The sequence below is a fragment of the Staurois parvus genome, unplaced genomic scaffold, assembly GCF_062004578.1.
Source record: "Staurois parvus isolate SC_StPar_1 unplaced genomic scaffold, SC_StPar_1.0 ptg000217l, whole genome shotgun sequence".
Taxonomy (NCBI): domain Eukaryota; kingdom Metazoa; phylum Chordata; class Amphibia; order Anura; family Ranidae; genus Staurois; species Staurois parvus.
Window position 1 is genome coordinate 1,270,535 of NW_028318013.1, and position 52,191 is coordinate 1,322,725.

The 52,191-nt window shown below is 42.8% G+C and overlaps 1 protein-coding gene across 3 annotated transcripts; it reads left to right on the top strand.

Moving 5' to 3' along the window:
• Positions 1 to 275: 275 nt before the first annotated feature.
• On the top strand, positions 276 to 48,516 carry GDE1 (glycerophosphodiester phosphodiesterase 1). Of its 3 annotated transcripts, XM_089679053.1 has the most exons (7): positions 665 to 799; positions 6,123 to 6,209; positions 9,961 to 10,136; positions 15,471 to 15,576; positions 24,308 to 24,400; positions 35,916 to 36,127; positions 47,605 to 48,516. In XM_089679053.1, exons 2-7 carry the CDS (start codon positions 6,201 to 6,203, stop codon positions 47,750 to 47,752), a joined length of 744 nt encoding a protein of 247 aa, XP_089535179.1. In that variant the 5' UTR covers positions 665 to 799; positions 6,123 to 6,200; the 3' UTR covers positions 47,753 to 48,516. The 3 variants fall into 3 exon arrangements, with proteins under 3 accessions (XP_089535178.1, XP_089535179.1, XP_089535180.1); XM_089679052.1 differs by lacking the exon at positions 6,123 to 6,209 and having other exon boundaries at positions 276 to 799; XM_089679054.1 differs by lacking the exons at positions 665 to 799; positions 6,123 to 6,209 and adding an exon at positions 808 to 936.
• The last annotated feature ends 3,675 nt before the right edge of the window (positions 48,517 to 52,191 follow it).

Consider the following 52,191-nt stretch of genomic DNA (forward strand, 5'->3'; position numbering starts at 1 on the left):
GGCAGTGTGACTGAAGCTGCCCTAAAAATTCAGTGGTATATCAATCAAATGGGTTATCAGCTATTCATTGCTTATGCCTGTCTGGAAGAATCAATTGGAAAAGAAATTGATGGTTTATTGAAGTGTGTGTGGCCACCATTGGTTGGATAGGCCGCTGTGACCTGTGCTGGGCTCTCCTCTGTCCTGGAATGATGTGTGTGCTCCCTCCACCTGCCATGACACACACATGTACACAGCTCTCTATACACCAGCTCTGCCTGCAGTGACATCACCGTCCTCTCCCCGCCTCACTCCCATCACAGGACAGGGAAGAGCAGGCAGTACAGGGCGGCCTGTGTCCGGGGGACAGTAGAGGGAGGCCTGTAAAGGGCAGTATAGCACGGACTAGGGCCGGCCTGTGTCCAGGGGGCAGTATAGTACGGACTAGGGCCGGCCTGTGTCCGGGGGCAATAGAGGGAGGCCTGTGGGGGGCAGTATAGCACGGACTAGGGCCGGCCTGTGCTCGGGGGGGGGGGTAGTACAGGGCAGACTAGGGCCCGGTTGAGCCATGCTGTGGGGTGAGGGCCTGTTGCTGTCCTTCTCGGGTCTCTTCGTGCTCTCCTTGCTGCTCACCCGCAGTCCTCTCCTCTCCTGTCTCCTCCTCAGCGGGCTCTACCTCCTCCTGCTCTTCTCCCGCTTCCCCCCAGTGCCCGAGTCCCGGGCTTCCCATGTGCTCCGACCCGGGGGGAAGGTGTCAGTCATCGCCCACAGAGGAGGAGCCCATGACGGCCCTGAGAACACCTTGGCTGCCATTCGTCTGGTCAGTACGTGAATGAACCCTGTGTGTCTGTTCTGTACTATGGGATGATATAATGGGAGCGGAGAACTGACAGAGCCTTGGAGGGGCCCAGGCAATACTGAGGGCCCATTCACATTGTGTAGGACGTATATATGAAGGTGACTTTCCTCATGCCTGTCTGTGTCCATGGCTACAAGATTTCATGCTTTTTTTTTTATACATGCTGACCCAACCCCTCTTTTAGCTGTATACTGCCATTCATTGGGGTTTATTTGCTAAAACCGGAGAGTGCAAAATTAGGCTGCCTTGCACTTTGGACATTTAGCCCCATGGATGGCTCTGCGCCCCATTGCTGGAAGCCAACGCTGTCATTTAGGGCTCATTCACACAGGGAGCTGTACTTTGGTTCCATTCATTTCTACTGGGATATGTGGCCTCACAAACACAGCCACTGTCTTCCTAATATGACGTGGGTGAGTGCAGGTTCCCAAACGCATACAATGTGGGTTCAGGGATCTGCCCTCACCCACATATCTTATTCGAAACACAGCGGCTGTGTTTGTGTGGCCGCAGGTCCTATTACAAATTATTGGAACCCCAACACCTCGGTACACACAACACCTGTGCACCCCCATGCAGTAGTGTATTTTGTTTTTGTGCTGCCCTAGGCAAGACTAAAATCGGGCACAAGAGGAAGGCAGCGTGACGGGGAGGGCAGCATGATAGGGGGCAGCGTGATGGGTGGGGGGGCAGAGAGACAGGTAATGGGGGACAGGTGAGGGGCAGTGGGGACAGATGGGGGGTAATGGGACAATGGAGAGGAGGGGGGAAGTGGAACAGGTGGGGGCAGTGTGACGGAGAGGGGGCAATGGTACGGGGGAGGGAAGTGGGACAGGTGAGGGGCAGTGTGTCAGGGGGACAGTGAGACAGGAGTGGGGAAGCACCGGTCCTCCAAGCTCTTACCTTTCCAGCAGGGGCTCCTCCAAAAGGTGTCAGGATTATTTCAGGAAGGGTGCCTGTCCCATCTCCCCCTGGATCTCCGGCGGCAGATGCAAAAGAGCTCCTCCACCCTGACCTCGTACTTTTCTTCCCCTTCGGCTGGCACCTTCTGGCCACCCTGCACATCGCAGCGCACGGGCCCCGGCCCTCACGCGCTCTGAGCACACACTGGGGATCCGCCCACCACTCTTCTCTCCTCTGCAGCCGGTCCCTTGGCCCGGGTGACCCTCCTTATGTGTTGGCTTGGCTGTACCCTTACCCATGGCAGCTCTGCCGCTGACACACACAGTGTCCGTTTTGCCCGGGGGGCGTGCTGCCCTAGGCAAACGCCTTGTTTGCTTCGTGGCAGATACAGCCCTACCCCCATGCCAGGAAAACACAGACCTGTATAGGGCCCTTAGGCTACTTCACAGTGTTTTGTTGCAAAAATGCATGTGCAGTAAAAAAAAAGAAACCATGCAACTGTGAGTGCGGTTTTTTTTTTTTTTTTTTTTTTTTTTAAATGCATTTGTTTACTGCACCAAAAATGTAGCAAGCAGCTGCATTTGAAAAATGCAACTGACAAGTCTGAAGAGTTCCAAAGAACTGAATAGTCATTTTGTAACACACTAACAGAAGAAAACTGGACCAGTGTGAAAGCAGCCTGAAGTGCCCCCCCCTGTTAACCAGCCCTTACCTTCCTCGCCTCTTAAAGTGGAACTTTAGTCAGAAAATGAAGTCCTGCTAGTTCACTTCAGGCTGGCCCCTATTGAAGGTATAGCTATGTAAGACATTAAAAATAACTGCCTTTTAAAATCCAATAATACTCTGTTTCATCCTGCTCTGCACATGCTCAGTTGCTCTTTTTTTTGCTCTTTACTGATTTTGTAGAGGCCAATCTGCTGACAGCCTAAATATTTACTGCTGCTCAGGGGCTCTGGGCATCAGCAAAATGGCAGTCTCCAGGCAGAAGAAACAGGAACAATACTAGAGGCAATTTACAGCACACACTAATTTTGGTAGTATAATTATCAATGTGTTTTTATGTTCCTTGCTAAAGAACATTTTTTTTATCAAGTTGTTATGGGTAAAATTCTTGTTTAGAGTGGAACTAAAGTTGACAGTACTTACCCTTCAGTGGTCCAGCACCAGCATATTGTCTTTGGCTTCTTCCGTGTGCCAGTTTACAGCCATCTGGGTTGGCCGACATGGGATAACATCATGCATGAGTTCAGTTATCCCTGCACTGCACACAGGCACTGTGCTGGAATGTAAACAGAGCTGCGTATGCACATCTCCATGTATATTTTAGGCCCCGTGTACACTGAGGCTCTTCTAAATTCTTTTTTCCCGACAGGAGAAAGGCAACCTAAAAAACACCCCTGAGCTGCATTTTTGCAAACACAATTCAGAGTGTCAAGCACTTGGGCATTTGCTCATTTGATTGGCCAGAAATTAATTTAATTTATTCGAGCCAATGAAAGGAATAAACACATGTAAGTCCCAATAATTGTGCAAATACGGTATTTTTCGCTCCATAAGACGCACCTGACCATAAGACGCTCCTAGGTTTTAGAGGAGAAAAACAAGAAAAAAAATATTCTGAACCAGTGGACTGCAGACACAGTACAGGAGACGACCAGAGACTGCGGACACAGTACAGGAGACGACCAGAGACTGCGGACACAGTGCAGGGGATGACCAGAGACTGCGGACACAGTGCAGGGGATGACCAGAGACTGCGGACACAGTGCAGGGGATGACCAGAGACTGCGGACACAGTGCAGGGGATGACCAGAGACTGCGGACACAGTGCAGGGGATGACCAGAGACTGCGGACACAGTGCAGGGGATGACCAGAGACTGCGGACACAGTGCAGGGGATGACCAGAGACTGCGGACACAGTGCAGGGGATGACCAGAGACTGCGGACACAGTGCAGGGGATGACCAGAGACTGCGGACACAGTGCAGGGGATGACCAGAGACTGCGGACACAGTGCAGGGGATGACCAGAGACTGCGGACACAGTGCAGGGGATGACCAGAGACTGCGGACACAGTGCAGGGGATGACCAGAGACTGCGGACACAGTGCAGGGGATGACCAGAGACTGCGGACACAGTGCAGGGGATGACCAGAGACTGCGGACACAGTGCAGGGGATGACCAGAGACTGCGGACACAGTGCAGGAGATGACCAAGAGACTGCGGACACAGTGCAGGAGATGACCAAGAGACTGCGGACACAGTACAGGAGATGACCAAGAGACTGCGGACACAGTACAGGAGATGACCAAGAGACTGCGGACACAGTACAGGAGATGACCAAGAGACTGCGGACACAGTACAGGAGATGACCAAGAGACTGCGGACACAGTACAGGAGATGACCAAGAGACTGCGGACACAGTACAGGAGATGACCAAGAGACTGCGGACACAGTACAGGAGATGACCAAGAGACTGCGGACACAGTACAGGAGATGACCAAGAGACTGCGGACACAGTACAGGAGATGACCAGAGACTGCGGACACAGTGCACTTTTTTTTCCCCAAAAAAGGGAGGAAAATGTCAGTGCGTCTTATGGAGTGAATATAAAGCGGCCGGTCCGGTATTTCTGCCGCCACCATGTCAGAATATCGGGCCGGCCGCTCAGCTCTTCTCTCCTGCATGACCTTGCCTGTTCCTCGCTCCAGCACTGTACAGTCTTCCTGCGCTGTCTTCTGCGACAGCCGGGTGCCCACTGCGCATGCGCGAGAAGCGCTGCGCTTTGTGAATGGCCCGGAGCCTTCTGGGACCTGTCATGTGTCCCAGAAGATGCCGGACCATTCACAAAGCGCAGCGCTTCTCACGCATGCGCAGTGGGCACCCGGCTGTCACAGAAGCCAGCGCAGGAAGACTGTACAGCGCTGGAGCGAGGAACAGGTAAGGTCATGCAGGAGAGAAGAGCTGAGCGGCCGGCCCGATATTCTGACATGGTGGCGGCAGAAATACCGGACCGGCCGCTTTATATTCGCTCCATAAGACGCACTGACATTTTCCTCCCTTTTTTGGGGAAAAAAAAGTGTGTCTTATGGAGTGAAAAATATGGTATATAAAAGTTCCAAAAAAATTGGAAGTTCCAAAACAAAACCCCAAAGAAATGCCCATCCGCATCCGGTGTGAATATTAAGTGATACAGTAGTAAATCTTCTTATCCATAGCAATTCTCTGTGCGTAGTGCTCCAATTATTGCTCCCCCTCACCACAGATAATTGACCACCTAGAATGGAATTTCATATATCGCATGAGATGTTGCAGCGCTTTCCTGCAGGAAAGTTGTCCATCTGTGTGGTCTTGACGCCTCTATATGCTGATGACAGACTCCATAGAGGTGTCAAGACCACACAGACTGCCAACGTTCGTGCAGGAGAGCGCTGCAACATCTCATGCGATATTTGACCTACCATTCCAGGTGGTCAATTATCTGTGGTGAGTGGGGCTCTGGAGGGGGAGCACTAATTGGAGCACTATGCACAGAGAATTGCTATGGATAAGAGGATTTACTACTGTATTACTTATTATTCACAACGGATGGGGGTTTCTTTGGGGTTTTTTTTTTTGGAACTTTTATATGTTTGCACAATTATTGGGACTTTAATATATATATATTGTTTTATACAATTTCACTGTATACACAGTTTCATGGCATTGTATATGTGCTATTTTTAGCACTATTGTCTTTTAAGCACCTTGTACTTATTGGTTTATTTCGGATTTAGTCACTGGGGAGGAGGGATATAATTGCCAGCCCATGGGGCATTATAGCACATGCACATTTGTGGGGACCCTTTGTATAGTAGGGAGTTCATTAATTTAATTATTTAAAGTAGGTTTTGGAAGAGACAGTGCAGCAATTTTATATTTGCACTCACACATTTGTTCACCGGTACACATTTGTGATTTTGCTAGCAGCAGCCAGTCTAATTATCAGTCCTCTGCGCAGGTTATACTCACATATTTTATATAACCCAAGAAACTAAGCAATAGAGGATAAAAAAAATCACGGGGGAGGAGGGAAGTTCTTTTTAATTGCTGGTGAATCAGTCATTGTCGATTAAAGAATATGTTACCCCAACATTTCATATTCCTGATATGTGCCTGCTGAACCATGTATTTGTATGAAAACTATCCTGTTCCCTTTGTATTGCTTCCTTTGTGTGAAATCCCTGGTGATCCTGCCAGTCCCTCTGCTTTCCTATTAAAAACTGACCACACTATCCATGAGAGCACAGAATGTTCACTTTTCAATATGTGCTGGGAACTTATCCTGCTCTTCAATGGTCAGACTTGTGCTGACATGCCCCCCTCCCTCATCCCTGCACAGCCATTCACTAGGAAGATCGGTGTGCTGCTATTTCTCCTGAGCTCCTTATGCAGCTGAGAACAGAGATTGTGATCACTTATGAAAAAGGTATTTATAAGTTGTTGTTTTTTTAAATATCTATACACAAATGTTTTGCCTTTCGTTTCTATTTTAAACTAAAGGGTTAACATATGCTTTAAGGTCTCTTGCACATTGGTGTCTGAGTCTGTGCAATATAAAGTCCAGATTCTTTCCTTCAAGTAGGAAATCCAGGTGCTGTGTATAGCCACTCGTAGGCATGAATGGCTGTACTTTGGTATAGAATACAGGCATATGCTGTACACAGCTCCTGGACTTTTTTTGGGCAGGGGAAATTAGGGATGCACTGAAATTTTGGTGGCCGAAACGTTTCATCCAAAAATACCCCTTTTCGGCCGTAGGCCGAAATGAAAAAAAGTACAGGTGCCGAAAAAACCCTGCCCGTTCGCTGTCATCGCTGCCACCACCGGCTGCCGCTCGATAGTTCTCAGCCTTACCTGAGAAACCATTGATCCCACCACTGGGCATAGAGATTAATGAAGGTAAGATGGCCACCACTCATCTCCATGTCCTTGGAGGACCAAAGCAATGTCACTTCCCGTTCCGGCCATTTTTTTTTTTTTTTTTTTTTTTTTTATTAAAGCACTAGATCAACGTTTTTTGTTTTTTTTTTGATCCAATGCTTTACATTGCAGAGGAGAGATGTGGGGTCTTATTGACCCCATATCTCTCCATAAAGAGGACCTGTCATTAATTATTTCTATCACAAGGGATGCATGCATTTCTTGTGATAAGAATAAAAGTAATTAAATTTTTTTTTTAAAGGAACAGTGCAAAAAATAAATTAAATACATTTTTAAAAAAAACTTAATGTGACCTCGTCCCCCCATGCTCGCACGTAGCGGTGAATGGATACATACGTAGTCCATGCCCACATATGTAAATGGTGTTCAAACCACATACGCGAGGTATCGCCACGAACGTCAGAGCAAGAGCAATTATTCTCACACTAGACCTCTAAAACTTTACACTGCTGACCTGTAGAAACTTTTAAAGCATCACCCGTGGAGATCTTTAAGTACTGCAGTTTCACGCCATTCCACAAGCGTGCACAATTTTAAAGCGTGACATGTTGGGTATCTATTTACTTGCCGTAACATCTTCTTTTATATTTTACAAGAAAATTTGGGTATATATTGTTTTTTTTTTTAATCAGTGTATTTTTTTGCAAAAAAAATGTATTCATTTTTAAAAACTGCGCATTTCAGTTTTTGGCCAAGTGCATTTTGAATTTTCAGTTTCGGCACCAGAATTTTAATTTCGGTGCAACACTAGGGGAAATACACTGGAATGTACACTGCATGGGCTGAGACGCCTGTGTGCAAAAATGGAACTTAAATGGCAGTGATAAAGCCCATTTAAAAATGCCTATAATTATTGAGTTATCCCATTTTAAATAGGCTGGCAACACATTAAAAAATGTATCTTCACTATTTTATTTAACCCAGCAGACCACAACCTACAAATGGTTCACGTGTGTTGAATGCACTATAGCGCAAGTGTGTTTTGCTGTATGTGTGTGTCGGTTGCCATTAATTTCAAATGGTTCTATCACTGGATTCACGCTATAGTATTGTTATATAGGATTTATATAGTGCCAACAGTTTGCTCAGCGCTTTACAATATAAAGGGAGACAATACAGCAATGATACAGTTCAATACAAGAGGGTTAGGAGGGCCCTGCTCTTTGGAGCTTACAATCTAAGAGGGAGGGGCTGGTGGTACAAAAGGTAACTGTGGGGAATGAACTGATAGGAGAAATAGAAGATTCGGTTATTAGCGGAGGGCTGGATAGGTTTCCCTGAAGAGAGAGGTTTTCAGAGATCGCCTAAAAGTGGGCAGAGTAGGTGATAGTTGGATAGATTGTGCTAGAGTTCCAGAGGATGGGGAGGCTCTGGAGAAGTCCTAGAGATGAGCTTGGGAGGAGGAGACAAGGGAACTATTGAGCAGGAGGTCATGAGAGGAGCGGAGAGGACGGTTTAGTTGATATTTGGACACAAGATTGGTGATGTAATTTGGGGCAGAGTTATAAATGGCTTTATATGGTATTGTTTTGAATTTTATTCGTTAGGCAATGGGAAGCCAGTGGAGGGATTTTCAGAGAGTTATGGCAGATATGGAACGGTTAGTAAGGTGGATGAGTCTGGCAGCAGTATTCATGATAGACTGAAGAGGGGATAACCAATGAGGAGGGAGTTACAATAGTCAAGGTGAGAGATAACAAGGGACTGAATAAGTTGCTTAGTGGTTTCAGAGGTTATGAATGGGCGTATCTTGGAGATGTTGTGGAGGTGAAGTCTACAAGATTTGGACAGTGATTGGATTTGGGGCTGAAAGGACAGATGGGAGTCTAGAATTACACCTAGCACCCTGGCATGAGGGGAGGTACTGATGGTTGTATTGTTGATCTTGATGGAGAAGTCAGGGGAGGAGGCACGGGCTGGAGGGAATACTAAGAGCTCAGTTTTAGAAAGATTTAGTTTGAAGAAGTGGAGTGACATCCATGCCGATATGTCACTTAGTAGGTTAGTAATGCAAGAGGAGACTGAAGGGGTAAGGTGAGAAGTAGAAAGATAGATTTGTGTGTCATCAGCATAGAGATGGTACTTAAAGCCATGGGAGTTTATCAAGTGACCATGGGAGGCGGTGTAGATGGAGAAGAGAAGGGTCCAAGGACAGAACCTTGAGGGACCCCTACAGAAAGAGGGAGTGGAGAGGAGGAGACAGAGTTATAGGTAACGCTGAAGGAGCACTGTGATAGGTAGGAGGATAACCAGGAGAGAGCAGAGTCTCAGAGGCCATGAGAGTGGAGTTTTTTGAGGAGGAGGGGATGGTCAACAATATCAAAAGCCGTAGAGAGGTCGAGTAGTAAGAGTATGGAGTAGCTAGTAAGCATAGAACACATGCGTTCTAGTGCATCGCAACACAGTGATATAGACCACCCGTGTGTTGTGCTTTGCTCCCTTGTCAAAAATAGGACAACGAACCAAAAATTTGTACATTCCATTCAAAATTCAAAACAGTTCTCCCTGTGCCAGCGTAGGTTTCCTCCCACACTCCAAAGACATGCTGGTAGGTGAATTGGATCCTGTCTAAGTTGTCCCTAGTATGTATGAATGTAAGCTAGTGACCTTAGATTGTACACCCCTTGAGGGTTAGGGACTGATGTGAATGTATAATATGTATGTAAAGCGCTGCGTAAATTGAAGGCGCTATATAAGTACCTGAAATAATGTGCAAATACAGCACATTAACCTGTGATAATGCACTCCCAATAGTCCAAATGGGCCCTCAAAATTGTTCTTCCTTCTTTGCTTTCATTTGCCAATACCCAGTAACATAATGATCAAAGTAGATCTTTAGAGACTTCAGTAAAATTAAAATAGATGTGCTACTTAGGTGCAAGCCATTTACTGACAATTCATGGCAGATACTGACCTGACAATGTGCTGCGGGTAGGCCAGTGGCTTTAATAAAGTGCCAGGAGGCAGATTTATAAACACTGTTATGGCTAGCATTTTAAAAAGAAATAGACACAAAAAAAGAAATAGACACATAAATTGCCACAATGTATGTTTCAAATGTACTTCACACATTACTGCCTTCAGGACTCCCAAGCTAGCAGTTTCTGGTCACATGCCCTGTCAGTTTTGTAACCATAGGTTGCATGCCATTTTTCTTATGTATTTAGTAGAAATAATTTATAAAAACAAATCCTTTTTCAGTCGATATGTTAAACTTGGGCTGTTATTTCTTCCAGGCTGCAAGGAATGGTGCAACTGGGGTAGAGCTGGACCTGGAGTTCACTAAAGATGGAATTCCTATTCTCATGCATGATGACACTGTGGACAGAACAACAGATGGTACCGGCAGGCTAACGGACCTTACATTTGGAGAAGTCAGAAAGCTCGATCCTGCTGCTAAACACAGATTACGGTGAGTGTGCAGACCACTTGGATATCAGAGCGCGTCGAACACAGTTGTACTTAAACTGATTTTGATACAAACACAAACTGATATATTCCAAAAGACTGTAAATACTGTATCTCATGATGTCGGTGGTTAAAGTGGTTGTAATCCTCAGACATGAAATATGAACACAGCATATCCCTCTATAGCGTGTACTTGTCTCAATCCAGAACACTAAGTGTGATTTCTCTCTGCTGCCTTGTTCCTTAGCTATCTGCATAAGTCACTTCTGACAGGTTTGCCTGACACCAAGAAGGAAAAATGTGACTGGGAGGCATCTCCAGCACACAGCCTGAGATGGACAGCCTCCGCTATGTTCCTGTGTGTTGTGTGAAAGGGGGGTGTAACCCTTCCCTTCAGTCGGCTCTCAGCTCTCCTTGCTAAGTTCTGCAGAGTGTAACTTCAGCTCCCTGCCCTCTGCTTTCTAAAAGCTCAGGCAGGCTGTATAAATTCTGCACTTGAATGGCTGTAGGGAAGAGAGGCCTGCAGATAAACAGGTACAACTTATGTAGGTGGATTTGTTTCATCTCTATGTATCACTTGAGGCTAGTCGCTTCACTGGGTATATTGAAAGCTTTACAACCAGTTTAATTCCCTTTAATGAAAGGAATAACAGCAACCAGTTTGCAGATTTTGCACTGCATATACTGAAGGTAAACCTGTAATGAGAGGAAATGTAAATTGTGATTATAGGCTTTCTTCTGAAAATTCTATTACATGACCCACTGGCTTCATAAAATGAGTCACTGATTCAGGGCAAGTATGCCGATAAAGAAAGTCCAAGAAAGCTTAGATGTCCTTAACTGCGTGCTTATTTGTAGACGGTGACTCAGTATAAAACAGGGATGGCATGACGGCAGTGCAACTGACATTTCCAGAAGTACAAGTCAGAAACCACAGAGACTTGATCATTGCAACAAGGGTAGTTATGGGATGCAAATAACTATTCACAGCAAGCCATTATTTGCATGGGAACTTTGTGGGGTGGCACATCAGAAGCCAGAAATAAAACTGGTATTGTTGGTTTATAATTAACTTTTATAGTTTAAGGCAGCCTTTCTCAACCTTTTTAACATGGAAAAGTCTTTGAAATAACTTAATGGGCTTAGGAACCCCCTGCTAACAATTACAATATCTACAGCTTGAGGTACATTAACCACATCCCCGCCTCCTTATAGCAGCTATGCTACAGGGCGGCAGGGGTGCGCAAAACACGTGTGTGTGTGTGTGTGTATATATATATATATATATATATATGTGTGTGTGTGTGTGTACATATATATATATATATATATATATATGAATTTGCATTTCTGGGTAGGAGGCACGCTCGCGCGCCCTACCCGTGCCACCATTTGCGGCCACGGCTGTCAATCACCAGGTCCCGGCTGGTGATTACTCACCAGCGCCCGGACATTACCGAGGATCTCCAACGGGAAGGAGGGCTGCTTTGTTTACTAACAGTCCTCCTCCCTGTCGGATTGGTCACACTGCTCTGAATGGCTGTGCACAGCACAAAAAACGAAATTCCAGTATCTCTATACCGCCATTTGTAAATGCTATAACGTTCACGTAAACCAATTAATTTACACGTATTGGGATTTTTTTTTAGCAAAGACATGTCGCAGAATACATTTTGACCTAAATTTATGACACATTTTGGATTTTTAAATTTTTTTTTTTTTTTGTTTAAAGCAGAGTTCCACTCACTCGCTGTCAAAAAATAAAAGTCAGCAGCTACAAAAACTGTAGCTGCTGACTTTTAAAAAAAAAACAGCCACTTACCTGTCCCTCAGTCACGCGGTATGTCCCCCGCAGCCCGTTTCACTGGCCGTACTGTATTCCAGGAGGCCAGCATCTTCAGTGTGGGCACCCGGCTGTGATAGCTTGCGCTTTATGAATGGTCCTGTAGTCTTCTGGGACCTGTCACGTGTCCCAAAAGACTACAGGGAGGCAGGACACCTTTCGGTCACTTAGGCGATCGGACCGGAAGTGGGAGCGGGTACCTGTCAAATTCAGGTACCCGCTCCCCTTCTGCCCCCCAAGGTGCTAATCCTTAATGGGGAGCAGGGGAGCAGTTCTTAAAGCAGAACTTCCCCTTTTGCATGGAGCTCCGCTTTAATAGCAAAAAGTCAAAAATATTGTTTTTTTTCTAAAAATTTTTTTTTATATAGCACAAAAAATAAAAAATGCGCAAGCGATCAAATAGCACCAAAAGAAAGCTCAATTTGTGGGAAAAAAAGGACGTAAAATTTAATTTGGGTGCAGCGTTGCATGACCACGCAATTGTCAGTTAAGGTAACGCAACGCCGTAACGCAAAAAATGGCCTGGTCAGGAAGGGTTCTAAATCCTCAGGAGGGCAAGTGGTTAAGGCAATGGTCAGTAGGATGCTCCATATATTTGTGGTCATTAGAAAGAATCCGCTTACAGATAGTGAAATGGAAACCTCCCATGTTTCTCTCATGACTGGCTTACTTTAAAGTTTCAGTATTTTCTGAATCACTGACCTGAAAGAACGCACACCAGGAGTTCTGACTTTACTCCCTTCATAGTTAGTTATTATAAGTCAATGATTTAAAAAGCATTGAATCCAGACAGATGGGTCATTAGTGATTTCAGATCGCATTTAGCAATGATTGTATTCGATTTCTCTACAGTTTGCATACACTTGTACACGATACTTGTGTTTACAGGAGCAATGGCATATACCTGAATATAGCCGTGTACAGCCATTAATGTCTATAGGCAGCTGTACGCAGTCTTTGGGCTTTCTGAGCAAGGGAAATAAGTCTGAATTCATGTTGTGTTGGTTCAGATGCCTGTGTACAATTGACCTAAGCTGACCAGTTTGTTTTAACCTATCTGGGACCCCTTGTCTGCATGATCACTGTATTAGAAAAGGTGTGCCACAGTTGAAATAAGCCTTTGTGGTTGATTTACTAAATCTGGTGCGGCTGTGCATGGTAGCCAATTAGCTTCTAACTTCAGCTTGTTCAATTAAAGGATAAGAGGATAAGTTCACCTTTGGAAACATGTTACATGTTCCTCATGTTTTTAGGGTGGAACATGTAGCATGTTCCCAGTCCTGCAGCCGCTGCCCGTTTGCCCCCCACCTGTGAAAGCATTATGTGGAGAAGTTTCCCGTACTAGCTGTCACTTTTTAACCACCTTCGTACTGGGCGTTTTCACCCCCTTCCTGGCCAGGCCAATTTTCAGCTTTCAGCGCTCTCACAATTTAAATTACAATTACTCAGTCATGCAACAATGTACTCAAATGACACTTTTATAATTTTATTTTTCACACAAATTGAGCTTTCTTTGGTGGTATTTAATTACCACTGGGTTTTTTATTTTTTGCACTATACATGGAAAAAATGCTGACAAGTTTCTTGATTTCTGTTATAAAATTTTGCAAATAAGTCATTTTTCTTCATAAATTTTTTATCATAATTTATACTGCTACATTGCTTTGTTAAGAATAACACAAATCAGTCTATATTGTTTGGCCTGTGTGAAAGTTATAGAGTCTACAAGGTATGGTACCAATCATTGAACATTGATCACGCCTGATCACAACTAATATACTGACGGCCTATCTCATTTCTTGAGGCACAAGCTAGGACAGTACAAATACCCCCCAAATGACCCGTTTTTGGAAAGTAGACATTCCAAGGTATGTAGTTAGAGGCATAGTGAGTTTTTTGAAGTTACAATTCTTTGGAAAATAAAGAAAGTTAATAATTTCCCCCCCCCCACAAAAACATCATATTAAGTTATATCTCACATACATAGGCACACTTGCAACTATACCCCAAAACACATTCTACTCCTCCTCCTGAGTATGGAGATACCACATATATGAGACTTTTTTTTTCTTTCCTTCAGGCATAATGCACTTTAAGACCAAGCCTTCTTCTGACACTTTTTGTATACAAGTAAAAATCAATATTTTTACAAAAAAAATTACTTGGAACCCCCAAACACTGTATATTTTTAGCAGAGTATCTATAGAATAAAATGGTGGGTTTGCAATGTTTTATGTCACATGGTATTTCGACCGCAAATTTTGGGGAAAAGTACACTTTAAGGAATTTTAAAGCACACAAACACAATATAATACCCAAATTTTTGGTAAAATATAAAATATTGTGTTGCACCGAGTAAATGGATATGCCACTCACGTCACGCTTTAAAATTGTGCATGCTTATGGAATGGTGCCAAACTACGGTATTTAAAAATCTCCATAGGTGAAGCTTTATAGGCCTTTACAGGTTATAAGCTGAGTTACAGAGGAGGTCTGGTGCTAAAATTATTGCTCTCTCTATTGACATTCACGGCAATACCTCACGTGTAGTGCGATCACCATTTACGTATGAGACCAATGCGTGCGTTTGCCTTTGCATCCGAGCAAGGGGGGACAAGGATGCTTTACATTTTTTAAAATGATGATTTATTTGTTTTGTGCACTGGTACACTGACAGATGTTTATGAGACACTGTGACAGGGGCAAATGGTGCTTTGTGCACTGGGGTGGGATGACTGCAGACCTGTGTAGCTCAACAATAGCATCATCAGCTGTCACAGACTGCAGAATCCCCCACTCCCCACCCACAGCCATCGTATGATTGGGAGGGACAATCAGAGAGCCCATATCCCAATCTGTGATAGCCATCACAGAATTGCGGGGCTGCGCGCAGACACCCGTTCTGAGGGACATACAGGAATGTCCACTCAGAATGGGGAAGCTCCCACCTGGCTGTTTATGTACATTGGCCACGTGGGAGGTGGTTAAAAATAGCACGGCCGTGCGGAGCTCGCCCACACAGCTACATCATTTATTCATTGTGTTCTGTGAATGAATGAACTAAAAGTACCGACAGCCTTAGCGGCTTGTAGTTCTCCATGAACCACCATGGCACTGTGCAGCACCGTGGTAATTTATTGAATCTTCCTGTCAGTATATCTGCTTGCTCGTACTTCCCGTATGGGCAAGCAAATATACCGACAGGTCTACAGGAGACGAGCATGGCACCAGCTATCTGCATTCATTATTTTTGGTTAAAAGGGGAACTTAACCTTTAAGGTTTGACAATACAACCTGGAAGCTGATTGGTTTCTCTGCAGAGCTGCACCAGAGTTTGCACTCTCCAGTTTTAGTACATCAACCCCTTTAAGTTTTATTTAGAGGATCAAGTTTTTCCAGTGCAAATTAAACAAAATTTATAATAAAAAGTAGCTTTGCTTTTATATTAAAACTGGCATTATTGATGTAATGTTTCATATCGTTTCTGTCTATCAGGCACCTGTATAATGATGAAAAAGTTCCTACACTGAAGGAGGCAGTTAAAGAATGTATACATCACAATCTGGTGGTTTACTTTGATGTCAAAGGCCATGCCGCTCAGGTAATGACAGCATGATCTGACAGAGGTAGACAGCAGAGGTGGGTCTCGGTGGGTATATTGAGCACTAATGATCAGGGCAGCCATCAGAAATTTTGGGACCCCTTACACAGCTTCAGGCCTGGGCCCCCCATTCCCCCCAGTGTCTGGCCATTAACATTCCCCACCTAAATCTGTCCACCTCACCGAGTCTTTCTGTTCACCCACTGTTAATTTAACACACTTACAACTTAATATATCCTCCATCCCATGTCCTCCTCTTCTAGTTCCATCTCCTCCTCCTCCAGTCCCATCTTCTCCATCCCACGTCCTTCTCCAGTCCCATCTACTTTATCCCATGTCCTCCTCCATTCCCATCTCCCCCATCTCGTGTCCTCCTTCTCCATCCCATATCCTTCTCCTCCATCCCATCTCCTCTTCCAGTCCCATCTTCCCTATGCCATGTCCTCCTCCTCCAGTCCCATCTCCCCCATCCCATGTCCTCCTCCTCCAGTCCCATCTCCCCCATCCCATGTCCTCCTCCTCCAGTCTCATCTCCCCCATCCCATGTCCTCCTCCTCCAGTCTCATCTCCCCCATCCCATGTCCTCCTCCTCCAGCCCCATGTCCTCCTCCTCCAGTCCCATCGCCTCCATTCCATGTCCTCCTCCTCCAGTCCAATCTCTTCCATCCCATATCTTCCTCCTCCATCCCATGTCCTCCTTCTGCAGTCCCATCTCCTCCATCCCATCTCCTCCATCCCATGCCCTCCTCCTCCATCCCATGCCCTCCTCCTCCATCCCATGCCCTCCTCCTCCAGTCCCTTCTCCTCCATCCCATGCCCTCCTACTCCAGTCCCTTCTCCTCCATCCCATGCCCTCCTCCTCCATCCCATGCCCTCCTCCTCCAGTCCCATCTCCTCCACCCCATGCCCTCCTCCTCCATCTCATGCCCTCCTCCTCCAGTCCCATCTTCTCCATCCCATGCCCTCCTTCTCCAGTCCCATCTTTTTCATCCCATGCCCTCCTTCTCCAGTCCCATCTTTTTCATCCCATGTCCTTCTTCTCCATCCCATGTCCTCCCTCTCCATCCCATGTCCTCCCACTCCATCCCATGTCCTCCCACTCCATCCCATGTCCTCCCACTCCATCCCATGTCCTCCCACTCCATCCCATGTCCTCCCACTCCATCCCATGTCCTCCCACTCCATCCCATGTCCTCCCTCTCCATCCCATGTCCTCCCTCTCCATCCCATGTCCTCCCTCTCCATCCCATGTCCTCCCTCTCCATCCCATGTCCTCCCTCTCCATCCCATGTCCTCTTCCTCCAGTCCCATCTTCTCTATCCCATGCCCTCCTCCAGTCAAAAGAGGGGGCGAGAGAACGAGGGAGGGAGCAAATGAGAGAGAGAAAATGAGGCGGAGAGACTGAAAGAGAGAGAGAATGAGAGAGAGAATGAGGGAGAGAATGAAAGAGAGAACAAGGGAGATAGAGAGAACAAGGGAGAGAATGAAAGAGAGAGAGAACGAAGGAGAGAATGAAGGGGGGGGGGGTGTTCTGGGTTTAAATGCTCACTCACCAATTATGCCTCCCCTCTTCAGGCTGGTCTCCCCAGGGCTGTGACAGCTTGCAGCTATTGTTTCAAAACTGCCACCCGGCTGCCCACAGAACTGCTCTCAGTGCATTACAAGCAGGTGGCTGGAATATGGACGGGGTTAGTTGGACACAAATGAGAGATAGGGTGTTGGATTGGACAAGCAGAGGAGTGAGGGAGGGACTAGGACAGTGGAGACAGGAGGATGACAGGACGGGAGATGGAGTGGTTACAGCGACTTCAGTGTAAGCTGCCTTTACTGCTCTCGCTTTATTACTATCCTAGGCTTTCAGTGGCTTTGGGAGCCAGAGATAGAGTGGTATGCCGCTCTCCACATTGTCCAAATCAGACCCTCTTCTGGCAGCTTTACACACACAGACTCCCCAACCCAGTCACCCCTGCCCTCCGGCCACCTGTGCCCCCCTGGATACCCGGGCAACCTACATGTATGGGAGGGCTGTCGTCTCTCCCCCCTAATGGAATCCCTGCGAGTGATTATGCAGTGCTACATACAGCAAAGATGTGCTCTAATGTATTAGAAGTTACTAAACAAAGAGTGTTTTCTGTAGCAACTAGTCAAACTGCAGCTGTAATTTTGCTATTCCAGTCAGGAAATAAAAAGAAAACCACATTTCTTAAAGCAACACATACAGGCACATATAAGTCCAAAATGTGCATAACCAAAAAAGTTAGAATTTGCTATTCATGTATCTGCATTTTATACTTTTGTCACAAACAAGATTGTTAAAGTCATCCAAAATATATCATTTTTCATCATACGAATGTATGCAGCTACTGTCCTTGCTAGCAAAATGGTACTGTTTTGCTATATACACCATTGTGACCAAAGAATTACATATACAAATATAGTACCACATTAATAGGAATATACCACAAAGTGCAGTTAGGAAGAGCAGAGTAAGGCTTTGTTCACAAGGGTTTTAGGTTGTATGAGAGCAGTGTATATTGTAATCTTTTACAAAGCATTTGCAAAGCTTACAGCAAGCTTCAGAAGCTTTTAAAGGAACAGCTCCACTTTAAGAATACTAAACACAGATCTAAGACCTTCTAAATAAAGGCTGTAGTGCAATTGCAACTGCAAGCTTATTTAGAAATGCATCTCCAGCCTCTGGTCTTTACTGTCGAAGTGAACTGGGTGGCTGTAATACCACCCAGTCACTTTTACAGACCTTGGTAGTGGTAGCCTGTAGCTGAGTTCCCCAACAGATATTTAAAGCAATCAAATGCCCTTTGCTGTGTGTACCTACAAAGGCCATGTGATTGGCAAAAAAGACAATGATCATGAAAATTGTATTGTGATCACTGATTAACCTATACAGTTCACACTTTTAACAATATACATTCCTTTTTAATTCCACACCCTTTTTTATATTTTTCTCTACATTTTTATGCAGACTAATGTGTCCAGCAAAAACGACAGTGTTTGAGGCAAGGAAATAACATTGCCTGGTGCATGTTAGGATTTATTCAAGTCTGTGCATTTTGGATGCCTTGTGGATATGGTGTTTTGAAAAGGCTTGCTTGTTGCATCTTTAATGCAGTTTAAAGCAAACTGAGGATATTACTAATGCATCAAAAATGCATAGTCAACACACTGACTGCAAGCCAGAATGCTTAGGTATGAAGAGAGCCTTAGGCTGGCCATACTATACAATTTTCTGTCCAATTTCTTTTAGATTTACCTTCAACTATGTAGTGCAAGGGCCTTCCTAATTGGATACAATTGAAAGTGTTGTTTAGGTTTGATCTCCTATTATATGGTTTTTGGTAAATCTAAACCAAAATTCTCAAGAAAATTGTATAATGTATGGCCATTCCTTACTAACCTACTACAAAATGCTGACTTAATCAGGACATAAAACTGGTTGCTCTACAGGCAGCTAGCAAAAGAATAGGCAGAAACAAGGATGAACAGGAGTAAATACTGGATAAACCAAGAAATATGCACTACAGCTCTCCCAAGAATGGTATCTGTAAACAGGTACTGAGATTGTTCCCTGAACAATAAGTACCTCCAGTGACAGACTGGAGGAATGAGGTAATGGTCAGGAAACTGGAGTTAGCCTGCTTCACAAAACAAACCAGAGCTGTCACATAATGGCAATTGGACCATGTGGATGGCAAACTCCACCAGCAAGAGAAATAAAATACTATACCTAATATAAATAATTTTTTGCATGAGTTCACATTAGAAACAACAATTTCTAAACTGTATAAAACGTACACAAATATATACAAATTCATCGTATCAACGTTCAGTTCTGCAAATTGAACGTAGATAATCACAAATAATATACAGGTGAATCTCAAAAAATTAGAATATCGTGCAAAAATTCATTTATTTCAGTAATGCAACTTAGAGCCTAGAATATTGCACCTTTTCACAATATTCTAATTTTGTGAGATTGTGGATTTGGGGTTTTCATGAGCTGTAAGCCATAATCATCACAATTATGACAAATCACGGCTTGAACTATCACGGCTTGAACTGTCTTGTCTATCTCATATATTAGTTTCACCTTTTAAGTTGCAGTACTGAAATAAATGAGCTTTTGCACGATATTCTAATTTTTTGAGTTTCACCTGTACATTCAGCCAAGTAACTATATTTGTAAACCGTAGCATGTAATAACCCAAACAAAGCACTGGGGGTCACCACCAACCTGTTATGGCCAGTGCTTAAGATGGAGTATCAATGAAAACTGGAAACAAAATAGCAATTTGTAACTGAAGTGTGAAATGTAACCAAACTATGACATATTGTAAAGGAAACTATCATTAAAAAAAAAAAAAAAAGCTAAAGGGGATGACATTTTTAATCTTTTTTAAGGCCATGGGGAGACGATGTGTTCATATTAAAATCGTGGAAGATTTTGCATGCAAAAAAAGTTTAAAACTGTGATAGAATATTACATTTTGGATCACTGTGACATTTCAGAAAATAGTAGGGCACACTGATGCTTCCCTTTTTTTTTTTTTTTTTTTTCTTTTTCTGAAATTCGCTCTGAGTTTGCAGATTGCATGGTTTAAGCATCTACCCTTATTGTTAGAGAATGGATTCTCTCTGTGACATAAAATCACAAGTACCACAGCTGAACTTCCCATATTTTAAAGCGCTCAAAAGTATTTGAAAATCTTGTGGAAGGATACAGTGGAAAGGAGGTTGTTTTACCTTTTTGGGTGCAATCTTATTGGTGATGCATCTAGGCTTACAGAAAATCGTACACGGTTTATAAAGTAAAATATTATTTAGTAGAAATGGTAAACCAAAATGAAAATTCTGGACTGAAACTGAAAATTTAGGATGCATTTGGCTGAAACCAAAATGCAAGCTTTTTTTTTATATATTGTATTATATTTAACTTTTTAATTAATATCAATTTAAATTAATATGGATTTATTTTCAGCACCTTTTCGGCCAGTAGGCTGGTTACAGACTGAGCAGTTTTTGAAGCACTTTTGCATAAAAAAAAAACGCAAGAAAAGCTCAAGAAAAATGTATCCCTTTAAATACAATGTATGTTTTCACACTGGTCCATTGTGCTTCCTTTTCGGTGTTAAAAAAAATCCTGCTTGGCGCATTTGTGGTGCATATTTGGCGAGCTAAAAAAAAAAATGTACCAAAAACGCACTTCCCCATTGAGGACTGGTTCACACCATTTTTGGAAAAGGTCAGGAACTTTTTTTAAATGAAAAACGTTGCATTTACGGTTTAAAAGACTTCAATGGAGGCGCTGCAGAAAATGCATATAGTGCGTTTTTGACACGTTTGACACATTTTTGATGTGTTTTACATTTTAATCTCCCCAGCAACAAGATGGGTAAAAAAAAATAAGGCAAAATGCGTCAAAAATGCGCATGCAAAAAGCAAAACGTGCTGCGAAACGGACAAAATGCAAACTGCACTGCATTGGTGTGAACCAGGCCTGAAATGCATTGAAAATGCATGAAAAATGCACACGTGTTGCTTTAAGGCTTCATCCCCGGCTCCCTGTTAAGGATTGGTTCCTTTTGGGGAGCAGGGGGAAATTTGACAGGTACCCGCTCCCACCACCGCTGTGATTGCGATCGGAAGTGGAAGTAGTCCCCCGCCACCCCCCCCCCTCCAAAAGTCTTCTGGAACGCATGACCGGTCCCAGAAGACTACTCTTGCATGTGCAGTGGGCCCCTGGCTGTGAAGCTGCAAGCTGTCACAGCTGGTTGACCACACTGAAGATGCCGGTGAACCCCACCGGTGTGAGGACACCCCGGGATCAAGGGACAGGTGAGTGTCTGTGTTTTAAAAGTCAGCAGCTATAGTTATTGTAGCTGATGACTTTTTTTTTGTTTAAATTTCGACTGGAGCTATGCTTTAAAGGTGAATTTCTTCTAGTCTCTCTTTACACGTATCCAATAACTGATCTCAAAGGCTGTAATCATGGCCATCATGAAGCCCAACTCTAGGAAACTTAAACTTTCCCCCTTGCACTGGGGCTGTGCCCACACTGCAAGAGTTAACTGCTTGTTTATGTCTAGAGGACAATAAAAGCACTTTTAACTGGCAAATAACACTCCCCTACATTCTGACAGTGGACTTTCTCTCTGCGTCCTCACATCCAGTGCAGAGTTGTGGAACCTGTGTTTATTCTTGATGGCATCGGGGCATCTGACTGCTTGAGTGCAGAGGACAAGAGCCTGTGGGAGCAGAAGATCAGGTAAGTAGAACTGCTTTACTCTGTTCCCTAGACATGAATGAGTGGTTAACCCTTTCAGTGCAGGTGTAGTCATACTGCAAGGAAGGACTTTTACTTTTTCTCTGAGTTCAGCTTACATTTTTACATTTGGCTTGAAAATCACCATATGTCCAGTCAATATTCACAAGAGATGTTCTCTGTTGAATCATATGTTGTAATCTTCTGTGGCCTTCATAGTAGTCGGTGTTTTGGCAGCCTTGAAGATTAAACATTATATTATATATATAGACATACACTGTATTGCCAAAAGTATTGGGACACCCCTCCAAATCATTGGACTCAGGTGTTCCAATCACCTGCATGACCACAGCTATATAAAATCAAGCACCTAGGCATGCAGACTGTTTCTACAAACATTTGTGAAAGAATGGTCTCAGAAGTTCTGTGAATTCAAGTGTGGTACCGTGTTAGGTTGCCACCTGTGCAATAAGTCCATCCGTGAAATTTTGGTCAACTGTTATTGGTATTATAACAAAGTGGAAGCAACTGGGAACAACAGCAACTCTGCCACGTAGTAGTAGGCCACATAAAATGACAGGGGGGGTCGGCGCATGCTGAAGCGTACAGTGCGCAGAAGTCGCCAACTGTCTGAAGAATCAATTGCTAAAGACCTCCAAACTTCGTGTGGCCTTCATATTAGCACAACAACAGTGCGTAGAGAGCTTCATGGAATGGGTTTCCATGGCCGAGCAGCTGCATTACCAAGTGCCATGCAAAGCGTCGGATGCAGTGATGTAAAGTGTGACACCACTCAGAGCAGAGGAGACATTTTCCCTGTAGTGATGAATCATACTTTTCTCTCTGGCAGTCTGATGGACGTGTCTGGGTTTGCCGGTCCCAGGAGAACAGTACTTGTCTGACTGTATTGTGCCAAATGTGTAAAGTTTTGGTGGAGGGAGGATTATGGTGTGGGATTGTTTGGCAGGGGTTGGGCTTGGCCCCTTAGTTCCAGTGAAGGCAACTCTTAATGCAGCAGCATACCAATACTTTTTGGACAATTTCATGGTCCCAACTTTGTGGGAACAGTTTGGGGATGGCCCCTTCCTTTTCTAACATGACTGCGCACCAAGCAAGATCCATAAAGACATGACTGAGTGAGTTTGGGGTGGAGGAACGTGTCTGGCCTGTACAAAGTCCTGACCTCAACCCAATAGAACACCTTTGGGATGAATTAGAGCTGAGACTGCAAGCCAGGCCTTCTCGTCCGACATCAGTGCCTGACCTCACAAATGGACTTCTGGAAGAATGGTCAAACGTTCTCATAGACGCACTCCTAAACCTTGTGGACAGCCTTCCCAGAAGAGTTGAAGCTGTTATAGCTGCCAAGGGTGGGCCAACTCAATATTGAACCCTATGGACTAAGACTGGGATGCCATTAAAGTTCATGAGTGTGTTAAGGCAGGGTCCCAATACTTTTGGCAATATAGTGTATGTCTCTGCATACAAAAGATTAGGGGGCATATGTATCTACAAGGTAATAAAAACAATTTCAACAAAGTTACCTCTCCCTCAATGGGAAGTCCGATCACAGATTGCTGATTAAATCACAGACTCGCCTTAAATTCTATAGTGGGGTCCTCAAAACCAAGACAGAGCCAAATAACAGGAGATCAGTAGGACCCCCTCAAAAAAGAGGTTTTAAAAGAGAACCAACAGCGGTGTAAATGAAATTAACAACTTTATTGAGATCACAATTAGGTAATAAGGCCAGTAGGCCAGAATCCTCCTTTCACTTTAACATAAGGTAAGATAACGTTATCTCCTTATAATCAGACCCGGGCCACACACATATTCATACAAAGCACTTAACAGCTACCATCCGTCTTAAATGAGCATAATGAATGAGTTAGTGATATGCAGAGCTTCATATAACGGGTTCAGCCGAAAATTGAGTGGGTCCTACTGATGTCCTAACTGTTCCTTGGCATATGTATCTAAACTGAAGCAGAACAGTGCCATTTTGAGCTATTGCATTTGCTTGTTTCTGAATTAAGATCTCTTTCTAGAAGATCATACTGTAAGTCCATTTGGGAATAACTACTAAGTCCAGGCCCCGATGAAGGGTTTTTTCGGGCCTCTAAAAGATGTTTGGTACCGCTTCTCTATTGATTGTGACCCTTTTGTCAAAAATAAAAATTTACGTATTACATTTAAAGCCTCTGTTTTGAAGTTCCAGGTCTGCCCCTAAGCAGCTATGTATACGGTTTGGTAGATTTTTAATACCAAAGGAGTGGAAGTTGTAAACCAACAGAACCAGAAATACAAAAGAAGTACAGATGTGAATGGACCTAAAATGCAACATATTTACCTTTCCCTCTACAGCATATGGTCATGAAATGTTTGCCAGTAGTGTACATTACAGAGTGACAAAGTAGGCAGAAATCAATGCACGTTTTTTTTGTTCCCTAGGCTGCTGAAGCCCTCAGGCAGCTGTATGTGGACTTTCCCAACCTGTATAACAGCAGCATCGTCTGTTCTTTTGAGCCAAGTGTGATCTATAAAGTGAGTATAAACCTGCAATAAACTTGCGTGTTTTATAAAGCAATACACATTCTGTGTTTAGTCTGTTCTGTTTATTAACCGGTTGCCGACCAGCCACAGTACATATACTGCGGCAGGGCGGCACCGCTGTGCAAAATCACGTTTATAAACGTAATTTTGCATGTCAGGTAGGGGGCGCGCGACCGCCCTATCTGCGCCGCCGATCACAGCTGCGGGTGTCAATCACGGGTCCCGGTTGGTCATTACCCGCCGGGTCCCGGCGATTGCCGGCAAACCGTGACACAGAGCACAGCTGCATTGTTTTCAATGCAGCTCTGCTCCCTGTCAGTTCCCAGCTCACTGTCCCGGAGCAGAGATTAGCTTTCCGGAACAGCCTGCAACAGTGAAGTACATACCCCCTGCCCACTAGTAAAACACTCCCCTCACAGTTAACCCTTGCTTGCCTAAAAAAAGTTAACCCCTTCCTCCCCAGTGCCATTAGTACAGTGTCAGTGTTGTTTTTTTTTTTTGCATTGTGATCACTGTATTGGTGTCACTGGGGATGTCAGTGACCCCAAATCAGTTCCCCCCCAGTGTCAGAATGTACGCCGCAGTCCCGCCATAAGTCGCTGATCAGCGTCATAAGTCGCTGATCGCCGCCATTAGTATAAAAAATTTTTTAAATCCAGTATCTATACCGCCATTTTGTAAACGCTATACCTTTCACGTAAACCAATTAATTTACACGTATTGGGATTTTTTTAGCTAAGACGTCGCAGAATACATTTTGGCCGAAATTTATGACGAAATATTTGATTTTTAAATTTTTTCACTGGACATGTTTTATAGCAAAAAGTCCAAAATGTTTTTTTTCTCAAAATTGTCAGCCTTTTTTTTTTTTATAGTGCAAAAAATAAAAAACGCACAGGCGATCAAATACCACCGAAAGAAAGCTCAATTTGTGGGGGAAAAAAAAGATGTAAATTTAATTTGGGTGCAATGTTGCATGACCGCGCAATTGTCAGTTAAAGTAATGAGCGACGTAACACAAACCACTTCTGTAACCGTTTCCTGACCGCCCTATAGCAGAAATACTGCTACAGGGCGGCATGGGTGCACAAAATCACATATATAAGTGATTCTCGCTCTCGCGGTGTTCACGCCCCTCCTAGATAGCGTCAGATTGCCCGTCAGTACACCAGTCATCACATTTAACCCCTTGATTGCCAGGAACACGCTCATGCACAATAAACCTCCATTGCTAGTATAGTGTCTGAACGGATCAATATCTTTGATCAGATCAGCAGTATACCAGCGTTCACATTAGTATAGTGTCCCCAAAAACGCAGCGTTAGTGGGATCAGTCCTGGCACCTGCCAGCACCTGCGTTTAGCCCCTACGCTTACCCCCCCCTTCTCCCCCAGCAAGTGCAGTGTCAGTAGGTGACTGTCACTTGATACATTGCCAACAAAACCGCAGTGTTGGCAGAATCAGGCCTGATCTCTGTTAGCACTTGTCAGTAAATTTTGATGAACTCTCATATGCAGCAGAGTGCCAGTACTAGTGCCACGCTACCTTTTGGTGAACTGGTGAGTACTAGTGGGCTAGTACATCCTGGTCTTTCACATATCTCTTAGATTGTAAGCTCCCAGGATCAGGCCCTCCTAACACTCTTGTATTGAACTGTATTGTTCTGTATTGTCTCCCAGTATATTGTAGCGCTGAGCAAACTGTTGGCGCTATATAAATACTGTATAATAATAATACCAGCACTGCAGTATGACTTGGCGACGTGGTGAGTCCCATAAGTGCAGTACAAGCTGCTGCGGTGGCGAGCACAAGTATTGTCCCGCAATCTCCAAGAATTTGCACACAGGCCTGTAGAGCCCCTAGTATCCTTACGGATGTGCTTGCAAATCCCGATAGACAGACCACAAATTCTGCAGCACCCCTCTTCCCCCATTCACTGCCCAACCCGGAATTCAGATGGAAATAGCAAATTTAACTCCTCCCCTTGATTTTTTGAGCTGTTTTTCACGGAATATCTGTTGATTGTGGATCAAAGCAATTTATATGCACAACAATTTATCGCCGCCAACCCCAATTCAAACCTTTCCAGACCAGTCGCATGGAAACTCATTACGGTTTTCGAATTTACATTTTTTTTTGGGCCTAACCCTCAACATGGGCATTACAAAAAAAAATTAATTGCGATTGTATTGGTCCACAGACCCGATTCATCATATGCCCGTGTTCTCTGCTGCCATAGCCAGGCATAGATAGGAGAGTATAATGTGTTTTATGCATTTCACTCAATACACTCTGTCGCCCTTGAGGTGACCCTGAATTTGATTGGCTCCACAAAATTCAGCCCCTCGTAAATCACCTTAACCAAAAATTTACAGATGTCTATACTCTTCAGCAAAAAATCTGCGTTGATGAGTCCCTGATTAATTTTTCTGGCCACCTTGCATTCAAACAATTTCTCCCCAGCAAGCGTGCCAGATATGGGGTCAAGATGTAGAAGACCTGTGAGAGGGCAACAGTCTATACTTATAAGTTTCGTTTTTTACGAGGGAAAAGATAGTCACGTGGAGACCACCAGATGCCCAGACTACATGGGGAGCAGTGGCAAGATAGTTTGGGACTTGGCGTCATCCTTTTTCCATATGGGGTACCACTTATACGTGAACAATTTTTATTCAAGCGTGCCACTATTTAGACATTTGTACAATCTTGGAACTGGCGCATGTGGCAAAGTGTGACCTAATGTGTGCCCACCATTAGAAGTGGGTGGATGCAGGGTGGTATATTCTAATGGTGGGCATACCCCACACTTTTTCTGACAGATTTCTTCTCTTTTTTTCATTCAGCCCACAGGCTGCATACAAAAAAAAAAAATAACATAGCATATATAACCAATAAGGATCAGCGATGTCCTGGTACATCACTGGACTTTGAATGTGTGGGATTTTTTATTTTTTTTAATTTTTATAATTTAAGTTTTTATTTGATTTTTGTACAAAATAAGGAAATCATCAATTGTATAAATATTACATACATATTCCAATAACCCCATATTTTCCCTCCGTCCACATCCTGCCCCCCATTCTAGTTTTCCTCTCATGCCTATATCTCTATACTAAATTCATCTTTCTCATAGATTTACCATAATAATTCTTTACAGGTTTCTAAAATCCCCCTTTGCTCTTGTCAATTCTATGTATATTTCCGAGGTTTTAAATTTAATCCAACTATTCCATATTTTCCCAAACTTTTCTATTTTATCCTCTTCCAAATGATATAATTCCTCCATTCTAAAAATGTCATCCACTCTTTCTATCCAATCCCCAATTTTTGGTGCTTCAGTCACCTGCCAGTACTTAGGAATTAAACCCTTTGCCGCACTTAATATATGATACAATAATTTCTTTTTATGTAATTTCAATGAGGGTTCGAAATAATAAAATAAACACTTCCATTGGTCTCTCTGCAAGGTTATTTTACATATTTCCTGGGTCAATTGGATTATTTCCTTCCAATAGTTCTGTATTTTTGGGCAACTCCACCATATATGTGCCATTGTACCTCCTTCTCCACAACCTCTACAATACAATGGGGATATCTCTACTTGCTGCTTATGGGCTACCCTTGGTGTTATATACCATCTAGCCATACATTTATAGTTCATTTCTGCTGTACGCATGTTTATCGCCTTATGAGTCATTTTAAAAACCATATTCCTTTGCTGTTGATTAATTTCTACTCCCAATTCCCTCTCCCACTTCCCCATATACCCGGGAGGATCACCTCCTTCCATTTCCATGAGGATCTTATATACTTTTGAGGTAACATGTTTTGGGATCTTGTCTCCATTTAATCATTTTTCAAATGGGTACATTTCTTCCATTGTCCTAAGCGGTTGTGGGAGGCTCGCTACAAAATGGTTTAGCTGGTAATACCTCCAATTATCCAACATGCCAAATAAATCTTTCTTTTTTAAATCTTGAAACGCATGCAATTTCCCGTCTTTTATAATGTCTTTCAAACCTGCATTCTTATCGTTTATCCAGTTCCCACTAATATTATCCTTCCCTGGGGGAAAAACTCAGTTCCCGCTAATGGAATCCTCCGTGAATTAAATTCCCATTTTTTTTGACTGTGTATTCTATCCCGCGTACCCAAAACTATCTTCGTCAGTGAGCTAATATCTACATCAAATGTGCAAAACCTGTGTGGGATCCATATACTCTTCTCTAACTGTGATTTGCATGATGCCCCTTCCATATTCACCCATCCCTTCCCCTGTGAGTTGAATGTCCAATCCACCACTCGTGATAAAACAACAGCTGTGTAATACAACCTCACATTAGGTAATCCAAAGCCTCCATTTCCTTTTGCTCTGCTTAGAACCTCATAGCTAATTCTTGGTTTCTTATTAGCCCAAATAAATGTAATAATCACCTTTTTAATTATCCCAAAAAAAGACCCTGGTAGGGCGATTGGCAGCATGTGGAATTTATACAAAATTTTCGGAAGTATCACCATCTTAACCAGATTTATTCGTCCAATCAATGAGGCTCCTCCTTTTGATCGTCTTCTCAATTCTTCCTTAATTTCATTTATTAACGGGATATAATTTGCTTTGTAGAAATTTTTTAAAAAGGTCAATTTTATTCCAAGTAACCTATTTCAATTCTCTTCCAAGTGAATGGGAATTCCTTTTGTAAACTCGTCTTCTCTAGCATTGAAAGGTTAATATTTAAAATGTCTGATTTTACTGGGTTTATTTTCAAGTTTGACATCTCTCCATACTGTTTTAATGCTTTCAATAAATTGGGCAGCGGTTCTGGGATTAGTGATAAAAAATAACATATACTTTATGCTCTCTTTCTCCTAGTTTTATCCCCTTTATATCAATACATTTCCTTTCCCTCTCCAAAAATGGTTCCAGAGACAGAACAAACAGTAAAGGGGACAGGGAGCATCCCTGTCTGGTACAATTATGCATTCTAAAATACTGTGAAAGTGCTCCATTTACTTTAACTGCCGCTGATGGGTATTTATATAATCCTTTTATCCAGTTCAGCATTTTAGGCCCCATTCCCAGTGTCTCCAACGTATCGAACATAAATCCCCAATTAACCCTATCAAAAGCATCAATCGACAAGAGTATTGCCGGTATTCTTTCTCCTTGAATGGTTATACCAGGATGATGCCTACAGCTGCAGGCATCATCCTGGTATAATTTTTTTCAGCCGGCGATCAGCTTTCATGTAAAAGTAATCCTAGTGGCTAATTAGCTGCAGGATTGCTTTTACAAGCAGCGGGAGATGATGCCCCGCTGCCTTCCACGGCCTTCTCGGGCAGTCCCGTGCCATCGGGGGAACCTGAGAATGCAGCCGGTGTTTCTGCCAGCTGACCATAGAGCTTATTGGAGAACAGAGTGGTGCCAATCATCTCTATAGTCTAAGAATTTGGAAGCTACAAGGATTTCATCACTTCAGTTTCGCAGGATATAAACAGCGCCATTTGTAAATTGGGAAAGCATCTGATCACACGGATTTTGGTTTGATTAGATAATGTAAGGGCAGAGGAGAATTCCAGAGTCTCATAGACCCCAGCTTTCTCAAAAAAGAATATATGACAATGCCCTTTGAAGTTATAGGGGATATTTGCATTCCCTGTGATGGCATTAACCACTTGAGCTCCAGAGGATTTACCCCCCTTAATGACCAGGCCTCTTTTTGCTACTCGGCGCTGCACTAATTCAACTGATAATTGTGCGGTCATGCAATGCTGCACCCAAACGAAATTTACGTCCTTTTTTCCACACAAATAGAGCTTTCTTTTGGTGTAATTTGATCACCTGTGCGCTTTTTATTTTTCACGCTATAAACAAAAAAAGGCCAAAAATTTTGAAGAAAAACAATATTTTTTATTTTCAGCTATAAAAAATATATAGTAAACTCAAAGTTGGTTATAAATTTAGGCCAAAATGTATTCTGCTCCATGTTTTTGGTAAAAAAAATCCCAATAAGTGTATATTGATTGGTTTGTGTGGAAGTTATAGCGTCTACAAACTATGGTAAAAATACTGCAATTTACGCCATTTTTCTGCTATACAGCGCTGCACTAGTTTAACGGACAATTGCGCGGTCATGCAATATGGTACATAAATGAAATTTACATCCTTTTTTTCCAAACAAATTGAGCTTTCGGTGGTATTTGATCGCCTGTGCGGTTTTTATTTTTTGCGCTATAAAAAAAAAGGCTGACAATTTTGAGGAAAAAAAAAATATTTTGGATTTTTTGCTAAAAAAACATGTCCAGTAAAAAAAAAATGCAAAAATCAAATTTAGTCATAAATTTCTGCCAAAATGCATTCTGCGACATGTCTTTGCTAAAAAAGAAACCCAATACGTGTAAATTAATTGGTTTACGTGAAAGTTATAGCGTTTACAAATGGTGGGAAAGATACTGGGATTTTTAGGTTTTTTTTTTACTAATAATGGCGGCGATCAGCGAATTATGGCGGCGATCAGGGACTTATGGTAGCGACCAGCGACTCGTGGCGGGACTGCGGCGGACATTCTGACATTGGGGGGTACTGACTTGGGGTCACTGACATCCACAAAAACACTAATACAGTGATCAGTGCAAAAAAAAAAAACTGACACTGTACTAATGGTAATGGGGAGGAAGGGGTTAACTTTATTTTGCAGGGAAGGGTTATAGGAGTGAGGGGAGTGTTTTACTAGGGGGCGGGGGTGTGTACTGGGCGGGGCAAGGCTGATCGAGAAAGAGAAACTGTTCTTTCTCGATCAGCTCATCCTCGAGCTGACAGGGAAGTGACAGACAGCACAGCTACTGCAGCTGTGCTGTCTGTCACTGTTTTCCGCCGATCGCCGGGACATAGCCGCTAAGGAGCGGCTGTGACCCGGCGACTGACATCTGTGGCGGTGATCCGCGGGACAAATACCCTATTTGTTTACAAAACACACGTTTTAAAATGTGGTTTTGCCTGCGAGTGCCGCCCTGCCGCCGTATATGTACAGTGGCTAGGCGGCATGTAGTTAAAGTGATCAAAAAAAAAGGTACAGCGTAAAAATAATAGAAAAAAAATCAAAGCAACTTAAAAAAAATTAAAATAAAAAACTCGCCCCTCCCATGCGCGCACACCTGTGTGCACAAGCGTTGACCCTGTACCAGTATGTAAACAGCGGTTGCACCATGCATGTGAGGTATCTCTGTGAACGTCAGATCAAGGGCAGTAATCTAAATCTGTAATCTGTAAATCTAAAATGGTAGCTTTTAAAGCGTTGCCTATGGATATTAAAAATGTATGTATTTTGTCGCCATTGCACGGGGCATGTGCAGTTTTAAAGCATGTCCTGTTTGGTATCTGTTTATTCGGCATACCATTATTTTTTACATTTTACCAAATAATTGGCCATTATATTGTGTTTTTATGCATTAAAAGTAAAAAAAGTGTATTTTGTTTAAAACAAATTGCTTTTGAAAAATTGCTGCGCGAGTACTATGTGCCATAACAAACTGTAGTACCCACCATTTTATTAACTAGGATGTCTGCTTTAAAAATATATAATGTTTGGGGGTTTAAATTCATTTCCTAGCAAAAATACAGATTTTTTTTTCATGTGAACAAAAAGTGTCAGAAAAGGCTTTATCTTCAGGTGGTTAGAAGAGTGAATGATGTGTGGCATAAACTTCTAATGCTGGGCATAAAACGCCCCCACCCCCCAAAAACAACCCCTTTTTGCAAAGTATACACCCCAAACTATTTGCTGAGAGGCATGTTGAATCAATAAAAGAATTTATTTTTTTAACACAAGTTTTTGGAAAATGACAAAAATAGTTTTTTTTTACACAAAATTGTCACATAAATGATTTACTGCTCACACATGCCATGGGTATATGTGGAATTACTCCCCAAAATACATTCTGCTACTTCTCCCGAGTATGGGGGTACCACATGTGAGAGACGTTTTGGCAGTCTAGCCAAGTACAGGACCCCAAAATCCAATAAGCACATTCAGGCTTTTAAAGGGCTTTATTTCATCATTACACTTCCAGACTATCTTTCACAGTTTCGGAGGCCCTGAAATACCAGGATAATACCTAATCCCCCCAAATGACCCATTTTTGGAAAGTAGACACCCCAAGGAATTTGATAAGAAGCATGGTAAGTATTTTGCAGATCTCATTTGTTGCCACAAGTTTTTGGAAAATGAAGAAAAAAACAAAAACATATTTGTTCTACTTTTTTTATATTTCAAAACCTTGTGAGAAAAAATGAGATCTGCAAAATACTCACCGTGCCTCTTTTTCAATTCTTTGGGGTGTCTACTTTCCAGAAAGGGGTCATTGGGGGGGTTTGGTGCTATCCTGGCATGTCAGGGCCTTCGAAACTGTGATAGGCAGTGAGGAAGTGTAATGAAGTTACGCACCTTCAGGCTTTCAAAGTAGTCATTGGATTTCAGGCTCCTGTATGTGGCTATGCTCCCAAAAAGTTTCACACATGTAATATCCCCATACTCAGTAGAAGTAGCAGAATGTATTTTGGGGTGTAATTCCACATACACCCATGGCTTCTGCGAGAAATAAATCATTTAAATGACAACTTTGTGTAAAAAAAAAATGTTTTTGTAATTTGCCAGAAACTTGTGGGAAAAAAATAAATCTTCCATGGACTCAATATGCCTCTCAGCAGATAGCTTAGGGTGTCTACTTTCCGAAAAGGGGTCATTTGGGGGTGTTTGTACTATCCTGGTATTTTAGCACCTCAAGAAATGTGATGGGCAGTCAGAAAGTAAAAGCTGTGTAAATTCCATTATCTATACCATAGTTTGTAGATGCTATAACTTTCACACAAAGCAATAAATATACATTTACTGGGATTTTTTTAACCAAAAGCATGTAGCAGAATACATTTTGGCCTAAATTTATGCCAAAATTTTAGGGTTTTTTTGGATATTTTTTATTACCGGAATGAGAAAATATTGTTTTTTCAAAAAAAAATTTTTTCGTCAAAACCTTTTCTGCTTATAGCGCCAAAAATAAAAAGTGCACAGGTGATCAAATACCGCAAAAATAAAGCTCTATTTGTCTGAAAAAAGGACATAAATTTCATTTATGTACCGTATTGCATGACTGCGCAATTGTCCGTTAAACTAGCGCAGCGCTATATAGCAAAAAAATTGCGTAAATTGCAGTATCTATACCATAGTTTGTAAACGCTATAACTTTCACACAAAGCAATCAATATACACTTATTGGGATTTTTTTTTACCAAAAACATGTAGCAGAATACATTTTGGCCTAAATTTATAACTAACTTTGAGTTTACTATATATTTTTTATAGCGGAAAGTAAAAAATATTGTTTTTCTTTAAAATTGTTGGTCTTCTTTTGTTTATAGCGTGAAAACTAAAAAGCGCACAGGTGATCAAATACCACTGAAAGAAAGATCTATTTGTGTGAAAAGGAAGTAAATTTCGTTTAGGTGCAGCATTGCATGACCGCGCAATTATCAGTTGAATTAGTGCAGCGCCGAGTTGCAAAAAGAGGCCTGGTCAGGGGGGGGGGGTAAATCCTCTGGAGGTTGGTGGTTAATGTTTGAATTGTCATTTAATTGAAATTACCATAGGCCTCTCGACGCATTATTTTCATGTTTATGGAATTCCAAGCATTGATTAGGATGTAGGTTCTATGAGTTTATTTACAGCGAGATACACTATGATTGGTGTTTACATATATACATGTTTGTGTCTCCACCTGCCTTCAGCAGGTTAGTAGGAAACCTTTATGTTGCTTTTAAATAAGGATCCCCAAATCTTTCTGGGTAAAAACAAAAAGGTCCCCATTAGCCATGTTGACCCAGTTTATTTAGGACCAGGAGTTCACTGTTTTAGAATTAATCTGCAGTTCCACCTATATTGTTATATAAGTTTATATTGATGACAACTGTTTTTAAACTTTGGAAACTTATAACAAGCTTGGCTCCAGAACAATTTTTTTTTAAATTTGTGCATACATGTAAAAATGACTTCAACCCCCAGAACATTATATATTTTCTGAAAATATAAATAAATTAATTATAAAATTTCCATGCTGCCTGTGAAAGTGATCAGCAGCCATGGAGGTGCTGCATCGCTTTCTAGCTGGCAGTGAGTGGGCTGAACGAAAAACACACATGCTGATGGCTGCTACTGCAGCCATCAGCTTGTGATTAACTACTTGCCAACGGCAGATAGCCAAATGACGGCTGCACTGCGGCCGGCCAGTTCTGGGTGGGCGTCATATGACGTCCCCCCTTAACGCGCTCGCGCGCACCCGGCGATCTCCGTGATCGCTGTGTTTTATGGACACAGCTGATCACGTGATGTTGTAAAAGGCCAATCACAACGGCCTTTTACCACGAGATCAGCCGCGTCCAATGACATGCTGATCACCGGGAAATGCAATTGCCGGTTCTCGGCTGCACTTTCCTCACGCTGTCAGATCTTGAGGATAGTACTGCCGAGAACCGGCAGTTGTTAGAGCAGGGATTGGCACCGATCATCAGTGCCCTGATGATCGGTGCCCAGCAGTGCGCCCACCAACTCCGCCCACCTGTGCCCAGCAGTGCGCCCACTAGCTCCGCCCACCTGTGCCCAGCAGTGCATCCACCTGTGCCCAGCAGTGCACCCACTTGTGTCACCCAACAGTGTCACACAAGTGTGCCCAGAAGTGCCACCTACCTGTGCCCAGCAGTGCAACCCAGCAGTGCTGCCAGTCAGTGGCACCAGTCAGTGCCCAGCGGTTGTGCCAGTCAGTGCCCAGCAGTGCCACCAGTCAGTGCCCAGCAATGATGCCAGTCAGTGCCACCTATCAGTGCTGTCTATCAGTACCCATCATCAGTGTCGCCTATCCGTGCCACCTCATTAGTGCCGCCTATCCGTGCCACCTCATTAGTGCCGCCTATCAGTGCTGCCTCATCAACGCACATCAGTGAAGGAGAAAAATTACCTGTTTGAAAAATTTTATAATAGAAACAAAGAAACTTTTTTTTTTTCAAATTTTTTGCAATTTTTTTGTTTATAGCGCAAAAAGTAAAGCACCCAGCGGCGATTAAATACCACCAAAAGAAAGCTCTATTTGTGAGAAAAAAATGATAAAAATTTCATATGGGTACAATCTTGCATGACCGCGCAATTGTCAATCAAAGTGCGACAGCGCTGAAAGCTGAAAATTGGCCTGGTAAAGAAGGGGGTATAAGTGCCCGGTAGGCAAGTGGTTAAATGTTCACTCTTTGGAGCTGAACTGGGTAATAGCATGGAGAAATGTTTCTAACACAGTTGGTGATCATTTCCTCTGTGCTTATTAAAAAAAAAAAAAGCTGATAAAGCTATGTATGATTCAACACTGTTGTATCAAGAGATCTGCCTTTGTTTGGTTATGCCCTGTGTGAGATTATGCCATGTTCTCATTCAGTAGCTAAAATAATCAAATGTGATCTTTGCTTAATTTTCAGATGAGGCAAGCAGACATAAATGTAGTCACGGCTTTAACCCATAGGCCGTGGAGTCTTAGTCATTTAGGCGATGGGAAACCTCGTTTTGACTCCATGTGGAACCATTATTTTTATGTGTCAATGGATGTCCTACTCGATTGGGCATTACACCACATTCTGTGGAACTTTTGTGGCATATCTGCTTTCCTGATGCAGAAGAATTACATCTCAAAGTAAGTTTTTATTTTAGTTATTATCGAGACCTGCCTATCTTGCTGACATCTAGACCCATTCCCTGACCTACAGATTTATAAAAATGTGATTGTTCACACATAAGTCAATCAGATTTTCTGTGATTTTAAAACCATTGCTGGGAAAATGACAGCTGCATTCTGCTTGTTTTGTATAGACAAAATGGACATTTCTGTAAAAAACTGACAGAATACAAGTTTTGTCACTTTGGCTATAGCACCGACTGCACAAAACATTTAAATAGGGGTTTTTCTTGTACATGTGTATGGTGAAAACAGCTTTATATTCAATCTGCAAAGTAAACATACACTTGCAAAGATAACATTTACTTTGCTAAGGAAACAGCCTCCACTTCTTTAGGCTATCAACTCTATTAAATCAAATGGGTGTTTAAAGAAGATTCCTTACTTTTCCTAAGTCCTTGACTGTAGTTGATGAGCAGATGCAGACTTCCTATATGCAAACATTGAAACGTTTACAACAACTTGAGCCTCTCCAAGCACAAGTAAAAGACAGAGGTAAGGGGTTCTATTTGCAAAGCTGCTTTGTATCCCTAGATGTATTAAATATATTCCTAGATATATTAAAAATGGCCAAGGAATTTTAAAGTAGAGTTATCCTTTAAGGAAAAGTCTTGTGTTTTAAAAGTTGAGGTAAGGAAAGTAACCAACCTGTTTTAAACAATTTAACTTATCGCCTTGAATCAGCCCCCCTCAAAGATGATTTCTTTAGAAGACTAATTCCAGTTATTAATTACACTTTCCAGATTTTGCCCTAATATAACAGGCCATATTTCTAATAAGATGGTCAGTAGCTTTCTGGGAATCTGTCTGGGTTTGAAGCTATGTACGGAGTTACATTTTTCAGACACTCTTCGCAACAGCAAACACTGGCAGTGCATATTTGGCTATGGAATTGATTTTTTTCTTCAATTGGCTTGCATATGGTAGCGGCACGCCAATCTCATTTATTTCAGTTTGAAACAAAGGCATTTTAAAAGTGGTTTTTACAAGGTAGTAAGAATTTGGCCAGTAGTTTGCTGTGGCTGTCTTTGTTCTCACTGATGCAAGACTGTCCTGCAACTGGCCAATTTCTGTCAAGTTCACAATTAAACATTTCTCAACCGTGCTATAGCCAAAAGACGGCTACAGTGTGGTCGGCTAGTTCTGGGAGGACGTCCATGGATTTTTGGACACAGCTGATCATGTGTCCAAGTAGGGGGCCAAGCAGAGCCGCCTTTTACATGTGGCCAGCTGTGTCCAACACAGGTGATCAAATGTAAACAGCAAATGCCGCATACCGGCAGTCAGAGCTGACAGAGCGTGAGGAGAGGAGAGCCGGTAAGCGACGTTTCTCAGGGAGACCTGTACACTGATCATCAGGGCACCGATGATCAGTGTATCCCCATCAGTGTGACTAATAGTGCTCATCTGTGCTGGCTATCAGTGCCCATATGTACTGGCTTTCAGTTATTATTTATTTATTTATTTCAGGTGCTTATATAGCGCTGTCAATTTACGCAGTTTAGGGTCAGTCCCTAACCCTCAAGGGGTGTACAATCTAAGGTCCCTAACTCACATTCATACATACACATACTAGGGCCAATTTAGACAGTATTCAATTAACCTACCAGCATGTCTTTGGAGTGTGGGAGGAAACCGGAATACCCGGAGGAAACCCACGCAGGCACAGGGAGAACATGCAAACTCCAGGCAGGTGGTGTCGTGGTTGAGATTCGAACCAACGACCCTAGTACTGCCAGGCGGAAGTGCTAACCATTTAGCCACTGTACTGCCTGTTAGTGCTGCCTATCAGTGCCTCCCCATCAGTGCTGCCTGTCAGTGCACATCCGTGAAGGAGAAAAATCACTTCTTTACAAACCTTTTTAACAAACTAAGAAACTTTTTTTTTTTTTTAATTTTTGGTCTTTGTTTAGCAAAAAATAAAAACTCCAGTGGTGATTAAATACAACCAAAAGAAAGCTCTATTGGTCTCAAAAAAATTATAAAAATTTACTTTGGGTACAGTGTTGCATGACTGCGAAATTGTCATTCAAAGTACAACAGTCCTGGAAGCTGAAAATGAAAAGTGCCCGGTAGGCAAGTGGTTAAGAGACCGCAGATGATACTGTAATGTAAAGTTGGTCAGCAAAAGGTCATCTTTAATGAAGGAGAACTAGCCAAAACATACCGGAGAACAGGCAGGTGTTTTATTACACGAATTAAGAGACTGTAAATGACACAGCAGTGTAAAATTGGCCAACAGCAGAACAATTTTAAAAGCTAGGTCTAAATTTACTAGCGCCAAAGAGCACAGACTGGAGCTTCACTACAAGAATTAAGACACTGCAGAGGATACAGCAGTGGAAAAGTGGCTAGTAGCAGGACAGTTTTAATCAGGCCTAATAGGCCTAACTGGATGTATGCTTAACTTTTATTTCCCAAATCATCTTTCAGGAGAGCACATGAGAGATGCTCCGACGACCTAAAACCAGAAACACATCATCCACAATCAAATACAAAGAGCAGAGTCACCTAGTGTCCTCAGTATTTGTGCTTCCTCCGGCCTAAAAGGAACATCATAATGGTTTATTTTTGCTTCAGGCCTTTGTGCGAGTTGCAGGAGTCTCCTAGTATGTGCTCCCCAGTGATTCTAGGGACAGTGGACTTAGAAGGGCTGCTTATCTGTGTATTTTCTAGACTGCTTTTATTAGTATCATAGTTGTAGGACCTTCCTTCCCCATTATCTTCTCGGTTCTCCCCAAGGTTCCTTCTCCTCTGGAGGATAAACTATCCCAGATACTAGCAGAAATCCTCCTTTACTTATATTTAGTCAAGCTTTGAGTCCTCCCCTGTGTTGCCTCAGGAGGGGATGGTATAGGGAGCCCTCAGTGGCTGGCTGAGCCCCTGATGTATGCTGCCAATTGGTATGAATTGGACCATGGCCGTCAGCATCGCCATATCGTTTTAGGGAAGATAGGCGTAGTTCTTGGTGAGTTTTGTATTTTCAATGATTTGTATTAGTTTATAAACAGTTAAAAAAACAGGAGCAACAAGACACGCCCACACAGAGGCCATCAATTGCACATAAAAAAAAAATAAAGAAAACAGTGCTCTAACACCACACAGGGGCTATCAATGGCACATAAATGACAAAAACATTGGTATAACATCGACAGTAACCCAAACCAAAGGCAGCTATCCACCACCACACCAAAAACAAACAGACATAGAAAAGGAAGGAAGAGTACAAAAGGAAAAAGATGACAAGACCATGAGCAGGGGTTCGGTAATGCCAGTACCAAGCAACATCACAACCCCAGACTAGCTGGGGGAGCGTGGGAAGGGCATATTGCAACCACGGCTCCCATATTTTCAAAAATTTCTGTTGGGAATCGTTACAAATACTCGATATCTGTTCATTAAGCATCATAATGGTCATACGGTCCCGCATCCCCTGAAGAAAGACAAACTGGCACTTCCATGCCTGAGCAATTGTTCTAGTGGCCGGCAAAAATAAATAGGAAGCCAGCTTCTGCTGGTGAGCCAAGAGGCCCGGTATGGGACAATGAAGCAAAGCGTACCGAGTATCCTGGCGTATGGGGAGATGGAACAAGGTGAAAAGGAGGCCAAACACACAAAACCAATCAGTCTTGGGCATGACCACCAGATATGCAATACATCACCACGATAGCCACAACCCCGAAAGCATCGATCACTGCAGCAAGGGTTTGCCTGGGCCAAGCAAGCCGGAACAATACTTTGTATGCCACCTCCAGCTTGGTCGTATTAAAGGAATATTTAGCTATAAACGACCAGGCCCTATTCCAGTCCTCCAGATCCATGATTGCCCCCAGGTCGCTCTCTCATTGAGCAACATATGAGAGAGAAGTATGCATCGAGCATCTGTTCAAAGCTGCATAAAGAAGGGAAATAAGGCCCGGGGCACCTGGGCGCTGTTGGCAAAGCTGTTCAAAGGCAGATTTCCAATATGGGAAAGTGGAAGTGCCCTGCAGTGAGGTCAGCCAATGCCGCAATTGAAGGTAACGAAAAAAATTCCGCCGGAGGGACATCCCATGACTCCCAAAGAGTATTCCAGGTGGGGAAGGACCGAGAAGTCAAATAGTGGTACACCGGCCACCCACCAAAAAAACGCCCTTGGTTGATCTAAATCTGGTGGGAAAAGAGGGTTGTTAACAATTGGGAGCAAAGGTAGGAAAGGTGACATCAGGCCATTGGAGTAGCGTACCGAGTCCCACACTTGTAGACTATGAAGCAAAATCGGACTGAGTGTCATAGAGCGTAGGGCAGGGGGAAGCCATAGAAGCGTCAATGTTGCAATAGGGGCACAATTGGGTTGTTCCAGCAGGACCCAGAGAGGAACATCAGAGGAAGCGTGCAACATAGACAGCGGGGCAATCTGGCTTGCCTGATAATACTTCATTACATTAGTCACCCCAAGACCACCCTGGAATATATCAACAAAAAGCGTATTTCTGGAGACTCTGGGGCGCTTATCGGCCCAGATAAAATATATAATCTTCGCCTGAATCAACCGAAGGAAATGGGGAGGAACCCGCACTGGGAGGGTGCGAAAATAGTATAACAATTTCGGAAAGATGGTCATTTTCACTGAATTAACCCGTCCTATCCAAGACAGTTGTAGAAATTGCCAGGAGTGCATAAGAGAGGACACAGAATGAAGCAATGGATAATAATTTGCAGCAAACGAGTCATAGGTGGGGGTCAAGCGAATGCCTAAGTATTCAAGAGAAGAGGAAGCCCATTTGTAAGGGAAGTGGGATTGTAGGCGCGAAACCAAATCTGAGGCCAAAGTAATATTGAGAGAATAGAATCACCAAAACCCCAACGAGACAGCACAAACCACAGATATTCCCAGGATAGAGAATCAAAGGCTTTATATATGTCTAAGGACAGTAAGAATCCCAGGATTTTCCACTGTTGTAAAAAGTCTAGAAGATGTACCACCTTACAATGTTATCACCCGCCTGCCTCCCAGGGATGAAACCTACTTGATCCCTGTGGACCAGACTACGTAAATATTTATTGATATGAAGACTAAGGATCTTGCCCAATATCTTCAGGTCTTCATTAAGAAGAGAAATGGGCTGAAAGGCTTGCGGTTCCTGTACATCATCGGTTGTCTTAGGAATCATGGAGATATGAGCTCTAAGCGCGTCCGGAGAGGGCAAAGAGCCCTGTTGTAACTCGTTGAAATAATCAGCCAAGAAGGGTGCCAACAGGGTTGCAAATTTCTTATAATAGAGACCGGAAAAGCCATCGGGACCTGGGGCTGCGGTGGACCGTAGAGATTTGATAGCTTGAAGCACTTCCGATACGCTGACACTGGCATTGAGGGCCATCTGTACTGCCTCGGATAATCCGGGAAGTTGAAGATCTTGGAAGAATGCCTCTGCCTGAGCCACAGGGAAGGCATCTGGTTTAGTGTAAAAGCGTGAAAGGAAGTCTGCGAAACGGGAAACAATTTGCTGGGGACTAGAAGTACAGCAACCCGCGGGAAGTCGCACTCGGATCTGTTTGTGGGGTTTCCCCACAGAATTGAGTTTCCTGGCCACCATCAGACCCAGCTTATTAGCACAGGAATAGAATTTATGTTTGGTCCAACGCAGGGCCTGTTCTGCCTCCAAAGAAGCAAGTAGGTCCAACTCTGCAGCCAGAGCGTCCCGTATGCATTTATGGGCCGCGGATGGAAATGGCTTCCAACGAGCATCTGCAGAGGCCAGTAGAGAATGAAGATCCAAAAGTCGGTGCTCTCGCTCCCGCTTCCGAGCCGCCACCAACTGTATAATGTGACCCCGCACCTTGGCTTTATGCTCCTCCCACAGGGGCACTGCCGAAGAGACAGATCCCGAGTTTTCCGAAGTGGGTAACTGCAGGGATGCCTCTGATGCCAGGTCGTCAACACCACTGGGATCCGGCCCATCTGTGGGTAGCGGCGGCAGGGGACCTGAACTCGAGGCCGGGGCTTCAGATGCGGCCTCCGACGGGTGACCCAAACTCGAGGCCGGGGCATTGGATGTGGCGTCCGGCGGGGGCCCGAAATCGAGGCCGGGGCTTCAAACATGGCCTCCGGCGGGTAGGCCCTGCAAGTTCTGGCATGACTCGCTGAGCTCTGGAGGCTCCAGTCTTCTTGCCCATCGGGGCAGCGGGGGACAGGGGACCAGGAGAAGTTGGAGGGAAGGTAGGTGACCCCCCCCCCCCCCCAACAGCTAGGGAATTGGCCGATGTGCCTGGCGGCCGAGGAGCAGGCCTACAATGTGGCCATCATAGCGCTGCTCATGAGCGCCCCTCTCGGTGAGTTTTGATTAGAGGCATCTGGAGTCTTGCACTACTTTCAGATTGGTGACTTGTCTGCTGAGCCAGGTGGAGCACTGTGCCTGGGCAAGGATGGGAAGCAGCCTGCTATGTGCAGGTCCCCCTGAATGGACAGCAATATGGTGGGTATACCCTGATGCTGTCATCCAGGCACCAGGGAGTGAGCACAAGTGGGTGGGGGATAGAGCAACATGTGGACCTGGATCTTTCCAGGAGTGTTACAGCAGACTTCATCCCGTCAGCAGTGCTACACCATGCAGTCTAATCCCGCCACGGCAGTTGCTATGAATCTGCCAGCCAGCTCCAAGTTAGGTTAGTTGGGTTTTTTTTTCCTATAGCTCTCCTTCCTACTAAACCCATACTGTGGGGAGGCACAGTGTGAGGTACCCTTGGATGTTTGTTGCTATGGGTGTTTGTGTGCTTTGTACAAATGCAGGGTAAATGTGCTTTTGTGTTCCTTTCCATCATTTATGTGGCAAGTTGGAGGCAAAGGCTGCAGCCCTAGCACTTCTCAAGCTGCAGAGTAGCAGAGAGGTGAGCAGAACCTGAAACCCGTTAACTCCTTCCTACATTTATGTTACACTTATACTGAAGTTGTACCTGGTTTGGGTTACCAGCATCTATTCTACACCTTAGTTGGTGTGTTTGGCCTTAGACTTCTATCACCTGGAGCTTCCTCCAACGGTTAGATGTATAGTGGATTGGTATCCAGAGACTAAGTTATGTTTCAGCTGTATATATATTTTCTAATTGTTGGGTATTTCTTAGTTGTATATAGCATGCCTCTGACCTCATGTTTCTGCAATATGCCTCTGCGGGTTGATTAAATACACAACATTGTAGCCTATGCTTCTATTATTTTGTCTGTATACTTATGGTACTATTGGATCATGAACATACACGTGGAATAGATAAATTAGGATCGGGTCTCTAGTTGCTGGTGTTCAACTAAATTTTCTTTTTGCTGCAGATCATGCCTCACATGAAATTCACTACCTGTTACTCGATATACTGTATGTGATACTTCCAGTGATCTGCTTTGTGTAGAGGCCTCATTTGCATAGCATGCTTCATGAACTGGGAGTTTCTTTTTCTTATTTGAAATTACCATAACATCGTCCTTAACCACTTGCCTACCAGGCAGTTATACCCCCTTCCTTACCAGGCCAATTTTCAGCTTTCAGCGCTGCCGCATTTTGATTGACAATTGCGCGGTCATGCAACATTGTACCCAAATGAAATTTTGATCATTTTTTTCTCACAAATAGAGCTTTCTTTTGGTGGTATTTAATCGCCACTGGGCGCTTTACTTTTTGCGCTATAAATTAAAAAAAGTGCAAAAAATTTGAAAAAAAAAAAAAAGTTTATTTGTTTCTTTTATAAAATTTTTCAAACAGGTATTTTTTCTCCTTCACTGATTTGCGTTGATGAGGCGGCACTGATGGGCACTGATAGGCGGCACTGATGGGCACTGATAGGCAGCACTAAAGGGCACTGATAGGCAGTACTAATGAGGTGGCACGGATAGGCGGCACTGATAGACAGCACTAATTAGGGGTCACGGATAGGCGGCACTGATATGCAGCACTGATAGGCGGCACTGATAGGTGACACTGATGATGGGTACTGATAGACGGCACTGACTGGCATCACTTCTGGGCACTGACTGGTGGCACTGACTGGCACAACCCCTGTGCACTGACTGGTGGCAGTGACTGGCAGCACTGGTGGGCGGCACTGGTGGGCGGGCACAGGTGGGTGGCACTGGTGGGCACAGGTGGGTGGGCACAGGTGGGTGGCACTGCTGGGCACATGTAGGTGGCACTTCTGGGCACAGGCAGAGTGGCACAGGTGGGGGCACTGCTGGGCACAGGTGGGGGCACTGCTGGGCACAGGTGGGGGCACTGCTGGGCACAGGTGGGTGGGGCTAGTGGGCGCACTGCTGGGCACAACTTGCGGGTGTCACTGCTGGGCACCGATCATCAGGGCACTGATCATCAGTGCCCTGATGATCGGTGCCGATCCCCGCTCTGACAACTGCCGGTTCTCGGCAGTACTTTCCTCACGATCTGACAGCGTGAGGAAAGTGCAGCCGAGAACCGGCACTTGCATTTCCCTGTGATCAGCGTGTCATTGGACACCGCTGATCACGTGGTAAAAGGCCGGTGGGATCGGCCTTTCACCACATCACGTGATCAGCTGTGTCCCTGGGGCGCGCAGGAGAGCGCGTTCGGGGAGGACGTCATATGACGTCCACTCAGAACTGGCCGGCCGCGGTGAAGCCGTCATTCGGCTATGCGCGGTCGGCAAGAGGTTAACATTGACATATCCATTCTGAAATATTTTGTCTTTATGCAATAATGTGCATAGACAACATGTGAATGTATGGTTTAGGGATAAGACCTGTGGCTTCTGAGACAGTGTATCAATAAACCAGGCCTTATATATGAAATTCACAACCTATTACTTCATTTATGTGATATTTGTTATTATATTAGTCGTCTTTGAGAGATTGTCCTTGTTGCACAAGATTCTTTACGATTTGTTGTTTATTTCTTGTATAAATACACCCCAACACTGGCCTTACGTATTTTACAGGTTACTTTACTATTATGTATTATTTTACATGCATGACATTGCAGCCAGTGCATCACTTTGATTTATATTCAGGTTGTATTTGTCCTTGCATGAAGGGCCCAGGGTTTCTTGCTGCTGAGGATTAAATCCCTTACACTTGAACTTACCAAATGCACTGTATGTGCCTGAAATGGATAAAGAGTAGAGGACATAGTTCCAGTTATCTACCGAGAAATTAAGAAACAAATCAACTTTTTTAAGCATATAAACTCATGAAGTAACTTGGGTGGTTTCCTCATCATATGTTGTATTTATGGCATTCTTTCTACAATGGAGGTCTTAACGTTATAACTGAATATGTGAGACCATATTGACTACAACACTTGGCTCTTTTCATATGGTCACTATAAACTACTACTAGTAAGTTAAACTTTTTGCATGGCTGGTTGGGTAACAGACCAGTTTGCTGCAGACGCAGACAGCTCTTTTATGTGATATGTACCTTGCAGTATATGTTATGGGCAGGATTGTGGCCTATTGATGTGGTATCTTTACTCCTTATCACTCTGAGCGTAGACCTGACTGCGTATATGTCAGCACTATATATTAAAAAATATCACTACATCTTTTATATGGCTGTCCTAACAGAGCAGGTATGAGAGACTATTTGAATGTTAATGTTACAGGCTCAATTTCCTGAAGTAGTGATCTGCCTAATATAATGAACATCAGTATCACAATATGCCCCATGGTGCTGGAGCATATTCAGACTTCAAACATCAGGCAGGGTACCTGTCATTCGTTAAAAAGTCATGTTCATTATTTACCCCACGCCTCTCTGCTGTATACTGCTTCTAATTTCATGTGTTTGGATTTAAAGAATGCTTACATAGCTGCCATACCAGAATTCAAATGGGAGGTGAGCTATAGGTATGGGTATATGCAGTTTTGGAATGTATAGCATGGGAGGCAGAAATATACAAGGACCTATTATCTAGGTGTCCATAGGTAATATCCTTATGAAGATTATTATATAGGGTGTGAGTTCTCATTTTATCTGCTTGGGGACAGAGATATATTGTATGCATTTGCAAATAATATACTATCTGATTCTCACTACATATCACTCAGATTTGGTTTAGTAGTATTTATTACACTGGTCAACACACTTTTTCTGGCATAAGGTATTCCAACGGTTTTAAGGTAATTTTGGGGTGCTGATTCCAAATCTGGCATCAGTTTTTGTCTATCACATCAGGTTTTTGTGATATCAAATATTGCATTGTCAGTAAAAACCATAGGCTTATTCTTGTCACTAGGTATCAAACTGACTCTTGGTGGCCAGTTCTTTTTAACCCAGTGTTTTAATGTAGCCCTACTGTCCCAGTAGCACAGGAAACAAGGGTATTTTTCACCCCAAGCTACCCCACATGGAAGAAAAATATATTTGAAATATATTGTTCCCAAATATATTGACAACATATATTTGAAATGCTACAATTTTGGCCATATTTTTAGAGATATATATATCATGTGGAAATGCGTTTTTATTACAAAATATATGAAAAATATTTTTAAAAATACATTTGAATATACTGTGTCTTTAAAAATACAAATCTACATTTTTGAAATGCATTTACAAATATATGTAAAAATATATGTTAAAATGACTTTTTTATATGTTAAAAATATCTGAAGAATATATTTAAAAAATATATAGGCAGGTGGATCACTTTCACATTTTTGGAGCACACAGTAGTTTAATTTTAAAAGTGGAACCTCCCAATGGATTTAGATCATTTAGCAAGTTTGTGGCTTCAGCATGGACAGAGAATTAGTGGTTTGCCTCAACAGCTCTGCAGAGCTGCCATCTGATCCAATTTGCATACAGTGATTTTACACATCTGAATTGCCCTGCTGTCCTTTCAGGGCTAAGACTTGTAGAATAGTTCCTGCAAGCATTAGACCCACCCTTATAACTTATTTCATTTTAAAGAAATGAAAAAAAAGCTTGCTATGAGTGTAGCAGCTAAGTGACCAATGACCTCAAACGAGAACCATAAAGTAAAACGGAAAAAAGCCTGTATTAATAGGAACAAAGAAAGAAGTCAGTCTAGGAGTTGACTTCCCAAAGAGCTAGCAGTCAGAATTCAAGTATAGTTTAACTAGCCCTAATCTCTCCCTATGCAGTTTGTCAGCTTTCCCTGCAATGGTTTCCATTTCACTGACACTATGGCTGTAATGCGATCCCCGCCCCCTCATTTATAGTAAGGGTCTGTTTTCAGCCAAAATTATCCCAACAAATCTCCACATAAACTCTTGTTAGCTGCAAATCTGAAACCCACAGAATTTGCTTCGAATCTATGGTAGCGGGAAACCCAAACCTCATCCCTTAACGCTCATATGTTTGTTTTAAAATGTAATGGACAAAGTCTTATGGAATTATGCATTAAGAGTTGAAAGTAAAAGTGTGCAATCCAGTATGATTCAAGTACAAAACTGAAATTTGCTTTTCTCCCCTGCAGAGACTATGTGGAGAAGTGGAATAACAGAGGCATTGAAGTTGTGGCTTGGACAGTTAATACAGCCTCTGAGAAGTTATATTATGAACACATCCTGCACAGTAACTACATCACCGACAGCATGGTAGAAGACTGTGAGCCTCACTACTGACTTGACTATTGAAGGACACCTAGTTTGTTTTCTAGGGTGCTATTAAAGGGAATAATCTCTCTCACTTAATTTATGTTGTGCACATGTCCATAGTGAACCTTTTTGAGTCCTTCAAAGTGTATAAACTTTGAAACAAACTGGTAAAGTGCAGTAATTTTGTGGTGCCTGCAAGCACATGTGCAGGTGATTTGTGCCTTGAGAGGACCCTTTTCTAGAACTATGCCCTACCCCTTTTATTTAGATGCTACAGCCTTTAAAAGCCAAATAGTTTGTGGAATTTATAAGCTAAATGATAGGTGGTGGGGCTTAGCTGTAGCATGAGGGCAGAATTCAATTTCAGAGAGACACTATGGTCATTCATAAACCGCCTACCCTCACCGATTTTTATACCAGGCACTGAAATTAGCCTTCACTTTACCAGTGATGTTAGAAAGTATGATTTCATAGATATAAAGTGTCCATTAAAAAAAGTACACTGTATGTAAGGGTTTTTGGTTATAAAACCACACCATAGCATCCCTGTCATTAAGACAGCCTTTAATCTAACCAGGGGTGTACTGTGTAAATCTTGTTGATTCATGTGTTAGAAGTTTATTGACAGTGAGTGGATATGTTGATTTCCAATGTTAAATTATTGATCAATGGGAAAAATATCATTTTGCTATAATGAATTTAGAGAAATGATGTAGGAAAAAATGTAATGGCTTAATTTTTTTTTATTGAAAGCTTAGGTGTACATGAGAATTAAAACGCTCTACCTACAACCTGCTTTTCCAGTCATACTCTTAAAAACACATCGGTAAAATTACATCAGATGCTGAAGGGTCATATTTCTCACCAACACAGTCTTTTGTATTTACAAGCTTGCTGGGAGCTGGATCCTTCAAAGTCAGTGTGCATACACTGGTACATGACCATGGAATATAAAGGGAGCCATGGAATATAAAGGGAGCCAAGGCAGAGAAACATTCACCATTTTACTCTATGACTTGGTGTTGGAGTATGTATGTCACTGTAGAGCTATCCCACTACCATGATGCTTAAAAAATGGTGGCTTTGGTGATTAAAAAAAAAAGTTCCTTCTGGTAATCACAACTGGTAATCAGCCAGTAACACACTTTCTGTCTTAGGGCAGATCCACTCTATGGAGAAGTAATGGAGCCACCCTTGGAGAGCAGCTTTGTCAACCTGCAGAGAGGGCATTGTTAGATGCATTAGCAAATTTAGATGGACTAGACCAATAAATTAAAGTGATAGTAAACCTTTTTTTAAAAAATAAAATAACAAACATGTCTATACTTACCTGCTCTCTGAGAGCCACCACTCTCGTGCACATTGCTGGACTGGTTTGGACTTAAGTAAGAAAAAAAGGGGGGGCTGGGGGGGGGGTGAGCTGCAGCACAGAAGGTTTTTCACCTTAATGCATAGAACACAGTAAGGTGAAAAACCTTAAGGCTTTAGAACCACTGTAAATCTTAATGCCAACAACACTTTTTAAGCTGTTGCAGAAACATTTTTTTCTTTTTGGATAAAGGTTTTACAAAAATGTATAAAAGCCGACCAGTGAAATCACCATTGTCAGTGTTAAATGATTGTTCAACCTTTTAATTGCCAGCTTTGCTGGACAGCTTTGTCTTTTACATGAAGTTGAAAAATAACAGATACCTGTCCAGATCAACAAGTGGACAAAAAGGATAAAAAGCCTTAAAATATCAAATGAATGCAACCACCACATCTAAAGATTGGTAAGCTTTCAATTTAGTACATTTTTTGCTTTTTGGTTTAGATATGCTTTAAGTTTACCTCCTGAGCCAAGAAGACTGGCTATTGCCAAGTTCTTCCTTCCTATATAAACTACAGTCTCTCTGTACCTGTTGAGGACTTAGGTACCAGCCTAAATGATTGGAGCAGTGGTGGACATTAAGATGAAGAGACTGCCATCACAGAAGGGGTACAATCAAGCTGACCTTATTATCCCCCATCCAGTTAAAATTACATTATTTGTTTTTCATAGAATTCCTTGATACAGCTCTGAGACATATCTATTTTCTGTGTCTCTGAAGCAGCCTTTATAATTTTCTCTACTATTTTTCAGACCAAAAGCTATGATTTGAGGATTAACTAGTCCCGCCTGAGTCTTTCACAAAGAAGGGTCTCTGGGATATCTCCTCCTGCACACTTCTTTAGCAGTCTGAGATAATTGGCTAGTTTAGAAAGTCACATGTTTGCATGGGAAGAGAGATCAGTGCAAGTGTTTCTTCTGAATCACTCAGTAGTGTATGTAATCTGATGTTTTCTGCTACTTGGGTCTAATCATAATTTGGCAGTTCATTACATTGGATTAAATCTAGAAAGTTGGTGCTTTCACCTATAGTTGAACACCAAGCTGATATGAAAGTACAGGGGTTGGACAAAATTTTGGAAATGCCAGGTAAAATGTAGTTGTTTCCTAATATGATGTTGGACCACTTTTGGCATCCAAGACAGCCTGAATTCTCCTGGGAACTGAAAAATAAAAGTCTTGGATTGTGGATAATAGAATCTGATACCACTCTTCGTGCAAAAATCTTTTCAGTTCTTGCAGAGATGCCAGAGGTGAGACACAAGCCCAAACCTTGTTCGCCCAAATTCACCATAGTAGCTCTATGCTATCGAGGTACAGTGACTACAGCGCCCAGGGAAGGTGTGAGAGTTCATCTGCATGCTTGTCAAACCGTGGTTTGACGACATCAGCTCTGTGAATCGGAGCATTATCATCTTGATAAATGGAGCTGTCTTTGGGAAACAATGTCTACACCATGAGGTGAACATGGTTGGACAAAATTTGTACATAGTCGCTGGTAGTGACTTTACCTTTCAAGGTGAGGATGGGGCCTGCACAATACCAATATATGGCTGCTGAAACCATGAGTGTGCCGCCACCATTCTTTACCTTTTGGCACAAGACAGTCCTAGTCATAAGCTTGGGACAGTGTTTACCACACATAAATATGTCTGGTGGTTGAGATCAGTGTGAGGCTTTATTCATCGGACCATATTACAGTCTTCCATTGATCGATAGTCCACAGTTTATTGGTGTTGTACCACGCTCTCATCTTCTAAGCATTAATATTGGTCACTCTTGGTGTGGCAATTGCAGCTTGCCTGTGAATGTTTTGCTTATGGCGTTCCCTCTGCACATGTTTTATGGACATGAGCTTTGGAAGACTGAGATTGAGCTTTGCAGTCACTTTTGCAGCAGTTTTCTTATTTTAGGTCACAATTCAGCACAATGTCCTTTTCTCTTTTGGTCAGCTTACCATGTTGACAGCGCTTATGCTTATCAGACTACGTTTTCCTAGAAATTGTATATGCCATCATAACGTTTGATACTGTACCTCAAGACACGACAAATAAATTGGCAATTTCAGTCACCGAAGCACCAGCTAAGCAGGCACCAACAAGTTGCCCTCATTGAAACTCCGTAAGCTCTGACATGACTCTGTATTGCTAGCAGTGAATGCCTAAAATTAGGCTTCCCACCTGGTAGCTAGGTGTATCATCACACTGCGGGTGCAAAAGAATGTTACATCACTTCTGGTTTCAACAAGAAACATGTTTTCACTTTCACGCCTGCAAATCATATAGTGTTTTCATATTTTTTTCATTCCTGTACATGCTTTCCAAAAATGATGTTTCCATCTTTTTTAAATATGCAAATATTGTTATGTTGCTTCATGGCAACCTAAATCCAATTAGCTTTCAGACAGTTAGCTTTTGTCTACTAATATGAATCCATGTTTTGTTTTCTTCAAATACTAGCAGGAGAAAAAGTAAAACCATCTTTGAGCAGGAAGAAAGTATGGACATCAGTGCAGTTTGAAAGAGAAGACAATCTTCACACTGATTATTACCCCATAACAACTAGATCTATAACTTACATACTATTTCTATTCTTCACTTTTCATTAAAAAGCAGAACCTACTGTGAATTGTTAATTTTTCTGTTAACATAAAATGACAATGAATGTGTTTAGAATTTTGTGTACAGTATTTGTGTCATAAAAGCGTTACGTTTGTTTTGCTATTTTATTATTGACATCATGGAAGATACTATCCAGCCTTTACTAGAATTAACTTTTTGGTATTCTACAAAGTGATCTGGCTTGGTGCATGACCTGATGCTTAAAATGTTCACCTTTACAGAAAACCTGTAAAGGTGACAAAAAAGCGGACCCCCCTCCCTGTACCGCTGTACTTGCCTCTCACAATCCTGAGCTTTTAGGGCTCCCGCAAGCTGCTTCACTGGTTTGGGAATTTGAAATCCCTGCTGCTTTCTCTTCTCTCCATACTGTGCTGACAGGACGGACTAGACAGTTTCTGATTGGTCAGCGCCATCCTTGTGACGGTGTGGAGCAATTAGAACCTGGTCTGTCTGAACTTAACTTTAAAGTAGAATTA

Excerpts from the sequence above, each read along its gene's own strand:
- GDE1 (XM_089679052.1), top strand. The coding sequence starts at position 548 with ATGCTGTGGGGTGAGGGCCTGTTGCTGTCCTTCTCGGGTCTCTTCGTG. Across the intron at positions 10,137-15,470 it reads GCTGCTAAACACAGATTACG|GCACCTGTATAATGATGAAA; the intron begins GTGAGTGTGCAG and ends TCTGTCTATCAG. Across the intron at positions 15,577-24,307 it reads TCAAAGGCCATGCCGCTCAG|GCTGCTGAAGCCCTCAGGCA; the intron begins GTAATGACAGCA and ends TTTGTTCCCTAG.